At 39.1% G+C, this 61,826-nt stretch overlaps 6 protein-coding genes and 1 non-coding gene across 8 annotated transcripts; 2 read left to right on the plus strand and 5 right to left on the minus strand.

Moving 5' to 3' along the window:
* Positions 1-3,936: 3,936 nt before the first annotated feature.
* On the minus strand, positions 3,937-14,586 carry LOC116206626 (DNA glycosylase/AP lyase ROS1-like). 2 transcript variants are annotated; one of them, XM_031539404.1, is made up of 21 exons: positions 14,340-14,583; positions 14,000-14,087; positions 13,266-13,901; positions 10,669-12,315; positions 10,158-10,571; positions 9,509-9,599; positions 8,036-9,428; positions 7,867-7,946; positions 7,579-7,663; positions 7,411-7,502; positions 7,274-7,342; positions 7,134-7,170; positions 6,980-7,062; positions 6,259-6,693; positions 5,830-5,866; positions 5,689-5,746; positions 5,434-5,573; positions 5,197-5,262; positions 5,001-5,115; positions 4,887-4,925; positions 3,937-4,333 (listed from the first exon to the last, which is right to left on the minus strand). In XM_031539404.1, the coding sequence occupies exons 3-21, from the start codon at positions 13,816-13,818 to the stop codon at positions 4,212-4,214; spliced, it is 5,556 nt and encodes a 1,851-aa protein (XP_031395264.1). In that variant the 5' UTR covers positions 13,819-13,901; positions 14,000-14,087; positions 14,340-14,583; the 3' UTR covers positions 3,937-4,211. The 2 variants fall into 2 exon arrangements, with proteins under 2 accessions (XP_031395264.1, XP_031395265.1); XM_031539405.1 differs by lacking the exons at positions 3,937-4,333; positions 4,887-4,925 and having other exon boundaries at positions 5,180-5,262; positions 14,340-14,586.
* Positions 14,587-25,789: 11,203 nt separating this feature from the next.
* On the minus strand, positions 25,790-29,496 carry LOC116206581 (delta(14)-sterol reductase). The gene is made up of 13 exons (XM_031539345.1): positions 29,325-29,496; positions 29,103-29,220; positions 28,877-28,947; positions 28,382-28,438; positions 27,878-27,969; positions 27,601-27,648; positions 27,357-27,477; positions 27,235-27,281; positions 27,007-27,088; positions 26,672-26,748; positions 26,454-26,573; positions 26,277-26,351; positions 25,790-26,191 (listed from the first exon to the last, which is right to left on the minus strand). Exons 1-13 carry the CDS (start codon positions 29,373-29,375, stop codon positions 26,038-26,040), a joined length of 1,113 nt encoding a protein of 370 aa, XP_031395205.1. The 5' UTR covers positions 29,376-29,496; the 3' UTR covers positions 25,790-26,037.
* A 110-nt stretch (positions 29,497-29,606) lies between these two features.
* TRNAL-UAA lies at positions 29,607-29,689 on the plus strand. The gene has a single exon. It is a non-coding gene; the product is annotated as a tRNA-Leu (tRNA).
* Positions 29,690-31,354: 1,665 nt separating this feature from the next.
* LOC116207710 (enolase) lies at positions 31,355-35,654 on the minus strand. Its single transcript, XM_031540782.1, has 17 exons — positions 35,495-35,654; positions 35,051-35,114; positions 34,837-34,901; positions 34,694-34,741; positions 34,412-34,498; positions 34,250-34,330; positions 33,828-33,929; positions 33,673-33,753; positions 33,454-33,528; positions 33,288-33,350; positions 33,059-33,136; positions 32,694-32,888; positions 32,559-32,609; positions 32,269-32,357; positions 32,113-32,164; positions 31,942-31,998; positions 31,355-31,854 (listed from the first exon to the last, which is right to left on the minus strand). Exons 1-17 carry the CDS (start codon positions 35,558-35,560, stop codon positions 31,774-31,776), a joined length of 1,335 nt encoding a protein of 444 aa, XP_031396642.1. The 5' UTR covers positions 35,561-35,654; the 3' UTR covers positions 31,355-31,773.
* A 1,267-nt stretch (positions 35,655-36,921) lies between these two features.
* Positions 36,922-38,381, plus strand: LOC116207711 (peroxiredoxin-2E-2, chloroplastic). Its single transcript, XM_031540783.1, has 2 exons — positions 36,922-37,522; positions 37,806-38,381. Exons 1-2 carry the CDS (start codon positions 37,025-37,027, stop codon positions 38,007-38,009), a joined length of 702 nt encoding a protein of 233 aa, XP_031396643.1. The 5' UTR covers positions 36,922-37,024; the 3' UTR covers positions 38,010-38,381.
* A 548-nt stretch (positions 38,382-38,929) lies between these two features.
* On the minus strand, positions 38,930-41,666 carry LOC116207708 (pentatricopeptide repeat-containing protein At5g12100, mitochondrial-like). Its single transcript, XM_031540778.1, has one exon. The coding sequence runs from the start codon at positions 41,458-41,460 to the stop codon at positions 39,091-39,093; it is 2,370 nt and encodes a 789-aa protein (XP_031396638.1). The 5' UTR covers positions 41,461-41,666; the 3' UTR covers positions 38,930-39,090.
* A 583-nt stretch (positions 41,667-42,249) lies between these two features.
* LOC116207709 (glucomannan 4-beta-mannosyltransferase 9) lies at positions 42,250-47,958 on the minus strand. The gene is made up of 9 exons (XM_031540779.1): positions 47,126-47,958; positions 46,879-46,977; positions 46,510-46,762; positions 44,300-44,410; positions 44,068-44,204; positions 43,636-43,749; positions 43,326-43,525; positions 43,037-43,234; positions 42,250-42,930 (listed from the first exon to the last, which is right to left on the minus strand). The coding sequence occupies exons 1-9, from the start codon at positions 47,432-47,434 to the stop codon at positions 42,768-42,770; spliced, it is 1,584 nt and encodes a 527-aa protein (XP_031396639.1). The 5' UTR covers positions 47,435-47,958; the 3' UTR covers positions 42,250-42,767.
* Between the last annotated feature and the right edge of the window lie 13,868 nt (positions 47,959-61,826).

Here is a 61,826-nt window from a genome sequence, read left to right on the forward strand (position 1 = left end):
ATATAATCAAAATTATAAATTCTAGGTGGATTCCTAGTAAAAGACGTACCTTCACGAATCGGCTCGATAATAATCCGATAAGCCTTATTTGATCGATTCCATTAAAAGCATGTAGTAGAATTTGATTTAAACGAAACAAATATGCGTAAAAAGCAATTAAACACAATAAAATCTTCACTCATTGGTAGCTGAAACGTTAAAAAATCGAGGCATAAAGAACTGGTCGGTTAGTGACCTTTACGGCTTATAGGGTCAGCTCGCTTAAAATCGATCCTTATCGTGCCAATAAGCCTTAAATGAAAATAAATATATTTGCTTTGTAGTTAAATGTAAACAAAATTATAAAGTCTTGGAGGAATCCCCGCTAAAAGGCGTTCCTTTACGAACTTGCCCAATAATGTCCCATTAAGCCTTATCAGGTAGACTCCATTAAAAACAAGTCTTACCGGTCTAATGCGATTTGAATGAAACAAATGTGCATATAAAGCAATTAAATACAATAAAATCATAAATCATCGATCCCCAAACTGTTAAAAAATCGAAGCAGAACAATCCAACCCGTTAGTGATCCGATAAGACTTATTGGATTGGCTCGCTTAAAATCAATCCTTAACGGATCAATAAGTCTCACATGAAAATAAATATAAGTACGTTGTACTGAAATATAAATAAAATAATAAAATATTAGTGGCCTCCTTTCCAAAAGACGTTCATTCATGGTTTGACCTGATAGTTTTTTTATAAGTCTTATCGGGTCGACTCTATTTAAAAAATTGATTTATCAGTCCAATTCGAATAAAATGAAACAACGTGCATAAAAAGCAATTAGATACAATAAAATCTTCAATCTTTGACAACCGAATCATTTAAAAACTTAAACATAACAAACCGCCCGACCCGCTAAGACTTATTGGATCGACTTACTTAAAATCAATCAATCTATATTGATCGAATCAATGTTGGAGTAGACTTAAGTTTTTATGGTTTTTGTACAATTAAACCTCATGGATGCCAACTGTTGATTCTAGTAGAGTCCATCAAAGCTAAAGGAGGAAGCAATCGAAACGACAAAGAAAGTAACAACTAGCGCAACAGATGAGAGAAATGTGATCTCAGGTATGGTGATGACTGATAATGGCAACCGATGAGGCCCCCATGCTTCCAGAGGGATCTCAATCGTTATTGGAGTTCCTTTTTTTTTTTGAATTATTCATTTTTTATAACTAAAGATTTTTTTTGAATTTTTTTAGTTATAAGGGAGGTGCATGAGCTTAATACAATAAATATAACCTAATAGCTAATAAAGGAGTACTTGTAGTTCCACTGAATATCAAACGTGAAATCTATAAATTATTAGGCGAAATCCTGCACTATTGCGCTATATACTCTTTAATTTTTTTCCTGAAATTTTAAAATGTTGATATATTATATACGACACTGAGTACGTTGCTACACCAACAAAATACGAATGGTAATCATCATCTATAAAAATAAAAATAAAAAAGGATGGCAATCATCATTTTTTTTGGGGGGGTAAACTGGTAATCCTCATATTTAAAAGGAGGGGTATCGTTGTTATATGCAAAACCAATATTTGCTAAGATATATCCTCAAATAAAATGATCGGCCTTAATGTCTATTGAGTGAAGCTGGGTTTGGGGTCTTGTTAGGGATGGAAGTACTCGGTAATAACCTAGATATTCACACAACTTCGAAATAGCACCTCAACCCTCGGTAGACGGATTTGGAACATACGGGGAGCTCAATTACCATCGAGTGGTGCCAAATTGCGGAGTGCGCTGAAGGGGTTGGAACATACAGGGGCCTCGGTTAGCGTCAAGAGGTGCTAGAAGTTGACTCCATGCTAGTTCACGAACTTATTGCGAGTCCTGCTCGGACTCGGAGTGCCCCTTGTATATCGATGATGGTGGACGCTATAGGGAAGCTAGTTGAGGGAGACATGAATGCTACGAAAGGAACTTGCGTGTCAACATGGTGACGTGAAATTTTTCAAAATTGTCATTGAAATCTTATTTCAATCAGCATCTGCAATGCCCGATTGGCCTAGGAGTTATTATTAATGTCATTATCATTAGCATCATCATCATATTGTTATTATTTTTTCCCCCTCCGTTAGTCTCGGGATTTGGCCCCGTTTTTCATCCTACCGGGTAAAAAAAAGAAAGAAAGAACGGGCCTGATCCACCGGAAAATGACAAAGAGACAGCGGGCCTTAGCCCCGAGCTATCGCTGTGCCAGCAACGGGCCACGTTTCCTGCCTCACAAATTTAGGAGGGAAAGAAAACAGATGAAAAATTGGCGCCATGGCGGCAAAATCTGCGCATCCTCTATCAGAAAGATCTCTCTCGTCCGTCATGCGGGAAGCATTTTCCTCTCCCGCCTTCTCCCCCTCCTTCCTTCTCCATCAATCGATCCAACAGGTACGATTCTAGATCTGTGATCATGCTTTATGCTTGCTTAATCTCTTCCGATCATTGATTTGGATATTGTTCCCTAGTTCTTACGATAACTACGCCCCGCTTCGAGTTAGATGCACGAATCTTCCTGCTTCGATTCATATTAGCTTCCCGAGCTCTGTTCCATTTGAAATGCATTTGGCTCTGTTTTCTATTGCATGCTTTGATTGCTTCCATGGCCGCTGATAGAGCACACAGCGCGTTTTCTGCTGCCAGAAATGCTTATCTGTCTTCCATTGACAGTCTACTGATTCGTACTGCCATTTCACCATATTTGAATCATCCAATGTGTTTCAGTTAATAGCCACGTTGATGAAATGCTGACATAGCTCAGTTCCTCCCATAAGCCGCTTGGCTAAAGCTGTCATTGCTTTGACCGGTTGCTGGTTACATTTTCCGGTGCATCTCAGTATTGTGCACTAGCTGACTTGTAGAGGATAATGTTAGCATCAATCATCTCAATTCCTGGCAGACAGTCAGGTCAAATCTAGTCATGCAATATCCTGATTCATCCTGCCGAGGCAGTAGCAAGCCAATTGCGCACAATCTTCGCATTTCAAAGCACGTAGCAGCTCTCAACGACGCTTTCACATTTAAATTAGGTGATCACCTCGATGCATATAACATTAGCTTTTGATTTAAAATCTGCAGATACTCCACTATACATAGGCTGTTATGTTGAAGTTCCATTTTATGTATGCCAGATTTACGTGTCATTAGGTTGATTTATATCAGTCATAGGCTTCGTACCGGCGCTTTTACCTTATTCAGACAGCCAGTACTCATCCGAGGTTGTTGCTCTAGAACTGATCTGTGCTCGTCATTCCTTTTGGTCGCAGCTCATTAATTACATTTATAGGGAGTTCCTGCTGGAGTTAGTCTATTGATTTCAAGATATCAGTCCGAACCGTGCGTTAGGGTCAATTAGTCGATCACTAAGAGCTCAAGTTCTTTTCATTCTTTTAGACTCGATTTCGTGGGAAATAACTATTGACTGTCTACCATGAAGTGTTACCCATTCTGCCAGACATAGCCTTAAATGACTTATATGGTTCCTACTCATCGGTATCTGGAATTAGGATCAGACTGTAGGTTTTACCACCGCTCTGAATGCCTTCTCAGTTCATAAAGTTTCATGAAGTGAACTCTGAGATATAACCTTAGGTTGTATCCTGGGCTAATTAGTTTAGCTTGTGAGTGCTTAGGCTCAAGGATATCATAACAAAATGGGGGCTCTTCTTCTCAGTTGGGAACTTAAACAATGAGCACTTATCCTCGTTCTAATGTGAAAAATTAAATCAAACAGCCACTCAGCTTGAAAACTTTGACCAGTTTTGTTCCTACTGGTTGGAGATCTTCAACAATGCAAATTTTCCCGTCGCTGTCTCTCCTTTGTTTATCAGCTTGTGGTGATTATATAGTCCAATCTCTCCCACATTTTCCTGAAAATGGCTGCACATATTTTGCAATTTTACACATTTTGATTAATGCGCTGTGAGTAAAAGAACAGCTCCCATATTGGCGCTGCGCCATTGTTGACTACGACAAAGTTACAATAACCTAATCAATCATCTACATTGGACAATCCTTATGCAAGGATGTTTGGCCCAAGGGTTATTGAACATGTCAATCGAGCCAACTCCAGTAATAAACATTTTCTTTTTCCTGCTCTGACAACAAAGAAATGGCTCTGGACCTGCTGGTTTTGATGTCAAACACTATGAAGTCCATCAATTACAACCCATCATCTGGTTTGCCTCTTGTCCTAGGCAGCTTACTGGCTGGAAAATGCAGCCTGGCCATCAAAGGGCGGGGTGCTCGGGTCTGCCTGTCAAATCCCCTCACGCAAACATATCCTGCAAACCCATGTCAGCAAAGGCTTGAGCTAATAGACAACAACTCTTTTTCCCTCTTTTAACTAATAATACCCCTGGTAAGATGCAACCAAGAATTGAAAATAAGGAGGTATTTTGTTCATGATATCAGCATTTCTTGGTGTTTGTTTTGGGGGGAAATTCAATTCCTTAAAGGAAAGGAATTTGGCTTTTGTAATGAGGAATCATCATTCTGCACCACCCTGCTTATTATTTGTGGAGCAGCCTCGGCTATAAGGTGGGCTGTTGGTCATTTTCTTTATGGGGAAATTTTCATATGATTGGAGGCAAGTTAGACTCAGTATAGCAAGTCCTTATCCTCCTGTACATTTCCGTGCAAGTAAATTATTTGCTCATTGTAGAATCTTAGGCTGCAGCTAAATTTTCTGAATGGGGAAAGAAAATGACGTTAGTGTTTTGGGATCTTTTACCTAGTTATACTTAAAGAGCTAGATGGATAGGGATGCCATTTTTGGAGAAAAAGCATTGACATTAGGACTTTTATCTTCCAGAGAGAATGGGCTTTGTGGCATACCTCTCCAGAAGCAGTGTTGAATGCCTTCTGTTGATAAGCCTGTAAGAAATGAAGATGAATTAGTCTCGACTGAAACTCCTTAGATCAATGTGATAATATTTTCTGAACATTTACCTTTAAATATTGCTGGTATGGAGGTCCCAAAGTATACTGTTCGTCTCTGAAGTTTCCACAACCAATCCCTGGGAACATCAATGGGGTGAAGACTGGACTCGTGGTCAGCAAATACCTGCATTGGTCAGGTTTTAGGGCTGAGTCGTAATATTAGAACAAATTTTTGTGAGTATGGATACCTTTAATGAAGACCAACCTCATTTACTTGAAAATAGGTGCCATTAAGTGGAAAGCTCCCTCTCATAGCAGTCCGGCATGGTATCTGATAAATGGGAAATATTAATCGTCAATTTTCTGTGACTCATCAATGTAGGTTGACCCCCCCCCCCCCCCCCCCCCCCCCCCCCCCCCCCCCCCCCCCCCCCCCTCTCTTTTTAAAGAAAATTTGGGTCATGCATTGTAGGGAAAAAGGGTTGTTAAATGCAGAGCATACCAAAATGGTCCCCCGGACGGTTTGAGAGTTTGCTTCTCGAACACAGTGGCATGAGAAACATGTTTTGTCGTTACAAAGTGCACCAACCTCCTGGGAGTTGCACTTCTGTTCTGGGGGTTCAATCGAGTTTGCTGTTTCGCCTGGTTGGAACATTAGACACCCAAAGGGACTTCTTTAAGTTTGTTCCGCAGGAAATGCAGCTTCACATAATAATACAGAATTAGGCCACTTAAAATGTTGATGCTTTTGACTCACCTGGTGTCCAGATGGCAAGGAGGTATTTGCATGGATCATCTGGTTCTAATTTATCAAGCTGCAGTCAAGCATAGTTGATTAAAGAATACACTCTTAAGTGCTTGTGATTTTCATTGACATGAAGATACAAAAGGAACTTACTCCATTCAAAAGAGGATGGCCATCAGGAATTTCATACCTGCATGATTGAAGAGAAATCATTTGGTGTACTGTCAGATATTTTCAAGAATATTTTCTTTAGGTGTGACAACTCTCGTGCATAAAAGAATTTCAGGAACAATTACTTAAAGAGGACTTAAACGATCTATAATTTTCCAGCATGGTTATTACTTATGCTCTGGACTTGCCCATGCTTTGCTAATTATCGCATATTCACTAATTAAGCTTCTAATGCCTGACTTTTCAATTTGGGAAGTAGTCATGCAAAAAATTTGAAACAATAATCAACATAGGGGTGGAATGATGATATTCAATTTGAATGGAGAACTTGACGATAGAGGGCTTGAAGTCGTGCACGCAAAAGTTTCCATGCTTCATTATCTAACTATGGGAGAAGAGATTTTGACTTACACTAGGTGCTCTGTTCGTAGCCGACTCACGTTTTTAAGCTTAGGTGCAGGAATAGATGCAGCCTCTGGGGTTAGAGCAACTAGGGCCTTTGACATGTCACCTTCTTGAAGTTCCATGTTCTGCTGCATATAGTTCTGTAAATTCTGGGTGAACTCTTCAATATTTAGTTTGATTGTAGGAATTTCATCAAAATCTTCCAAGTCTATTTCTTCTCTGTCATTTTCAACTACATGTGTGCACTCTGGCCCTGGCGATGCAGGTTCTTCAATAATAGGCTGACAGTTACTTTGTCCATATCTTGCTAATTGTTTTTGTGAATTATCGGTTGCCAGAGGTGAAGGCAGCTGCAGTGGCTCAGTATTATTGGTGGGTGTTACTGTCTCTGATGAACCAACTATGCTCTTCTGCTCTGGACCTGGCAGAGCAAGCCTTGCACTGCATTCAAAATCAAGGGGTCAATTTGGTTCAGAAATTTCCTTTTCAGGTTATTTCTATGAGCTGCAAGAACATGATTATTACTTCTTCCAATAAAATTACTCCCACCTGTTAATATCAATATGAGTTAAAGAGGTCTAGACATCTCTTAGAGGCTTGTCTGTCTAGTTCTAGGTTTTTTCATTAATTGAACATTAAAAAAAGATTGCTAGAATCACCATTGCTTTTTATAGAATTGGGATGTTGCAGTAGAATTTTTAATTCTGAAAAGATTGGTATATTTTACCTTGCAAATGCACTGGCAAAATGTCTGCATTCTCCTCTCATAGGACATGCATTGCAATTTGGTTTGCTTTTTGTGCAAAAGACCTGCATGAATTTGATAACCCTACTGTTAGCTTTAGTTCTGAGAGACGACCTTGAAAAATCATATAACAAACCTTTCCAAATGTTATCATCTGGTAATGCAGCTCGTACCTGTCAGCAAATATTCCAGGAAACAAATAAGCATCTTATATCAGGTATCCTGAACTGAATATGGAGCTATTCTATGTTAAAATTTGGAGAGTGGTTATCATACAGAGTTCTTTGGTCAAGCTTGCACAGTCGTGGCCAGAGATACTTCTGAATAGATTCCAACACTGGGTACCTGTATATGACAGTAGGATTAGGGCTTTACATTTTCAGATCAGTTATCTGATGTTCACTGATACTCACAGTTCTAAAAGATGCAGCTGAAGTGACTCAGGCAGTGGCTGTAGAGGGACCCATCCTAGCCTTACAGCAATACGGCCAACATTTGTATCTACCTATTCAAAATACAAAGAAACTTTTATCATCAGGCATTACATTGTTGGTATATCTAACTTATTGCTTTAAACTTACAGGGAAAGCAAGGTGATGAAGTGTCAAAAGCCGCACACATTCCACACTCTTCAGTCCCAGGCCCCTAAAGCTTAGCAGGTACTCTCTGCAACCATAAGACAGTTTTCAGAATCTTTCATTTTGGTTACTAAAAAGCTTCCTGACTTTCATTCACGAGGAAGCTTTTCTTTGTATTTCAATACTGATACTCTTGAAGGTATTGTCGTGACATAGTAGTTTTTTTTTTTTTTTAAATCTTAATTCCTAGCATGAACTTTGAGAAACAGCATAAATGTTTTTCCCTCTTACTTTGCCTTGTCCGGCGGAACATCCCTCAGCCATTCAAGATCGATGCTTCCATGTTCTCCAACAAGTCGGTTGAGGAAATCCTGCATAATGTGCATAGATAGCATACGGTGAGAAACCTTTTTGTATGTGGATAATTTGATAATTTGGCAATGGATCACTACACTTGTACCTGTATCCTTCCGGCCAGGACGTTGTTCATTCCACGGTCTTTGATGGTTTGAGCTATCTCATTTACGTCTGCACATCTCACTGCTTCCCAATCTACTGAGTCCATTGTGTTCTGAGATCTCTCTCTTTTGCTTCCACTTGATACTGCCTGTCTTCTCAAGCTGTCCCAGTCGATTTCAACTTTTCTATCCTTCCCTGCAGCACCTGTTTTTGCTTTTGAAGCTCTTACATTCATTTCATTGGATTCCTTAGGAGCTGGATGAACTTGCTCGCTTATACATCTTTCTACTGATTCCTGATTACTGCCTTCTGGTAGGTTCTTCGAACAGCTGTTTTGCCAGTTTTCACAAGAAAGTTTTGGCATGCAAGTAGGTTCCTCCATTCTGTCATCTTCCCTGAGACATTGTACTTCTAGCAAATGCTCAGGGTGTTGATCAATGCAGTTTTTGGAGACTGTACTGCCAGTGCAAATCTGATTACACCTCATAGAACTGGGAATTTTGTTTACAGCTGTCCTAATCTTATATTTAGTTGTATATTGATTTATTGCTGTGACGCCATCGTCCATACAACTTCCACTGTCAACCTTGTAGCTCTCAGAAGATTTGCCACCTTCTCTGGATTCTTGGGAGCATTCATCTTCTAACACCATGGAGTTCGTTGCATTTGTGGCATCAATATCTTGCCTTTCACCTCCGTCGTCTTTACTTAGGGATTTTATAAGAGCATCTTTTGAGTTCTCATTGGACGAAATATCCCCGATTTCATGAACATAAACTTCGTGCAGATTTGAGCCAGCCAAGTGTAGAAGCTGCATAAAAGGTGTATGAGCATCGGCTGAGCTTGTTTTTGACAATTTAGACCTGTTTGTCAGATCATCTGTCTCTGAGTTGTCTGAGCTCGATCCTTTTCTTTCATCACTTACAGCTTTCAAAAAGTCCATGGAATTATGAGATGACACTGCGGACTCCTGAGATGAAATGACATCAATCTCTGCCTTCCGATCTACATCAGTGCAGATGGATTCTGTATTGTCTATGGTGAATTTATTGACTGTTGAATGAGGTTGCATCTCCATAAAGCTTCTGGATGAATTTGAATTTAAGAAGTGGCAGTTTGATTCATCCAGAGACCTCATTTTCCCCGCTGTTCTTGTGAAGGATTCTTCACTGTTGACAACCTCTACTTCATCACTGTTCTCAGCTTCATTGAGTGTCATAGAACTGCGGTCGCAAATTGTAGGACTTGACATCTTCTCTCTCCATTTACTTGTGTATTCCAGATCCTGTGTGCATACATCTGGTTCATTGATCACTGAACTTGTTCCCTCTTCAAAGCACTGGTTTTGCCTTGGATTTTTGGGAAACCGTGCAGCAAGTGACATGAATGCTGAGCTGCAATAGATACAGAAATGAATTAGATTGATTGGAATGATGGGTTTCTGTTCGACAAAAGTGCACAAACTATATTTTACCTAGAAAGATGATCCGACACATTCTGAGTAAGGAAAACCCCAACCACCGAATCAACAACTGATCCTTTCCATGGCGAGAAGCGTCTATCACCTGCAAAAGTTTTGGCCAGGTTAAATTGGTAAGTGATATTTGAAGCTGAGTAGATAGGGGGGAGTTTCTGCAGTGACACTGACTAAACCCAAGGTAATCTTGCAATTCTGTTTTCCTTAACGCTTGGGATTTGCATGGTCATACTCGTCTAGAGCTTATGGTCAAAGAAATCCAGCAGCCAAAGTACAAGCAGATGGTTTATGTTCTCAAGGTTATAGCTCAGTTGGTGTATTTCTTGCTTTATTCATTATTTCTCTTGTTTCATAGTACCTTCTTATGAAAATATGTTTGGGATCTTGTACCTTAATCTAGGGATCAAGGAGCCAGTGGCACAGATGCATTTGGTGAACGGGTTTGGGAAGGTTAGTGTCTTATACTTGAATATTCTTGTTTACTGTGTCTTGTGGTGTACTCCTCTCTGTCTGTCCCTCACATCACCATCTTAATATTTCTTGTTTCTTGAGAGTGGGTTTGTGTTAATAAGAAAAGATTTGACTCAAAAGGATTGCCTTCATGTAAGATGAATATCAGGAAAAATGAAGGAGCTGAATTCCATACCTTGTACAAGATGCATGCGTGCAATGAATGAATCAGTGCGTCCTTTGAAGACTCTTCGTTCCTCCTGCCACCATCTTGCTTTCTCTTCATCTGTCCCATCAATACCTTGACTGCTTATATCCTCCAATAAAAGCTTCCACACTCTAGTGGTTTCTTCATCAAGATCAACTTTTGGCCTTGGTCGTCTTTTCTTGGCGGGGTCGAATGGACCGTCAAAGGGCACAATGGTGCCATCCCCCCTATAGAGAACCAGCATGTTTTGGTGGTCCTGCTTTCCAAATCCATAAGGGATAAGTGCGTTTTGCTCCTGATGTGCATTTTCGCTACTTTCTCTGTTGATATCTAGATTCTCCAGTAGCTTTATGATTGCATCAACTGGACTGATATGCTTCCAAAGTAATTCTGGTTGATGACCTGCAAGGAATTAAAATTTCAGTGACCAAGGAATAATAAGTGGTCGTGAGAAAACTTCACTGATCAGAGAAGCCATTTCTTTTGTATAAATGTATACCTAGTGTATGGGCGGCAGCTCTCTGATGATTGCGATGCATTTGAACCCTTCCATTCAGCTGCAGCGTCAAAGCCCTTGAGTAGGCTGAATTAACCAAAGGATGTCTCTTGGTCCGTTTCCTTCTCGATAGCTTTGCATTCATCTCCATGAGTAGCGCTTGCATACATGTGTGAGTATTTTGTGACCTGTCATCTGTTGCTGACTGTTGCAGGGGGTAAGTTGGCATCATGCAATATTCTGTCAGTTTGCTTAGTGAAGCTAAGTCACGAACCCGAGTGAGGCCCCTAGATCGCTTCTTCGTCGACCTCTCTGTCTGAGAAAATGCCAGCATACAGCCCACGGTTTGCTGCTCGTCCTGAAGTTCTGTCCCCCTTTCTTGTAGTATAGCTTCACTTTGGTCAACTTTTGATGCAATAAGGTTGGCTCTCTCAGCATCTAGGCAGCTTGTGATCCCTAGTCTTTTAACCATTTTGCTCTTCATGGAAGATGACGTGCCAGATGCAGAGATCTGCCCTTTCTCAGTTCTTTTTTTCTTGTGTATAGGCGGAAAGCAAAGCCGAGGTACTGACTCATATGCTTGTAAGCTGTTGAACTGAATCCCTAACATATTCATGTATCCATTTCTAATTTGTTCACTAGGATCACAGCATTTTCTCTTCGAATCTGTTGGCTGCTCACCGTCAGTCGCAAATGGCTTGTTTGGACTGGTCAGTGTTTTCATTTGTATAAGATCAGGTGCACTAGGAGCATTCACTTGGTCTCCTGGCAAACTCATTGCTGGACAATGGGAGTCTAGTTTCTCTTGCTGGAAGCGAGTTTGGGCAGGGCGTGTTATGCCTGGATCCTGGCTTTCTAGGAATGGTGTGTCTTCTGTCGGCTTCTGATTCACACCGTGACTGAGTTCATGGGCTATGCCTTTGGTAGCATCTCCAACCTTTACTTCAATTCTTTGGGGAAGTTGATCATCTGCATTTGCCTGTTCCGCTGCTCCAACACAGACCGATTGGCCTGCAATAGCGTCATTCATTTGTTGTTGTTCACTATCAAAATTTAAGGCCCTCCTGCATGACATCTTCAAAGGTTCATCTCTGTTCTGTCCGCCAGCATCTTCAGCTACTTCTGTTGGCAAAGATGGAGGTGGTTTTTCAATTCCCTTTCTTCGCACATATTTCCTCTTGACTCTAGTCTCTCCCTCAGTACCTGCAGTTCTTGGCGTTCTGGGCTTTGGAGTCCTCCTGGCCTTTCCCTCAGAAACAACCTTGGGCCTGTGCTTCTTCCGCCTAGGTTTCTGTTGTGGCGTTTTGCTTATGCCTTGATCATCTACCTTCTCAATTTTATTATCCTCATTTGGTGAGGTGGAAACATCAGCAGATGGAGCATCTGCAGCAACTTTTAAAAGCTCCTTAACATGTTCTGCTCGGACTAGCCTTCCAGCAGCATCTCCGTCACTGAAACACTGATTCTGACTTGTTTGGTCTTTTTCACCAAAATGATATGTTTCAAAAACCGTTCTGCTCTGCGCACCAAGTGCTTTGTCTGGAGTAATCGGTGCAAAGTGTGGGATTGCTCCATTAGAGGCTGCATCTGCCCGTGTTCCGGGCGACAAATTAACATCATAGGCATGCGCTGGAAGATTTTGAAGTCCATCTGTTGGGGAATAAAAAATCCTCGTATCAGATTCACATTCATCACTAAAGGAGCTAGCTGGCAATGTATGCACCATAACGAATTGGAATTCCGTATGAAAATCATCGCTTCGAGGAATCAAATGTACCAGAAACAAAGACCAGTCCACTCATAACTTGCACATGAAGCAAGTATTTCTAGAGTTACAGTGTTAGAACTCTATCTTATGATATAACCCTTCATTCATTATATATGGTTGCCTAAGTATTGACTTTCTTAAAGTTGCAGAAGAGTGGTAGCAGCTCGTGGAGCTGATATAATCATAACTGGATGCATCACGAATGGTGATGAAACTTAATACTATTCTCTAGGCTTCTAAAATTATACAACAGCAATACTGGCGCTCTTCAGATTTTCTGCTTTAGTCTCCGAGGTATGCCTACCAAGCTCTCCAACTTCTTCCAAGTTTTCTTATGTCCTTGAATTTTAAACGATCTTCTATGACCACAGTTTAAGATTTCCACGTTCACTTCTGGATTTACAAATTACCGTCTAGCTAGATACAAGGAACGGGATTCTATGCCTGCGACTCTTTTCAGTAGAATTAGCTGTATATACTGTTGCTCAGAAGTGCTTTGGGTTCTCTTTAGATACAATCATATAAGGTCAAGTTATTTAAATTATATTACGAAGTATTAATTTATAATATTAAAATATTAAAGTAAAGAATTCAAGTAGATAAGTCAACGCTGCAAAAGTTTCGTTAAGAGAGACCAAAAGGCCTTCTCTGTGGGGCCTGCACATGTGTGTGTCCTCCAGAGAGAGAGTGAGTACTCGCGGTGACACCATCTCCTTTTAAAATAAAAATAAAATAAATAAATACGCGTATAGTGTCACGTCAGCAGATCAATCACTTATTACCTTACCGATAACCTTATAAAGGTGCCGTTATATAAAGTTTTTCGACTTACATGAATTTTGTGCAGAGTGATTGGCGCTAATCGAAGAAAACTGCGATAAGTTGGAGCCGGAGCAGGAACTGCTCAATTTTGCTGGTTCAGAGGGTAGCCAGTTGCCTTTAAGGTAGGAGTCTGAGAAGCAGGTGAAAGATCCATTTGTTGCACGAGTGAAGTCTTTCTGTGAACTTCCAGTGACGGCGGCATCTGCAAGGGCCATCAGGCTCAAGAAAGGCACGTTCATGTTCATGGCCGCAGCAGTGGCTGTGGCAGCCATGCCCGGCCACAAAGTACTGTCACCACTTGAAAGTAGGGCCTCGAAGTTGAGCCCTGCATCGATCTCTGCCCTGCCACTCGAGCCGTGGCCCGAGAACTCATCTGCCTGAGCTCTTGGGGCGAAACCTGGCGGGAATTCCTCCGAGTCCGAGCACTCTTGTAGGCCTTGCGGATGTTCTTGCATGTCTTTGCAGATCGGCTCTGGTCTTGGTGGAATGGGCTTAATGGGGGTCTCCGGGACCCAGGAATTGGGGCTAGGGGGCGCTGCTTCAGCTCTTTTCTCCATCTCCATCTCGGAGCCTCAGGTAAAGGTATTTCCTTCTTTCTCTCTCCTTTTGGAGGTTACTTATTGAGATCTTGAACCCCATTTCATGCCTGCTCATGCGAGCAAGAGAGGTTTAACAAAGTACAATAATATCTGATTGGAGGGAACACATAAGATCAGAAAGAGAGAAGAAGATGAAGATCACCACCTCTTGAGATCGAAAGCATCATCTTCAATAACACCTTGGCACGCAGCTGAAGCTGTTATCTCAGGGGAAGGAAGTAACGGTGCTGGAGCTGTAGGTGGCAGATCAATTACCGTGTGAGAAATGAAAAAACAGAGTAGGTAAGAAATGGCATCAATGGAAAAACAGAAAATCCCCACATTCTCTCTCAAAGCCTCCTCAGATAATGCCACTTTATTCTCTACTGTTGCTGGACTAAAATACCTTAATCTAAAATCTAAATAAATAAAATAAAGAACACCCAAGAGAACAAGAAAGAGAAAAAAAAAACCAGAAAATTCCACAGCATCAATCAAAGCCCTACCTGGGCAAAAAATGAGTCAATGCTGGAGATCTGAATTGGTCATGTAAAGGCCCTGATAAAAATGAAAGCCAAAAACAAACCCTTCCCAAGAACAGAGAAAAATGAGAGAAGAAAACGAACACATAAAAGGCCAGTTAAAAATATATAAAGCCAGGTCTCTAAAACTGTAACTCCTTTTCCCGGTAAAACAAAAAAAACAAAAAACACTTGGGACTGGGATATTAATATTTTATTACCTCCCATCTTCGTCATTATGGATCGAAGAACCTGCTAAATATATTAATTCGGGCCGGGGGTCTTCACTCCATTAGCGTTAGAAAAGTGGCGTGTCCTCCTGGGGGCATAATCGTCCGTCTAGGTCGGGCCAGTGACAACACCTTGTGAGGCGTCTACATTGGCCTTGGCCACGTGAGCAAACTGAATAGCAAAGTCCCCTTACGTGGCATAGGGCTCTTGACATTTGGCACGTGAGACTTAGACTTTGTCTAGAATAGGGCTGTTTGGGCTACTGACGCCGTCGGTCTGCCGTTTGTCCGCTGAACCTGGTCGACAAATTAAAGGTGAGGTGAGGGTGGTTTCCGTCTGTTGTTTTATCTGTGTGTATGATGAGGTGTTTCGAACAGTGGCCCCCACCTTGGGCGGTGCAGCAACACGCTTCCTCTAATTGGTGCAACGCAAGTCACGTCATTGTATCATTCTTTCGAATAACAGTTACCTTACCGTTATCTCGAAAGTCTAATAAATTCTACCAACTTCTTTACGTGCATGGGACATGCAGCCACGCGCAAAGCTGCTCGTCTGAAGCGCATAAAAAAATCCTCCTTTTCAAAACAGATTGCTTTCGCCTTAAACCTCTTTATATCTTTTTTTTTCTCTGTCTTTCCTGAATGGTTTCTCCGTTTGATTAATAAATTTAAAAAAAAAAGAAAACAAAATGGGAAACAATACCTCAATAATTTTATTCAGAACGAACTCAATAATTCGTAGTATAGTACCATAGTCGGTTGCTTCTATGCATTATTTTGCCTATTTAGTACTGAGATTGCACGCAATTTTGACCCTGACCTTAAAAATGAGCCTGCAATCTTAGAAATGAAATTGGAGGTGTCCTTAATGACACTTTTGAAGAAGGGGTCTATTAGGGAGAATCAAATAAGATATTGGAATATCTCATATTATTATGAAAAATCAAATCAGATAATAGTAATTTCTAATGATACCAATTAACCTAATTAATTGATACAAGCTTATTCAAATGTTATATTTCCTCATATGATAAACAATAACTTGGTATCAGAGCAGGTCGCTCAGGATAAGCCCGCGGCAACCACCAATTGAAGTCGGGATTTGAAGAGCGTGCATCGATCACATGCATTGCCTTCGTCTAAAGAAATAATGAAGAGTTTTTGTTGGAGTCAAAGAAACTCCTTTTTATCATCACCGCAAAATTTAGTTGCAGACAAAAGTTATTGTTCAATTGATCAGATCATGAAATTATGAAGATTAAAATCATGTGCAAGATGAACATTTTGTTGCACTTCATGTTCATCTGAAGGGGGACTATTGGAGATATTAGTTTACGATATTTGGAAATATAACATTTGAATAAGATTGTATCAATCAATTAGGTTAATTGGTATCATTAGGATTTATTAGCATCGCATTTAGATTTTATGATAGTATTTTGATATTATTTCTTTCCTAGTTCGATTGCTTCCTAAGCCTATAAATAGACTAGTAATTCTGCGTATTCGATGAGTTAGTGAGTAAGTCTAAACAATAAATTCTCGTAACTTTAGCTTCTGGCCACTATGTTTCGACATCTCATTTCTCTCCTCTCATATTATATTTGATATTCTTCATGGTATCGGAGCAAAAGATCTTGGCATAGTCGAGACCTTTCATTGCATGTAACGTTGGTGCATTTGGCCTTGATCGGGCGCGCCCAGCAACCCAATTCCACTCCCGTTCTTGAAACCCTTTGTCTGGTAACCCAATTCAACAGTTTTGCCTTTTCTTTCATACTTTTTTTCCATGACGCTATTTAATCGATTATCATCTCTCTTCACATACATCAGTCTCCTAAAAAAAATCTTTTTTCTCTCGACCCTAATCAATTGACCTCTCCTCTTTGTCACCTCCATATTCCCTCCAGTTTGTTGCCCTTAGGTCTATTGTCTCCCTTTCTTCACTTGCTTGGAATCTTCTCATTCTTAAATTGGTTGGCCATTGTTCCTCCTTTGCCTTGTGGTCATCTTCTCCTTCCTCTTGCTCAGATGTTGCTTTCATATCCCCAGACACCACGTATAGCCCTTTCTCACTCTCCGATGCCTAGATCTCTCAACGATTTTCTCCCCTCTCGCTTGTTCTGGCCGTACCGAGCTTTAGCCATGACCACATCATCATGAGCTATCTCTCAATCTCTCCACTATTAATTACTGGCCCTCACAACTTTATCGCCACACTTCAATGTCGTCCATCCTTATCTCTCCTTTTTCGGTCGATGGTTTTCTTCCCATTCACCTCTTGTTAACCGGTAGCCCACTCTCTTCTCAACCCCCCCGTAGCTTGTTGTAACTGCACCTCAAAGCTTCGTCTTCTGGCATCTACCATGGTGAATCGTGCCTTGAAGCTGCGGTCACCATCCCTCTTGGCCTTGTTTCTCTTCAAATTGGACCAGCCATATCTAAGTGTAGCAATGTCAATTTCTTTTTGGACCATTATGTTTTGTATTCATGGGTTTATATGAGATTTTGGTACCACCACTTATCAACTTGAGTTTTTAAGTGAAAATGAATCCAAACTCGTATAAGTCCAATGAAAATTCAATGGGCTAATTCGATTTGCAACGTTGTTCGGTGATATTGAGGGCGTGGTTGCGCTTGAATTGCTAGGATAATTTTTTTGGGTGAACTGCTAGAATATTAACTGTGGGTCATTTTGGGCTATTCAATGGTTCTTGCATGTTCATTTCTGATTTTCATGAATCCTCAAATTAATATATGCGAATAGCACTTTCAAGAGGTCGAGAGCCAGCTCAAAAGATGATAAATCACTTCAATCTAATGGAACTGGTGGTAAACCATTCGATGGATAGTTAATGAAGTGTTTCAGTCTAATGGAACAGGTGATGAACCACATGAAGCCGGTGTTCCTTTCGATTTGGGATGGAAATGGTGTTGGCAAGACAAGGGGCCCCTGAGTTCCCATTAGGCCATTCCCATAATTTCAATCTTGCGAGGCTCATGCCTATAGCACGATGACTGGGAAGTCATATATGCGTCCCTCGTTGAAGCCGAACATATGAGATGTCATCTGCTCCACCCCCCATGAGTGCTAGATCACAGGCAAGGGGAAGATTGGCATATGATTTAAATCTCAGGGGCAAAGACGGATCAAATTCTCATATGATATGTTCAAACATGCATGACCGTGGAAGAAGCATCGGCAAACGAAAACCTCTCCTCCAGATTCTCTGCCAATTTGACCGTACTGATTTGTCGGGTCACCGTAGCTCGTGAAGGAATCTTATCTTTCCTCTTTTCGGAGCTTTCCCCCCCTTCTCTCTCTCTCTCTCTCTCTCTCTATCACTCTCACTCGTACACCTGGGGTCCTTCCTCTCAGCGGAAAACCGCTAGGGTGACCCGCGAAAACACGAGTTACCTGTCCTGCCCAGCGACACGTGTCACAGGGGGCCGGTTGGCGCTGCTCCCGTCTCATTGGCCCAATTTCCTTTTCGCCTCTGACGTTCAGCTTTGTCAGTCCACTGGCGGGAGGGCCCTTCATTCACGAGCTACGGTGACCGGCCGGTCGCCGTAGAGCTTCCCAGCCTTATTAAAGTGGAGTGGTTGCAACTTTCGTTTCGATTTCAGGGACGACTAATTAGGATAATAAATTGTTTTGTCAATTTGTTCCCCCTCAAGGATAAAGATGTAAAATCCATATGGGGCAAATCAATCAGAACGAGGAAGCAACAACAAATTAGTGTCGGAATTATGTAAATCAATAATTATATTTCCTACTAATCTATATTATTATTGTTATTATTATTATTATTATTATTATTATTATTATTATTATATGATGATCCTCATAAATCTATAACGACACAATATGATGAGAAGTATATAAGAATAAGGAGATCTGAAATGAATCCATGACTTATTGAATCGGACGACTACTATTATACTGAATTCTTTTTCTCCTTTATATATTTATCATTTTAAATTTAATTGGGATATTTATATATAAAAACTCAAAGGAAAGCTCTTGAGTTCGAGTGGGCTGATCTCCATAGGCTTAACTTTCTTTCTTTTTCTTTTTCTTTTTTTTTTTTGGTGGTCTCGTAGGATGCTGTTGGTTCTTGCGTGCGCGAGTTCATTGTTCTATGTTGTACTCATTAGTGATTTTGGAGAAAATCACTTACTAAAAAAGTAATTTATGACAAGAGTAAGTTCCACAGATGTAGGAGTGGGCACTCATTGGAATGGTTCAGTTTTAGATGCAAACTGTGCCGGTCCTAAATTTTCGGAAATGAAAATTTCCTAACCGAAATCGATCTCGTAACTATATTAAAATCATAAATTCGTCCTAAAAAATAACCATTTTTCGGTTCGGTCCCAAATTAAGAAAATTAACCCTAAAGTATAAATTTACAAAGTCAAACCATTTTACGGGAGTGCAACCAACACTGAATAAAGTGTAAAAATATAAAAACAAGCACGTTTATATACTAATCAAATTCTTACGAAATGCTAATTACACAAAAATATCAAAATTCCCATTATTACTCAACACCTCTCAATCTTCTACATAATGACTAGATGTTTTTTGAGATTTTTTTTCCAACTTTTCTCTTAAGAAAAAAAGAAAGTGGAAATATTTAAACTCAAATCAATAAATAAATATAACAAAATATATAATTTATATATTTTTACATATATTCAGGACGGTTATCCATGGTTTTTTAAAAATAGAAACCGTAACCGTCTCGAAACCAAATGATTTGAGAATTTAGGAATCGAATTTTTCCCGAAACAAAATAATTTGGTTATTTTTCGATTCGGAACGGGACAGTTCATTAACCGGTTATTTTTTGCACGGCCCTACACAGAAGTAGTTTATTTCTTGGTATTTGAGATGAGATGCTATTATAAAAATCAATTTCGTATGTTTGGCTACACTATGAGGGAAAAAAATTCCAAAAATAGGATGTTCACAAAAAGAGAGAGAGAAAATGGATACACAACTAGCAACTGGGAGCTTCGTCGTGATCAACACCCACCCCTCAAGTTTCTCAATAGTCAGGTTTTGCCAACAATCCTGAGGGGGTGAGTAGTGGCCTGCAACTGTAGTCCCCAGCCATCAATTGGTCGCGATCTCAGAGATTCTCAATTAGGGGGGAAAAAAACAAAAAGAGATTAGAGACTATCTAGGGTGAGGGGGGTCGTGGGCAACCCTAAAGCCATCAGCAATCCCTAAAGCCATTGGCAACCTCAAGGGGTTGGCGTATTCACCACCACTTCTTGGAAGTAGTTGGTGACATCTGAGGCCGTTGTCAACTTCAAAGGGGTGGTTGTATTCACCACCACTTCTTAAGGATCATCAGCATATCTTGAGGTCACTGACAACTTTAAGGGGGAGAGTGTGACTGTCGAGAATGCACTCAACTCTAAAACATAGGAGATTTCAAATTTAAGATCTCAACTCTGGGAAGGAGGAGGGCTGTAGTCGACCATGGTGGGCTTGGCTAAGATTTACTAGTGACTTCTACGACCTTCAACATTAGCAATTATTTATTTTTCTAATTTTTAGTTGCGTTAATGGCTGTGGCATATGGTGCTAGCTAGGGGTGATCAGTTCCGAGTACCCTGTATTTTTCATGATACCCGGATCCTATCATGTAAGGGACAAGTTCCAAAATTTTGGAACTAGACCCTACCTTGTTGAACACTGGAACCGGAACCTTTATTATATCACAGATTCCAGGTACCCTGTTAGAACCTGTAAATTTTTTTCTCTCGCTAAATAAAACTGAAAATATGACATACATAATCAGTAATCACGTCAAATAGAATATCAACAAAATTTAGATTAATCCACAACAACAAAAAAATAATATATCTCATCAATCATTGACAAAATTAAACATCCATAATACGATCTCATACAACAAAGTGCCTCTTTTCTGATTCATTAGAGGAGCCAGTAACTTTCCTCTTTTCTCTTTTTTTTTTAATAAATAATCAGTTTCGGGTATCCTGTAGGCAGGAATCAGAACCAGAATTGATTTTTACCAGTTCCTGATTTTAATACCCGGAACCTATTATATTTTCAGTACGAGATATCCGGACCCTACCATAACGGGTAGGTTCTGACCGGTTTCGGATATACCCGGTACCCGTGCACACCCTTAGTGCTAGCATCATTCATCAAGTGATCGGGCTTTCTCTCACTTTGAGAAATATTTGACGAAGATTTTTGTGGTAAAACATTTTTCTAAAATTTATATCTGATTTTTCACTTTGATTGAAATATATTTAGTTGACTTTTGGACTTTCTGCTAAACCCAAGAAAATCAGGAAAATGATTTCCTTCCCCAAATGAACGGAGCATTATTACTCCTTGAGCTCTCTACATGCCATATATAGTAAAGTTCTCTTTTGAGTTGTTCTACATAGAAATTAACTTAAAATTCTCATCCAAAAATTAACATAAAATTAGTTGATACCGCTAATAATAAATGTATTAGTTCAAAAGTCGAAATAGATATTACTTATAACTTTCCATTAGAAAATAATTGAAATATAAGATTTTCAAAAGGAAAAAAAAATCACCAGAATGGTGGTCACTTAGACATTAAATATAACTAGAAGTAGGGTAACACTCACGCTTCGCTGCGAGAAGAGCAAACAACAACTATCCTAAATATAATTATGATTTCAATGTAACCCATATTGTATAATAAATGTAATAAAGAAAATTGAATTTCATAATTAGAGTGATAAACAAAAAAACTAATATGGATTGGTTCAAATGATTCATCGCTTATTTCTTTTGAACAAGTACTCGAATTTGAGTCTTGTAAATAAAGAAATTTATGATTGGGAGATTTTTATAAGCCCTTACAGGGTTTCCGAATAGTAGGACGCATATTGATTTTTTTTAAAAAAATCATGATGTAGTAGACAATGTTATCACGGCTTGCTACATAATCATATAATAATTTGGGAGTTATATGCCATAAATAATACTAAGTAGAAGAAAATAAATGAAAATAATAATATAAATATGAGATAGAAAGCAAATTTAATTACACGTTATAATTTGCTCTTAGATTTAGTGATAATATGATATTCATATGAGACATTTTTTAAGCTAATGCTACGCTATTAAAATTAACGTGATTGTCCAAGATGGGAGCGCTTTCATACCTTAGTGGGCCGACCCGACTCGACTAGATTAATCGGGCTCAATTAGGTTTTCAGATACCATAGTTCATATCGAAAAAACTAACAGGATTGATAATAATTTATCAAAAGTTATTTTGGATATCTAAATCTAAAATTAGAAAAAGTGAAGAAATCAAAATTTTCCATTTCTTACATATTTTGTAACAGTCAAACTCTACATATTAACGTCTATAATTATTCTTTAAAAAATACAATTTCTTTGGCCTGCAAATCAATTTGACGGCCTTTGAGCCTAATTTGTTTAGACTTGCGTGCCTTGTAGTTTTTCAACTTTCAAGTTGATCATGACAAATAAAATATTGTAACTAAAAATGAAAAGAAATCAATATAAAAAATGAGAATTTTTTTAAAAAATATAACATATGAGAATATATCTAAAGATCTGTATAAAAAGAACTTTTATCTTTTTAATTAATTGACCCTTTAGATTAAATTTATTTAAAAAAATGTGGGATAGCAAATTAAAAGATGAAAGTGGGGTGGACTAAGTTTCAATTTGTCCATATATTTGAATTGGGTAAATTCCCAAAAAAACACAAACATTTATTCTTTTTTTCTAATTTTAACACGAACTTTTAATTTTGTCCAATAAAATCACAAACTTAGCAAAATGTTTCACCTTTGGCATGTTGTGGCACCATACATTTCTAGCGGAAAAGCTTATGTGGACAGTTAACGGTGTCGACGTGGATAGCGATAGTCCATATTTGTTAACGTGGATAAAATTGTGGGCTCGCCCGACATTACTAACAACAGTGTTCTGTGATTGTGAGGACACGAATATGCTCAGATTTGGGGCTTTTCAGCTCTAAATAAGAGAAGTTTTTTAAACTTTCAATTAGTCGTGAACTGTCGTTATCCACGTCGACACCGTCAACGGTCCATAGAAGCTTTTTTTGCTAGAAATGTCCAGTGAGCCCACGGCGTGCCAAACATGAAACTATTTGCTAAGTTTGTGATTTTATTGGACAAAGTTAAAAGTTCGTGTTAATTTTTTTTAAGTGAAATTTGTATTTTTTTTTGGAATTTACTCTTTGAAATAAGTAGAAAATCTTCTTATCCCAATCACACTGTGAATCTGTATAAAATAGAGAGCATTCTCTTTTCCGGTCGATGATGATTTCATAAATAATACACATATATTAGCATTTTGACTTTTTTGAAAAAAAAGTGATAGAGAGTCAATAATATAATATATGGCCTCCTCGAAAATACATACCACTTTTCATTGTATCGATGGAGCATATTATAAAGCCATATAATTTCTTTTTTTTTTAATGGTAAGTAAGGCTGTATGATTCAAAGAAGGATAAAAATGAAAAAAAAATTAAAAGTTTATTAAAAATTTTGGAAACAAAAGAAGGTGGTGATAATTGAATGAGCAATTTTAATGTATTGTTTGTTATTGTTATTGTTATATTATATAGAAGAAATTATTAACCATCATAAAAAAATATAAAAAAAAGTAAAATTTTATTAGTTTGACACTTGGCCACAATGAACAACGAGAGCTATAGTCTATTAAAAGATTACTCTTTCGTTTAGATAATAATTCATGGTCATGTGTTTACTTATCAAAAAACTTCATGGTCATGTGTTTGGTAGTAGAATGGACAAGTAAGTATCTTCCTGAAAATGATTTTGGTAGACAAACACACCATGGTATTATCATAATACGTGTAAAACCATCAAAATCTACATGAAAGGAATGTACTGAAGTATAATATCTAAAGGATATATATTTATATCCTTTTGCAAATAATTGAATTCTTTGGACTGGCCACCGTCTGGAAGTGCAGTGATTAGAAACCACCTGATATATATATATATATATATATATATATATATATATATATCACGCACGGGCCTATGGGTTGCATGCGGAGATTCGGTTAGTCCTTTGTATCGGTTGAGACAAGTATCCACGGCTACTCTTATTTTACTAATCTATTCGTCCCGATTAATTAATTATTGCCGACCATATCCTATTGGAATTATTAATTAAAATTTAAATCAATGGCAATAAAGTCCTGTTTGATCAGAAAGCTGCCAACGGAGCTAAGAATCAAGGGTAGATTGCAGTTTATCCTAATCCTAGGAAGAAAGTTTAAAATTGGAAAATGCGCCCAACTTTGAGCAAAATAAAAGTTAACCCTTTAACTTTTGTATGGGTACCGATGCTTGGGGCCCATCCCATTCTCCCAAGAGCTTTGAGTGCGGTGGAAGCAAAACTTGTCTATGCTTAAAGAATATATATATCCAACGAGGGTGATTTGGTGTAATTATACAAGTTACGATTCGAAACACTGAGATTTTGAATTTAATATTTATTAGTGAAACTTGTATGTATATTTATTTAGATTTTTTATTTTTTACTAGATCATAAATTTTTTTATAATAAAAAAATAATGCGTTTACCAACGTAAGACGTCCATTACTATATGTTAGTGCAACTTTTGTAATGAGTAGGTTCTGGTTGATGCGAGCCGCTCATATTATGTCAAATCCGACATTCGGAGAAGTATTATACATAATAGATACATGTGCTTCATTACACCGACGATATTATGTAATCTTATTCTCGAAACATCTCATCTTGGTTTCACAGTCCATCCTTGTGATTCATTACAAGGGAAAACCGATCATTGTAGAACTTATGCATGCGTAATTAAATGTTAATATCGTGACTTCGTAAAATAAATGGTAAAAGTCATAGCATCATGAAATTCATTGAGACTGATTATGTATTATGGGGCCATAGAGGAGGCCCCACTTGCCCTGCTCTACAAGCGAGGCCCCGGCCTCGTTCATGAGGAGGTGGACCACTTATCTCTACCAGCCATTACCTTATCTCTCCCTTCCATCGACAAATTGAGATGATGTTAGCTCACTATCTGCACCATCAATAGTTCTTTAGTTTTTTCTTTAAAAAATTTAACATAATTTATTAAAATCTTATTGCTTGACGTCACGTGAAGAGAAAGAATCACGTGAAAATCCGATACTTGTATCCATCACATCGACGGTGGACTGAATCTCACGCGTTGACATGAGAAAGAGAGCACAAAAAGTAGAAGGGTAGACGCATGCCCCTCCTCTTTTTCCTAAATAATAATTATGGAGGGAGGGGGCCATAATAATAATAACTCCACACAATAGAAAAAATAAATAAATAAAAAGGAGAACGGGGACCACCCTAGGTGGGCTTTTAACTCATTATATTGATTCACCAAAAAAAAAACTCTTTATATTGTCCTCTCTGTGTAATTTCCAATTTGACTATACATACAGACCGAGACGCATCCCCATGCAAACACTATTTCTTTTTTCGTTTTTAAGATATATTTTTTTCGATTTAAAAAAAATACTCATTGATCTGATATAATAAAATATATATTTTAATAAAAAATAAATGAACATGAATAATTCATTATAAAAATAAAATTTAAAATTTTTTAGTTAACGAGTAAAATATGTTAATTCACCACACAGTACACACTCTCTCTATAAACTTTAAAGAATATAATTTCATTATTTATTACTGTCCTTTTCTCACCAACCAAACATAGACAAAGCTACCTTTCCTAGAATTTCAGTTCTGTTATCATTTCTCAATGAACATGTTGATGATTTACTGTTGTCAGCAACAATTAACCGTAGAATTTTCCACATTTATCGAATGGTGTAGACCATCTTTATCGACTGTTCATGACATGAATAGTTAAAACTTCCCACAATTAACTTGGTTTTTATCAAACCCTCTGATCTCTTCGGAATTGTCGGCTTCCGGTTTGTGTACGAGCTACGGTAACTCGCAGTATTACCACCCCTTCTTCGTTCACATAAAGGTGTCTGACAATCGCTTGAGATGAAGTCAAAGACCAGAGAGATCATCGTGCCTAGAATTAGTGGCTGATGTTGTTCGGAAGCCGGTTATTGCGTTTTGCACATTAGTATGAGAAGATTAGGAAACAAAAGAACGCAAATACCTGCCTTCATAAGCCAATAAGCTCAAGGTCGATATCAAAAGTAAAGTAACATGAATAACAGCCGAACGATCAGCGAATAGAAAGATGATAATTTTTCTGTCAAAGAAAATATGACAAAGTTTGACCAAAAAAAGCTAGCATACAAACAAGAAGCGCCACATTTCCGGCAACTTGCGATTCTTGATGAAGTTACAGGGTCAAGTGCTTATCGGATAAAATTAATTCTTCAAACTGCTGCTAATAGACATAAGGCAATATCCTCCAAGGGACAAATTTTCGATACTCGGCCCATATTTCCCGGTATTTCTCTGCACAGCGAGCTTCGTCTCTTCTTTCTCTCCATATCAGTAGGATGAGAAGATATATGGGATAGAAGTACGGCACCGGTGAACTGCATGTGAGAACAATTCTCAGGATATGTGACCAAACCGAAATTCTATCAACTTCAAAGTATAGATGGAGTACAAGTTTTTCACCTTATTCCGCAAGGCAAACTGAAGGAGAGTGCCAGCAATAGGTCTCCAAGGTAATTACAGTGCCTTGCTATCCCCCTTCAGCCAAAAGGGCAAAAATGTTACGGAATATCACTGTCCATGGTATTGTGTTTACGCAGGTTCTTGAGAAGGTTAACTTGGAAAAGATTGTCATGTTACCAATAACCAGAAGCTAGCAACTTCCCACCGATAACCTTTGGAGGCTGACCCCATATATGAGCTTTCGGGTTCTTCTTGAACACGTGCTTTTGCTTGTTAGCTCCTCGAAAAACCACATACCTGTTCGAGTTTTATCCCATTGCGACCATATTATGTCAAGATGTCATTGCAGCAGATTTTAATTCGGTAAAGCAAAATAGCTATCATAAGAGTGTTACCCAAGGAGAAATACGAGACAATTTGCTATGATAGCAGCTGTTGTTAGCTCTACCTTGTTCTTCAAAAGCCACCAGCCCTGTATCAGAAATGCCAAGTTAGTCCATCAGATACAAATTCATAATATTCTTACCTGTTCATCACTTCACCTAATAAGTTGATTTAGTTTAGCCACTGCCTTAAAATTGGAAATGCAAGGACAAATGTTTACCAAGAACTTATCGCATGCTCTTAACTCCTTTCATTTTTTTCTTTTTCCCTTTCTTTCTTTCCCTGTCCAGTGGCCATATAGCACAATTATTGTTTAATCTTCATCGCCTAGTCTCAAATTACTTGCCTGAATGCTAAAGGTGAAAGGGATCCACACAAGATCTCCAAAGACCAGCATAAACCCCAATCTCTCTGCAATGATATCCCATCTGTAGAACGCGGGAAATGACGAGAAACAACAAAAGATGAACAAGAAACTTAGATATATTCTTTCAAACAATATGAAAAACTACACATGATGTCTGTATATCTGTTAAAACTAATAAGTAGAAAATGCAACAAAGAATTGACTTACGTGGAGGTCATATACTCCTCATAGATGAAGTAGTCCATGATGTATAGCTGAAAAATAAAATACTAAGTAAATTTGTAGAAGCAGAATAATTGTGATTAAGTGAAAATGGGAAGTCACATTACTGCACAGAACAGCTGATAGAGGATCGTCGATTGGTTAAGATTAGCTTCTAATATACTTCTTCCTAAAACTGATAGGTTGATAAGCAGCCACCCCATCATTCCAGCTCGTACAAAGAAAAATCTGCGGAAGATTAAAATATGTATGTTATTTTGTGCAAGTTCAGATTATAAGTACGTGTACACAGGTAGGAAAATACGTAAATTATTGTTTAGCTCTAGATAAGTTCAAGACCGAAGTACATACTTGAGGTCTATTCCCATGAATTTTGGGTTTAGTTGTATCCCGAACCACCTGTAGATTGATAGAAAGGCTACGATTCAATTTAGATAATTTCCTAAATGCTACCATGCGTACTATGAGTGCATGTATTAGTAGATACTAAAATGCCATCTTAGTATTGATCTATCATTCTTAGATCTAGATTTCTTTGGCCATCTAATTGGTATACAGTGCTCTTTTAGATGCAGATAAAATATAAATTGGCCAAATTATATAGATGGATCATTAGTAATAAAAGTACCAGTCATGAACAAAGTTTCCCGACACATGGGGCTTTAGAGAGGAACTCTGATTAGCCGACTTAAGACCAGCAGCATAGAGGAGTAATGTCACCTGACATTCAGAAGAGCAACAACCGAAGAAAATTAACTGATAAGATATCGCAAACACAACCCTCATTATGATCTTATATATTCTACTTGGAATATACTTTTCACACGCGATCCTTGATCATGAGCTCATATGAGCAGGGAGACGTACAACAGGCAAATGTGCCAAAGCTTAATTTTTCCACATCTAATCCATTTCCTTTCAGTCAATAACGAGCAATTAACTTTCTGGAATAGGCAGATAATGGTAACACCACAAGCTTTTCACTGTAACAGGTGTTGATTTTCTACTTTGCCACTAAAATGAAAACACGCTAAGAAAAATCAGATGATTCCTCTTCATTCTTTTGAGTAAGAGAACAGATTGTATCAATGAAAGCATCAACAGGAAAGATGAAAACTTTTCCATGACTCACAAGGACGCTGAAAATAAATGTTGCTGACAGTAGCTCAAGCCCTCTATCTGCAATTATCTGCAAATGATGAAACCTCAAGAGTCAGGCCTACATGGGCGCTACAAGTCATACTATTATTAAACCCTAGCATATACTTAAACAGTGGATAGCCATAGGAGGAAAAGGCGTGAAGTAAGAGCAACCAGTAAAAAATGGTCCTTCTATTATCATCGAATGCTTCTTTCCACCTTATATTTTGACCAGGAACCTGAACTGATCCTCGAAACATACAATCCGGCAAAAGTAAAAGGACTGAGAATCACTATTTCCGCGGAATATATGCTACCACAGCAAACCACCTCAATCCGTGCATTCATGTATTATAAATTTATAAGCATGATATGCTGGAATGCCCAATAGTTAGGCAGACTGGAGCTGAATAGAATACCAACTACATCGTGATTAGTTCTGAGGACGCAACAGGTAAAAATGCAACAACTTGAATCGATTACATACGGTGGGTTTGATGAAATTCATCCAAGAACCAAGACCGAGCAGCCCGACCAGCAAAAGAAGTGATAAAAGCCCTGAAAAGGTAACAAACCCAGGAGGAATGTGATCAAACAACAGTCAATCATCTAATCAGAAGAAGACAAAAAAGAACACCCAACTCCAAATTCACTGCAAAAAGAAATCTTGCATCAGAAGCTCAGCCTCAGCGTGATGAGAACAGGGCACAGACCGTTGCAACGATAATGGAGTCGGGTCCCATCCTGCAGAACCGCCCCGGGAACAACCTTCCCGGGCAATATGGATCCGACAACCGCCAAGTAAGTGAAGAATGTCCCCAGTATAGCAACCTGACAGCGTCAGCAATAATGTGGTCGGAACCAAAGAAGCTGAAAGAGCAGATAAGAGTGTGGGGACTTGAATTGGGAAGGGAGAGCCAAAAGGGTCCACTCACAGAGGTCCAGGAGGGGACGAGAGCGGGAAGGATGGCGAGAGTCAGATCCATTTCTTGATGGGGTTTGACTGAGGAAGAGAAGCGTTGTTCGGAGATATTAACTATCACTGTCCCGGCTCAGCAGAGCAGATGGCTGCTGCTGATGACGATGCAAATACATAGATCACTCTCAACAGTCTCAGCTCTCTTAGATCGTATCGAAATGGTGCCCCGCGCGCGAGTTCTTGGACTCTCTTTCTTTCCTGTACAAAAAAATTAATTCAGAAAAGAGGGCAAACGGAAGCAGGTTTGCCCGAGAGGTTAAGGGGGAAGACTTAAGATCTTCTGCACATAAGTGCGCGTGGGTTCGAACCCCACAGCCTGCAATTTCCATTTTTTACTTTTAACCTTTCTTTTTATATTTTTGGATTGAAATTTTCCAGATGATAATGAGTCTACAAAAAAAAAAAGAAACTTTCTAGTAAATTAGTAAATTAGCTTTACTTCAAAATGTAATCCAAGTCGATCGAGAGGACTTAATTTACGCAAACGTGTACTCTTATCAGCATATGTACTTGGTTATTATCAACTTGTGTGTGCGGACCAGTCTGCTATTTCACTTTATGAGTGATTTGAACATAACATCGATAACACGCATAGATGCTTCCCAGGTCGAATCACCTCACAAATGTAAGTTCTAGTTAACACGAACCATAAGAAACTAAATAGGTAGCCAGAAAACGTCCAATTCATCAATGAAGCAAATACGTACCACATAAATTCCAAACAACACAGCGAACCAACTATAATCTATATATATATACACATACATACATACATACATACATACATACTGTTACCGTACTCCAGTACAATCGGGAGCAAATGATATAATATAATTCACGTAGCTAGTAAAAAATGAGAGAAAACAATAGAGTTTGGACAGTATTTTTTATTCACTTGTCATCTCCAAGCTAGACGAAATGGATCGAAGAACATATTGAATTTCAATAAGGATTGATCATGGAGCGTTCGAGGGGATATTGTTGTCAGCAACATCATGTGCAACGACGATCAACTCCTGGAGGAAGGTTGAATTGAATGATGCAATCTTGCGTTCCACGGCATCGGGTTGCATGCCGGGCAAAGGGCTTCCGCCTCCCTCTCGATCAACAGTCCTATCCAAAAGAACAATTAATGTTGCAGTGCTAGCTAGCGCTGTGAGCATATCCTTTTATGCACGCATATATTATATCATAGTAATAGTAATATTTAATCCTTTTTGACATTTCGTACTCTTCGGCAAGTGAGCACGATCGATATATTGCAACCATAAATAAAAGAGGCAATGCATTTACATGTCTCTCAACTGAAGCACAATGGTCGATCAGTTTGTATAAATAGATGCATATTTATCGTCCCTAGAAGAAAGAGAAGAAGTTTCATATACCATGCATGCGTACTGTAAGTGAAAAACTAGATGACAGGAAACACGAGAACTATACCTGAATGCAACAGGGCACGGGCGGTCGTCGCAACGATAATGGAGTCGGATCCCGTCCTGCAGAACCACCCTGGGAACAACACCTTCCCGAGCAAATATGGATCCAACAACCCCCGAGTTGGAGAAGGTATAGCAACCTGATAGTGATAGCATCAGCAACAGTGTCATCGAAAATCAAGAAGCTGAAAGAACAGACGAGTGGGAAATTGGGAAGCGAGAGCCAAAAGGGTACGCTCACAAACGGGGCGGTCGCAAATTTTTATTGCTTTGCCCATCATTAAATCCGGTACGCAGAGATCGTTAATTAATTTTGGTTATTGCTTCATTAATTATTGTTGCTTAGAGATCAGTTGGTAGTGTAGAATCAGGAAGTGCCAAGTGCATTAATCACGATAGGTGGTGCAGTCGTCAAGACTCGCGTAGTGCATAAAGGAGAGGAAGTATCTCATGGCGACGATCGCGCCGAATCCCCGATTGAATGAGGATTAATCACAACCGAAAGGCTTGAGATACTTCCTATTTCATAGAAAAAAGAAAATGTTATAGATTGGCCAAAAAACAAATGAATATGATATAGGTGATCGGTCCGGAATTTAAAAGTTACAAGTGCATCCGAAGCAGATCACGATGAAATTTGAACGTTCAACGAGATTATAGACCGGAGCCAGCCTGGAAGACCTTGCCATAGTCAGGTCCACTCTAAATCAGTCACCATCACCAGCTTAAGGGCTCAGACATGCCAAGAAAGAAACCATATTCGATTTATCCGTCAAGATTGTTCCTCGACCACTACAGGTTCAAACCTCAATGTGGTCCCTTGAGTATCAAAATTATTAAAACGATAGAAAAGGGTTATTGGCTTAAAACTGATCACTCAGGGGTGTTTGTAATAATTAGATAACAGCAGCAACAATCATCGCCTCGCCTGGTGCTTCAACTCAGCCTCCACTACCTTGAGTTCATCCTCTAGTAAGGTTCGACAGGTATGCGGAAGTTTGCTCCAGCATACACTGCTTCTGCTCCCAGCTCCTCCTCGATTCTCAGAAGCTGCGCATACAAACATTGACCTATCAGAAAAGTTTACAAGCTTTGATAGAAGCATGAAGGAAACCCGATAAGGAGGAGCAAACAAACCTGGTTATACTTGGCAAGACGCTCCGATCTGCATGGAGCTCCAGTCTTGATTTGACCCTATTCAAATAGGAGGTTCCATGACAAATCCGTATCAGCAACAGAAAAACTCAGTGATATCATTAACAAAAGGTGGCAAAACTTAGAATGGAGGTGCCCTGTGTAAATTCGTACCGTGGCCAAACCAACAGAGAGGTCGGCAATAAATGTGTCTTCTGTCTCTCCACTGGCATTCAGATGGTGGAAAGCATCAGTTTCACAGGGTAAAATAAGGAAGAAATAAACAGAGGCCAAAATATGTTACTCCTCTTTCAAGGTCTAGTAAAGAACCTGCGGTGACTGGCCATCACACCCCACCCAGCTCGCTTGGACATCTTTACAGCTTCAATGCTCTCAGTAACAGACCCAATTTGATTGACCTGTCACCGCACGGTTTAGAATAAAAGGCTACAGGGACCATTTAATACTATGTTATAGAATATTATTGGACTTGATAACCCCCAAGAGGTAGGTAGCCCCCCAGGTGATAGGACACGCATATGCATTGTGGTAGTCCAAGACATCGTACCTTAGGTGAGGCCGCTTAAAAAAAAGGAAAAAAGTGTTGACCACAATAGTACCTTGAGAAGAAGGGCATTGCATGTTTTCTCGTTGATGGCCTTCTCAACTCTCTGCAGACGATAAAATCATTACTATACGAGCGAAAGGAAGAGGGAGGATTCAAATGTAACGAGGAATTGTAAGCACAAGCGAACCTTCGGATTGGTGACCAACAGATCATCTCCAACAATTTGGACTTCCTGACCAATTTCAGCAGTCAGCTTGGCATAGTGTTCCCAGTCATCTTGGTCAAAGGGGTCTTCAATTGAGACGATGGGATACTCGGTTACAAAGGACTTGTAGACATTCTTGAGAGCATCTCCAGAGATCTTCTGAGACCCATCATTGTTCTGTGCACATATAATGAAAATCAAAGGGTATTTCTAAAGGGATTTTGGAATTTTAAAATCTGAAATAACCTTCATACTTCGTGGCTTATATAACAAATGGAATGTGATACAATTCTTATGGCCTCAATATTCCAAGATTGATAATCCAGATACTTGGGATAAATTCTCACCTCCTCCTTGAAGTTCAAATCATATGTCTGATCCTCCTTGTAGAATTCAGATGCAGCAACGTCCATCCCAATAACAACCTGCGTCAAGAAGCAATCGTCAGTATCTGCCTTTTCTGAAAGGCAAATATCTGACTAATTAAGGAAATAGCATTCTCGAGGAGAAAACTTTCTATCTTGGCAGATAACAAGAAATGCCAAGATGGCAGGCACCGCGAGAGTAATGACTTACTTTTCCAGTGTAACCAGCTTTCGCAATGGCTGTCTTGAGCAGCTCTAGACCTTCCTTGTTCTCCTGAATTTGCACGACATATTTTTAGTAGGCTATGACCTTTGTGAGTAATGTAGAAAAACGGGAGCAAAAATATTTGAGGTGTTTCACAAGCTAAAAGTTCAACCTGAATGTTGGGAGCAAAGCCACCTTCATCACCGACATTGGTGGCATCCTGGCCATATTTCTTCTTGATCACAGCCTATCAAAGAGTAGAAGAATAACATCTCCAGTTCAGCACAAGGTTTCAAACTGAGTTCAATAAATTGTAAAATAAATAAATATGACGCAAGTCATTGATTTTTACAATCAGTCAGAAATGTTGTGCAAACACATGAAGTCTCACCTTCAAATGGTGGTATACTTCCACACCCATTTTCATGGCCTCCTTGAAAGAGGAAGCTCCAACAGGAAGGATCATGAATTCCTGCATATATCAGCAAATTAGAAAGAAAAACATGCAAATGACCCTGAAACTATTTGAAAAAGGTCACAACTCACCTGCATAGCAAGCTTGTTTCCTGCATGTGATCCACCATTAATGACGTTGAAGGCAGGAACAGGCAACACCAACTTCTTGTTACCGGCAAGGTTGGCAATGTGCTGCACAAGCAGAGAAAATTATTAAGATAGGAGTTACTATTTGGAATTCGGTTCACTCAGATAAATGACTGCAATTTTCATCAAATTTTTATCAACTACTCTATGTGTAAAGTTGATGTCCTACATCTTCTACCAGATCGAAGAGCAAAACTATTAAGATACAGATTCTATGATAAAAACAAGTAGAAATTCAAGAGGATCATACAAGAGATCACCAATGCAGTTTAGCATAATGAATCCAAAAAGAAGAATATCAAATGGATACAGAAAGAAAGATGATGGCAGATAACTGAGAGGTAAAGTGATGATCCAGAAAGTACCTTGTAAAGGGGAATCTTGTTAACAGCAGCCCCAGCTTTGCAGACTGCGAGAGACACGGCAAGTATGGCATTTGCTCCAAGCTGAATAAACAAGAACAGTGCATTCGTCAAACTCATTCAAAGCAAGCTATTGCAGCAACCAAAATCAACTAGACAAAGTACCTTTTGTTTGCACCAACCCCACTCATTCTGGGTTCCATCGAGTTGTTGAACCATGAAATTATCAATAGCAGTCTGCTCAGTTGGGTCCTATAGAACCAATGACACATGGGAAACAATTTAGACACTGGCACGGTAAAAATAACAGTTTAGTTTGATCATTGCCATCAACTCAGCCAGAAAAGCTTTAATTAACTATTTGAGAGAAGGTATATTACTCAAGAAATACAATTTACTATTGAAATGGAAAATATTTGTCAGTGAAATACAAAATGACATACTAACCTTTCCAACCAGGGCGGGACCGATAATTGTGTTGACATTCTCAACAGCCTACAACATAGAAAAGCAAACTTTATGAATATAATCAGCAAACAAACACCAAAATGTATTGACAACAGGAAAACGATAGCGAATAAAAGAATGACCTTGGAAACACCCTTTCCAAGGTACTCAGACCCGCCATCTCTAAGTTCAAGGGCCTCGTAAATTCCTGAAAGGTATAAAGTTATTTTAAAAGTAAACATGGAAACAAGCCAAAATCCACTCTTTGCAGTTACTCATCAAACGACAATCTCTCGTAATATGCCATCCTTATATCCATCGATCAAAGTTCGGCACGCAAATTCAAATGAATCTTACCAGTGGATGCACCGCTAGGAACGGCAGCTCTAGCAAAAGTACCATCATCCAGTGTGACATCAGTCTGTAAAATCCCACATCCCGATTAATCAGTCGGGCAGACTCTAAAACAATCTAAGATAGATAAAAAAAGTACAGCCATCATCGCCAATCATAACTTTGAGTTGCAAAGTCAACCTCAGCATGACAACTGGGAAGTAAAAGATGATCCTTTTGAAATGAAAAGGCCCTCATGCAACTGAACTTATAATTCCCATTTGAAACTGCCCCTTTGGGCGAAGGAACTGATCAGTAATCACTCGATAAAAGCTAAGCAATGGCGTAAATGAGATTCACCACCACATACCCTTCAAAACAACATTAAGCGGGGGACAGACAACGCAAGCAATGATATATCCAACATAGAAAGTATCGGATCGTAGAGAGCAGCGATAGTAGACGAACCTCGACGGTGGGATTCCCACGGCTGTCGAAGATCTGCCTCGCCTTGACGTACTTGATCTTGGCCATAGCTGAGAGATTAAAGGTCAGATCGAGAAAGCGACGGGGAGTGAGACTGACAAAATGTTACGGAACAAACGATGAAGTATTAGAAGCAGCCGGGGAGGGAGGGACTTATAGAGAAAGGTTGAACAAATAATGACCGTCCGATTAAGGGTTTTAATCAAAGGTTATTATAAAGCCATATATTATACAAAATTAATATGACTAATACTTTCTATCTTCTTCTTTTTTTTTTTTAGGGCAGATTAATAAATTTACCCCTGCTTTTTTTATTAATTGCCTTTCCTAGAGCTCCATAATCTTAAAACTATGTTCGGGTATTGAATTGATGGAGGGGTTGGGCTGTGGAAAGTGAGGAGGAGTAGGAAAGGATATCAATATCAAATCTATCAAAAATGTAGAGGATATCGAATCTCATATTTGATTTGCATTAGTAAGGTTTGGAGAGGTCAAATATTATACGCATCGCGCCGCTTGTTTGGGTAGAGCAAATACAACAATAGATTGGACCGCATTGCAGTTCATTATCACCAAATTTTACGAATGGAATTGCAACATAAGGAGCATGACGCAAATGTCGTGGAATTCGTTTGCCACCTGACCCCTCTCCACCATCTGATAAATAAGTAGTGGTCACGTGAAATACATCATAGTCATTATTAATTGCAAAAATAATATGGGTCGTTTCCATTTATTAGGTATGTATACGTACCTAATCAAAGTGGGGGGAAAGGGCATAGAAAATATAAAACAAGTGTTAATATTTGTTGGGTGGGTTGGACCCCCGTGAGATCTTGGTAATAAGTATAAGGAAGCACCTTGGGAATATTCTTTTTACTCGTGGAATTCAAATTTTCCCATGGGCCACGTTACGTTTGTTTTCTCAAAACTTTCTCATGTTTCCATCCATCAATCATGCCAAGTAGCAAGACTTTTGATAGAGTGACGACTAAATGCAAGAACACTGCTACTTTTATCTGAAACGAATCGTGTGCATACTTTCCTTCTGCGTTATTTTATATCGAATCACACAAATGTATAAAGTTATTCTCGAGAATGAATTGATAAATATCATGAGGAAAAAAGAAGGTCCACTTATATTTGTTATTTTTCTTTACCTCTTGAATTATATTTTTGGAAATAATTAGTTAGATATGGAGTGACATCGGTAGATATTTTGTCACGAGAGAATCTCGATGCACGTTATAAATCAAGTGAGTTTGAATTATGATCATAAGAACCTAATGAATCAGATCCAAGCTCTAACGGGCCATGGGCCCGATTGCCGTACCCTAAGAAATCGGGCCCACATGGACATGTGCTTTCCACCTCACAGGGCCTTTCCTTCATCAATCCTATCGCCTTCCTCCGCCCCAAAACTTCTGGAAGCTCAGGACACGGACACATAACTCTCTCTCTCTCTCTCTCTCTCTCTAAACTTCGAAGCTCAGCTGAACTGACCACCCGACAATGGCGCTCTCCCTCACCATCTCAAGGCTCATCTCCTCCCCGGCCGCCGCAGCCGCAACCACCACCGCGGTCTCCCGCCCTCTCCTCCCCCCGAAATCCCTCTCCTCCGCTCACCCCCTCTCTCTCCCCTTCAAGCTCCGCGCCACCCGCCGCGCTGCCCCCGGTCCCCTCCGGCTCTACTCCACCACCGCCACTTCACGCCCCGTCTCCGCCACCATCTCCGTCGGCGACAAGCTCCCCGAGGCCACCCTCTCCCACTTCGACTCCGCCGGCGAGCTCCAGACCACCACCGTCTCCGACCTCACCAAGGGCAAGAAGTCCATCCTCTTCGCCGTCCCCGGTGCGTTCACCCCCACCTGCTCGCAGAAACACCTCCCCGGGTTCGTGGAGAAGTCCTCCGAGCTCAAGGCCAAGGGAGTCGACACCATCGCCTGCATCTCGGTCAACGATGCCTTCGTCATGCGCGCGTGGAAGGAGAACCTCGAGATCAACGACGAGGTAGAATTATCCAGCATATTTAGGCTCCCTTTGATATTTTAATCTAACTTTTAACCTACTCACTACACTGCACTACACATAAAAATCAACTCAAAAAACATAAACCCACTCACTGCTATATTCATTGCACAATAAAAATCAATTTTTAATATTAAATTCTCTCAATTATCCATTATTTTTTCATTTTTTTTAAATCACTTATTCGTGATAAATTTGCTTACTCTAGGCAATGTATGTTATTTCGTGCTGTGTCACGGAGTCGTAAACCATTTTGCTGCAACAGGTGCTCCTGTTATCTGACGGAAATGGGGAGTTCACAAAGGCAATTGGGTGCGAGCTCGACTTGAGTGATAAGCCCGTGGGACTCGGAGTCAGGTCGAGGCGGTATGCTCTCTTAGCCGAAGACGGGGTCGTGAAGGTTCTCAATTTGGAGGAGGGCGGGGCTTTCACCTTCAGTGGAGCTGAGGATATGCTTAAAGTTCTTTAAAACCTCAGTCCGCGTCCTTTTGACTGTTACAGAGATTTTTCCTGCTCTCGAGTGAGTTAGCGACTCGGTAGTATGGCTAATAAGAATGTGAAACCAGGCATATGGTACTGTTCCATTCAATGGTGCAGCTGTCTCAAATGGTTGTTGGAGGCCTTGCCCTTTTTTTGCTGTGATGAGTTTCTGCCTTCCTGTGGCTTTGTCTCTGGTGCACTAGTTTCTTGCAATGGATTCTTCATGCTGAATCCACGCCGTGGTCACTGTTGATATTTCCCAACAAACATGGTTGATTGCTGGCCAAGGCATTTCTTAGATTTGTAATGGTTGAATCTCTTCTTCTTCTGGTGGTGATATTTCGGATTGCATCTTCTAACAGTTGCAGGGGATCTTTGCTTCAAAACTTGAAGGGATTTAAGTTGCCCGAATAGCTGAGTGGCAACCGTTTGACAATAATGTTGCTCGTCAATTAAATATTAGAAACGTCATGTTGCTATAATCTTGAAGTATAGGACCGAGATTTGTGACGGTGATAACAATTGAATCCAATTCAGAGAATCCTTCCTCTGCTTCTGTTACTGATCCACTCATGGCTGTGTGGAGTTAGAACTCTGAATGGATTTCATTGTTCAGCTTCATTGTTAAGAATCATCTGATATAAGGTTTCATTGTTCTGCTTTCTTTGTTATTTGTATGATAACGATGTCGATGTCTTTAGTGAGCATTGAAAGAATTCAATCCTAGCGTGTCTTTTACCTAATAACAGAAAATCAGGCTTCGTCTTCTCACAGAAGAGGACCGTCTGATGTCCTAAGGTGATGTTACTTGGTCATCTCCTTGAGTGTACTGGCAAATTCCTATTCATTACAACATCTTTGGGTTCATTTAGTGGCTTAAGTAGAGAAATTTATTGCCGAACTATCAAATTACTTTGTAAAAGATGATATGCTCATTAGGTATTCCATTCCCTGAACCAAAACAATCAGCTATCGCAAATATGTATACGCATACATTAGAATTGCGGTACATGTCTGTACTTGTGACATCTCCGGAAGTTCATCCACAGAGGTCTTTACTGCACTGTCAACTAGAGAGAAACCTCTTTTGCAGTGTTGCTCCATTCATCTATTCCTTTAGAGCTCATTTCACAGCGAACAATCTCAGCTGCTTCCGAGTTTCTCTTTTGTTCTAGGCCAGCGATGAGTTCCCTACATATCGTGGCATTCAGAAGGAAACCATTCTTGACCATCTCCCTGTACCAACTATAGGCTTCATCAAAGTTGCTGCAATCACAGTGGCCCTTTACTAATATGTGGTATGTATCGGCTTTGGGACCCAACCCTTTCACTTTCATATCCTCCACGAGGTTCCTCACCTCCGAGAACTTCTCTTCCTTTAATCGCCCCAGAATCAAGCTATTGTAAGTCATCTTATCGGGGAGAACTCCCCTTTCATTCATGTCTCTTTGCAAATCATATGCCCTCTGCAACTCTCCATGCTCGATGAAGGAGTGAATCAACTCATTATACACAAGCCTGTCGGGACCCAAATTCATCCGACACATTTCCTGAATAAGCCTATCCAAAACAACCATCCCTTCTTTCCCGCACCCAGTGATCAATGGATGAAATGTACTCAAAGTTGGTTTGATCCCTCTGTTCTTCATATCCTCATACAGCGCAAGACATTTCGTGGAGTCACCAGCTCGAGAATAGCCTGAGATAAGTGAGTTAAATGTAATAACATCGGGCTTATAGCCACTATTCAGGATCTGCAGAACCATGTTTTCAGCTTCCACTAGCCTTCCCTTTTTGCAGAGACCGTTGATAAGAGAATTATAGGTTACGATGGTTGGGCCGATCCCGTTACCCACCATCTGGTCAAGAATCTCAAAAGCCTTCTCCAACTTCCCAGCCCCACAATTCCCATCGATAATGATATTGTATATCTGCACGTTCGGGATAATTCCTCGACTCACCATATCCCCAAAGACTAATTCTGCTTCAATCAGCTTATTGTCCTTGCAGAGACAATTTATCAGGGAGCCATAACTCACCACATTTGGTTTCAACCCTTTCTTTTCCATCTCTTCTATAATCTCAAAACAGCGATGGAAGAGGCTTAACCTTCCATAACCATTGATAAGGATGTTGTGTGTCTCGAGGGTCGGCAAAACCCCCTCCTCCTCCATCTTCTTAACCAAAGTCTGTGCCCGGTCCATCTCTTTCAAGTCGCAGAACTTGCTGATCAGACAGTTGAAAGTGATGTCGTTCGGTCTCACACCATGAGATTCCATCAGTTGAATCACAGAAAGAGCCCGCGTCACCTCATCCCTTCGGCAGTATCCACTCACAAGAGTGTGATAAACTGCTGGGTCCCGCACAATCCCGCTTTCACTCCACTTGATTAAGGTTTCCTCGGCCTCGTCGAAATTTCCTCCTTTGCACAGACCATTCAATAAGTTATTGTAAGTAAAGCTATCAGCCTCAAATCCCAGAGCTTGCATCTCCTCCAAAACTGCCTTGGCCTGCTCCATCCTCTGAGCCCGGTATAGCCCCTTGAGCAGAGTGTTGAATGTCACGAGGTTTGGGGCCACATTCAACTTCACCATGCTATCCTTCAAAGTGAGAGCTCTCTCCAAGTCTTCCGACTTGCAGTAACCATCAATAAGCGTGTTATAGGTGACAACTGTGGGGGCGATGTTCCTTCTAGACATTTCATCGAGCAACTTCTCTGCATCGTGAATCCTCTTCTCCTTGCACAGCCCGCTGATCATCACATTGTATACGAAACCTGTCCGGCCGACCCCTCGCTTCTTCATACTTTCCATCAGCTCAAAGCCCCTCTTCAAGTTTCCTACTTTCACCGCCGCTTGGACCGCTTTGGCGAAGGTGAACTTGTCGGGTTTTATGCCGGAGCCACAGATCTCATCAAACAGATTAAGGGTCCGGTCGAACTGCTTCGTCGCCACGAAACATTCAAGCAGCATGTTCAGGGAAGCCAGAGAAGGAAGCAAGCCCTCATTTCTCATCAAGTCATGCAACTCAGCAGCTTCCTCGGTTAAATTCGAGCCCGCGCAGACCGATAAGAGGATGTCTGAGAAGGAGGGCCTCAAGGAGGGGCAGGAAGCAGAAAAGAACGAGAAGAGATCAGAGGGCGAAGCGAAAAGCTCTCCCTTTTTGGAGAGAACGAGGAATTTGATATGCCGGTGAGCCGCTTCCGTGCGACCCTGCTGGAGGAGAACCCGGATCCGCCGGACTTGTTCGTGGCGGTGGCTATCCTGTCGGAGCTCGGCAACTGACGTGCCTTCTCCGCCGCCGGTTTGGCCTGCTGGGTCAGGCAGAGAAGGGGCAGTGCAGAGAGAGCAGGAAAGAACCGGAGGGGGCTCTGGGAGCATAAACCTGAACTGCGTGGAGCGCGGGAGTTTGAGAAGACGAAAGTGGACTCGTTTCGCCATTTCTGAATTTCCCAGGGTCTGAAACGATGACGATGTCTATGTCTTCTTGAATGGTTTCCTGACCCCGCAGACAAGAAAAAGCCCAACATGGGCCCAATGAGGAAATGTTCTGGGCCGTTGAAATTAGCTGCTCGGCCCATTTTGAAGATTAGGTTACGTGAGTAGATGAACCGGTTTTGTTTCGGGGCAACACCGGCAGGAGGCGACATCGATAACTTCGGAGGGCTAGTGCTACTCTAGTGTCAGTTTCGGGATTTAGATACCAAACAACCAGTTGAGTGTAAAAGTATATCATACCGGGAATGACCTTGAGCAATAATTGATGTCCGGCTATCGCCTTGTATTCCAAGGCACCTCATTCTTGGAGATTACAGGTCAAAGAACTTTTCCGAAAAGCGGTGCAAGGCTAACCGGTCGATCGATGGACCCCAAATTCGATATTGATCGAGTAAAGGAAAAATGGTTTCCACAGTTGGGCATTTGGTTGTCTGACAATGATGTGTTGATAGTGGGTGGGTGTAGATATAAATTCTCTTCAGCTGATCCCATTATGAGCTCGTTGGCTCCTTTTGTTCTGGCTTGGCAATAGTTGGTTTTTTCCCTTTTGCAGAAGACCAGATTTAATGTTGTCGGTGGGCTATAGCCTGTCAATGACAAAATCACCATGCTCCGAAGTTTTTAGAAAGGGGATACAATACAGTGATTCCCATTTCGATTCAGATCTCATTTCCCTTCTTTTATTCCTTAGTCGATGTATAAGTCTCCTTTGTGACCGAAAAATCTAGACACTGTACAATGATCCAATTAGGATTTCATCTTATTGCCTTCCAAAGAAATTTCAATCGCAACGTAATAAGGCATCAAAAGAAATTTCTAAAAATTGGAAAAGAAAAGGAGAAAATTTACTACTTCTCACAATCACAGACAATCCCCACTCAAAAGCTGTCTTCATGATCCCGAACTTCCAAAATCCCATAGAAAACTGCCTTTCACCTTATACGTCTAAGTATACATTCCCAAAACAAACACGAACTCTGTTGTGTGACAATTCTGTGTAATTCTCTTATTGCGTATTCACAAAGAGGACCGACCCGACCTGGGCAGCATCCCTCGAGTCACCGACCCGAGCATCTTATGCTGAACCTAAAAGAATGACCAACTTATTTCCACCTCCTTTTTTCGAATGTTTTCAAGTGAAAACAGAAAGAAATTGCTGCTCAAGTAGACCACTTTTTGGAGGTCTTTGATTCCAAAGGGAGAAAGTATAGCAGAAAGGGCGGCACTGACTGTCCAAGCCACAGCTTTTTCTATGCGTTCGGGACGAATGTTCCGACGTATCCAAAGCCCATGATGAAGAAGGCAATGGCTTGAGCATAGAGGTAGAAGAAATAATGGTTTTTCCCAAAGGCAACATCATAACAACCGCAGAAGAAGAGGTATGCACCGACCCCAAGCTCAAGTAAATGGAGCCTGCAGATACCATGTGAATACAAACATAGTTAGACGATGAACAATATGTTGAAGCTTCTTAAAGGAGAAAAGTATTGTGTCCCAATTTGCATTGAGAGTAATATACCTTTCTCCGATCCTAAGACGAGGCTTCTTGTGGACTTTGTTAGCCACTTTGCTTGCCTTGAGGGCATCGCCGAGTTTCTCTGTCACAATCCACTCGTTGACTCGACCTGCTTCGAGCAGGCCAATGAAGGTGGCTTTAGTCCGGTGAAGGGACATGACATTCTCGAATAGGATCCAGAAAATTATCAAATGGAGCGACCTGGAAGATAGTAACATAGAGATAGCTGTTATATCGACTCTGCTAGAACATTAAGGCTCAAACTTTTGCCCGCTCTGAAAAGAAAGCTGACCTCGGAGTTCCAACTGCATTGAGGACAGTTATAATGGAGGGGATAAACACAGCGCCCCACTTCGGGACAGTGACTTCAGGGACCAGAACGGTTGCGGGAAGAACAACGCAGTAGAAGACGAATGTCACGATGTGGGCAACAATCTTTCTGACGAAGAAGAAGCTGTAGATGACATGCACCTTCTTCCACAATGACACTTTCTGCAGCACAGAGTCACAGATTCGATGAATATCTCCGAAATTTTTGCACATCAAGATACAAGGTTTTTTTTTTTTTTTTTTCCGAGCAAAGAATGAGACATGGGGCTTACCTTGTTCCTTATGATCTCCATAACCATTTTCCTGAAAAGGTTGGCAGGACCACAGGACCATCGGTGCTGCTGATACCGGTAAGCCTTGAACGTACTGGGCAGTTCGTTTTTCACCTATGTAGCGAAACCGAACAATATTAGGTGCATGAGACATCACTTTGCTTAGACCAAAAAGCACACAAAGACAATTACATGTTCAATTTCGTAATTCTATCTATTTATGCAGCAAATTGAGCACCAAAATCAGCATGATCTCGCCTACTGATCAAAATCAAAATTTGTCCTGAACAGTTACACTCTGAAAATAAGATCACTTGGTAAGCGGGTTGCACCTCGGTAACTAGAAAAAGTGTCAGCATCGAACAGAAAGGAATAACTATCCAAAAAAATAAAAACGCATTACTATGGTAGTAAATCACTGGAGAGTCATACCTTGATACCACCAAGGTAAACGAATTTCCAGCCCTTAAGGCTCGCTCTAACCGCTAAATCCATATCTTCCACCGTGGTCCGATCCTTCCATCCTCCAGCCTCGTTCAGAGCCGAAATCCTCCAAACCCCAGCAGTGCCTGCATTGTATCGACGAACATTAATATTCGAGGTCAGTCCAGTTACACAGGAATAAGTTACAGAAGTATTCAGCTATCAACAATAGACTTGTTACCGTTGAATCCGAAGAAGGCATAAGTGGATGACCCGACTTCCTGCTCCACAGTGAAATGGTAATCCAATGACATTTCTTGCATTCTTGTCATCAAGCACTCGTCAGAATTCACTGTCAAGGAAAAATTAACATTAGAATTAAATCAGATTGAAAATATTTCATGATCTTATTATAAAAGAAAAAAAAGTCACTGTCACATCGACAAAATTAGCTGGTAGAAGCAACTCTGATCAGAAGTCGGAACGAAATTTCGTCGGAAAAGCAGACAAATAATATAGCTCTCAGAGGAAAATAAATGTCGGTGAGGGAGGAAAAAGGCAGTGACCGTGGACGAGGTCCACCATTAAAGATTGCACATGCAGCTGTACGTACGTACCAATGGCTCCTAAATACCCGATGTTTTGATTAGATTAAGTGAATTCCACGGATAATATATCGTTACCGAGACGTTCATTCGGGTCGAACGGGTTACATGTGGAATTTTCTCAATTACAGAAAGGGGGAGTGACAGCTTTTTGCTCCAAAGTGCGGAGGCAAGACAGGACAGGGTCATGGAATATTGCAATTGATTGAGTGGGACGCATGAGTCTAGGAAGCACATTTTGTTATAAGCCTGTCTAATATGCATCAGCTGATTATATATGATGATATGATCGCTCCTGCGGTTGGACCCGCACCAAATGAAATGACCAGAGTCGACACCGAACTGTTACTCGATAGACACGACCCTTCGACTGTCATCATTGTCCTCTTAACCGACATATTCCGTATTACAACCACCCGAAATACTGACATTGAATTAAATTCATATCGAGATGCCATTAATAAAAGATGATCACGTTTTCTTAGATTAGGAAAATTAATGCCTTGTTTGGTTTGTGAGTATAATTTTAAAATCATAATTTTAATATAATTCTACCCACAACAAAATAAAATAACTCATACAAAGTCAAAGAGTGGACTCCATTTATATTACTTTTTTTCACAACAAAACAACATGATTCATACAAAGTCAAAGGATGGACACCATTTATACCTCTTTTTTTCAAAATAAAAAACTAATTTTAAAATTCTATTATGAAATCAAACGCAGTGTTATTTTTCAGGGCACGATTTGGGCCGGACATTTTTCGTGTGCAGATCCTACTCGAAGCTCGTACATGTGGTGTGGGCCCCGGTAGTCCATCGTAGCCCACAAACAGCACAGACATAATCAGCCCAAATAATGACTTACACCTAAAAAGGCTGGCCTGCACTAAATATAACCCCCTCATTAATTATGATTTACTGGTAAAATTATTAGATAAGAATAATTATTGTTATCGAAATTTACTGATGAATCAGACATAAAAAGAAAATATCCGTCATATCAATTATAATCGGGATCAAAAAGTATTAATTCAAATCATGAATATCTTTTGGATATTGGAACTGTTAGTACCCTTTCTTTCTTTTTGCTATGAACGACTATTATTCCATTGTCTGAATGTATTCAATCTAAAAACTTGAGAAATGATTGAAAATCGAATGAAAAATTATCAGATTTCATTGAGGTTCTAGTACATAATTCTAGGATGATGCAATTTCAATAATTATTATTATTATGAAGTAATAAGATTTTTTTATAGTAAAAATGCAATAATTTGTTGGAGTCCAATGGTGCAGGCCCACGAGAAAAATGTAGGTGCAGCACACGTGTCAGGATTTTATGTGCCATGGATGGTCAGACATTGATTCCCATCCACCAGATCAATCTAACCCAAAAGCAATACCCACTAAAATGAAACTTAACTTCAACCCAAAAAAAAAAAAAAAAAAAAAAAACTTAAGTCCCCCACCGACAGTTTTCTTAACATTAAAAACCCATTTCTGTTTATATTAATTTTCACTGAATCAAGTGCAATATTAGTACTCAACATACATGTCACCTCGTCTAAATTATGGAGCAGCGATGCTATATCATCGTAATAATATTCAACATTCGGTGATCCGATACTATTCGTGTAATATGACATTTTTCGACCGCATGATCTTGCACTACGTCCCGGCAAAATGTGGTATCTGAATGTAGTGAATAACGATATTTTATTCGTGTCACGTGGTGTTTAACTGACTCCTTAAACCTAAATTAAGTGGAGAGATTAATATTAGGGGGAGAGGGACAGGGAGAGAGGAGAAACGAAGGGCGGGGAGAGAAAGCGGGAACTTACCGAACTTCCAACGGGCCTGAGCGAGGGCTATCTGTGGGTTGTGGAGGAGGAAGGGGATGGTCCGCCACAGGTAGTCGGGCTCCGGCTGGAAGTCGGCATCGAAGATGGCGACGTAGTCGCAGTGCTGGACGTAGCTCCGCTTCATCCCTTCCTTCAGCGCTCCGGCCTTGTACCCGTTCCTGTTGTCCCTAATCTCGTACTTTATGTTTATCCCTTTGCTCGCCCACCTCTTGCACTCCAGCTCCACCAGGTCCTGCCCGAGAGACGCGGCACGATAAGAAATTGTACTGAACGGAACGAATCGTGGGTTGTGATTGCGATGTGATCTTCGGATAAGTTAAATGATCTCTTGAATTTGAAGGGGTTTACCTTGATCACCGGGTCGGTGGAGTCGTCAAGGACCTGTATGATGATCCGATCCGACGGCCACGAGAGTCCGCAGGCAGCCCCGATCGAAAGCTGGTAGACCTGCATTGGTGATCATCAATACGAACAAATGAAAATGATAACTCAGTCAGAATTCTGAAAAGAGTTGGACAAGGTCCTGTTCGACTCTGCATTGTCATTAATGAATGAATGCAGTAATGGCAATGGATCAGTATCAACGGAAAATGACCTCCTTCTCATTGTACATCGGGATTTGGACGAGGACCATGGGATAGGCCAAGTTCCCGAGCTCGACGTCGTCCTTTATCGGCTCCCATTTATACCGCTTCTCCGGCTTCCTCCCGAACAGTTTCATCAGGACGATCACGACCGCCATGTACACTCTCTCGATGAACAGCATAAGGGACATGCCGAGGCACACGAGCACCGCGAGCCTCAGGAGGGGGACGATCAACGGGGCCTTGATCTGAGACCACACCACCCCGAACTGCTCCGTCACGTCGTCCCTGAGGAGGCCCGTGGCGGGAAGCTGATCCATTTCACGGCCCTTACGAGGAGTTCTTGAAGTGAAGAAGAGGGCAGGGCAGGGGAGAGTCTCTGTTATGGAAGCTTAAAGTCTTGCTGGAGGAAAAGTGGCTAGATCTTCATGGATTTTTAAAGGGGGGAAAAAGCAGGGTTGGGGGGGAGGGAATAAATCTTTTTGCAGGGACAGTTTTGCTTCCTGTTCAAGCAAAAACAGAGCTGGAAATGTCAGTGAGCAGCTTGCTTGCTAATATGATTCCTTGAGTTCATGGAGAAACAGGGCACATTGCATTGCACAGTCTGAGGAATAGGGAGAAGGTTTTTCCCTTTTCAGGTTTTTTTTTTTTGGTGGGGGGGGTGTGGGTTTGTTTCTGCTCCTGCTGGAAAGAACAGAAGCAGAGCACTCACATGCACAAATTTGGAAGGAAACAGAGGGAGAAGAAGGAGACAGAGAAGAACAGAGAAGAAGAAGAAGAAGAAGAAGGGGATGAAGAAGAAGAAGCTGAGGGGGGAACCAAATAGAGAGGGCAAGGGACATTGGAAGGGAAAATGTGTTTATATATAGAAAGATTTGCTTTGGCCTTTCCTCTCGGAGCGTTGATGATGGTCCAGATGCAATTAACGTCTAATTCATACTTAGTATTTCACTTAACTATCCTCTTCCCACCCCCCCCCCCCCCCCCCCAAAAAAAAAAATATCGTCGGCGCAAGTATAATCCCTTATTGCGTGTTGTTGGACTTGGAGTGATGTCATTTCAAATTAGGAATTGAAATATCCTATAAAAAGTCAATTAGGTTAAATTGATATTTTTCATATTTTTCAAGATTTGATTGATATTAATCAAAAGATGATACGGTGCAGTGATGCACACGTCATTTGTTAATTTACAAGTCACATGTTTGATACCTAGTGGAACTATCCGTATCACTTTATTAGTTATTTAGGATTTCTCTTTCATTATTATATCGCGATTTGTATCTCCTTTATAATCGAAAAAAAAATGATTGATATTATTTTGTGACTAGTTTAATTGTTTTACCGGGTTTATGAATAGGCCGAGTTCATCATGTAGTTCCTCAAATCACTCAGAATAATAAAGCATTTACTCTTGCGGATTTGGCCTCTCGAGTCATGACCATTATGTTCTGCAGAAGATCCAAGTCCGGTCCTTAGATACAACGTCTCAAGTGTACCGGATATGATCGAGTGTGAGACTTGCACTAGATAACAACTAAATGAACAAAAGAAAGAAATGCAATTCAACGCACTTATTAAAAAAAAAATCAATTCAATGAGTAGAATGATCGAGTAAAAGCAAATGATGCTAACATAATGTATAAAGCAGTTCGATGTACGTGCAAAAAGTAATATTAAATAGGAAAAATTATATCATATATTTTGTGATTTTATTTTTTTTAAATATATCACGTTTAAAATTATCAAAATTATTCCATTATTTACATTTTTTTAAATATATCCCGCCGTTATATATTTCATCAACATTTAACGATCTTGTTATTGTGGCCCTTTACTCGAGATAACTTTAAGAAAAAAAAATTAAACCATGCAATAGTTTTGAGAAAAAATTTAAATCATTTGATAGATTTGAAGCCTATTTATATTTTATCAACGAAAAATATAACACTGGTATATATTTAGAGAAAAATATAAACTATGGAATATTTTTCATAATTTTATAAGTATATGATAGATTTTAAAAAAATATGAAATTATGATATATATAAAGTGACAATCTCTATTAAATAATACATGGAAAACATGTCGTGATTTTTCTTAAAAACGAAAGGTGAAAGGGAAAGGTCAAAGTGTTCACTTGTATTAATGCAGGCAGCTTCCCGTTTGTCCTTGTGAGGTGGTGGCAGTAGCTCTTCTATTGTTTGCCATTATTAGTTTTTTATGGTGCAAAAGTGCTATTATTTGTTTAAAAATCGGCTTATAATTAATGGTTCATTCACTGATTGCCATTCAGCAAAAAGTTTAAAAATCGGCTTATAATTAATGGTTCATTTACTGATTGCTCTCTGCCTGCAGGCTCTCTGATATCTAATGTCCCATGGGCATGCGATTGCGACACTCCTATAGCCCTATTACTGATTGACAATTACGTTTATAAATCGGTTTTAGTAGAGATGAAATCTGATTAAAACACTGTTATCGAATAATGTCGAATGATCCTTTGCATGTCTATCTCGTCATGCGTTCACATTTTTCCGTAATGTGCCCTCGCTATTTTTCAATAGCATTGGGTCACAGTAGCGATTGCTCTTTTGTTGCTTCGACTTGGTTCCATGTTCTCTAGGTACTTTTTCAGTTGATTGGATGTCAAATCCCCATTTAAGGGATCAATGGATCTTATCAATATTTGGAACTAAGAGATATAGCACGTCTACAATTAACAATACCCAGTCCATATATCATCTTCTAATTAAATAACTATTTCCAAAACGATATTGAAGCTTAAAAACTCGCGAAAATGTATTTGATAAGAGTTTCCAATCGGACTTTCCATTATATCATAAGATGATGTATGAATCCCATCTATTTGTCATTCTTCGCCGTCCCGTCTCATGCTGTATGCACTTATTAGTTAGAATTGACACCAAGCTGTTTAAACGGATCATATTTAATCGAGTTACTGGCATTTGTTATATAATTGTTTAATCTAAAAACAGACAAGCCAATTTCTGGCTGACACGTGGGAAGACGTGTTTATCAGGCGTGTCAGGGCGCTGTCCCAAGATTATGAAAAAACCACTAGCTATCCTCATCGTCTTACAACGTAGCTCCATGGTCCGATAGTCCGTAGGTGGAAGCATTAGTTGGGTTTCGTATAGATAGAGTCATGTCGTGTATCGGGGGTGTCAAATTAGCATTCAGACGATGAAGCGGCTTTGAGGGTTAAGCTGCCGAAGTTTTACCTATGGGAGCATGATTTTATACCTTAAAGTGCTTGTGCAGGGAGCAGCCAATTAGCCAGCTCTAATGATAGGTGAACAGCTAAACTGCTAAAGGACTCGCACGTGGTGCAAGTGACTCAGTTGGGGGCAGCCAAGTGTAAAGAAACCCTAGACCAAGAGCCGAGATGGGGATAAAAGCCAGATCCTTGCCCGGATGCGAGGACAGTAAAAGATAGAATAGAGTCGAGGGCTCCGGCGAGGAAAGGTGAGCGAAAGAATGAAACAAGACGTTCCAAGAGGTAGGTGAAGAAGAACGGAACCAAGTGCCCTAACAAGGGAGAGAGATGAAATGGGAGAAAAAGAGATGAAGAAGGGTTGGAAAATGTGAAAAAGTAAGATAAGTAAAGTATGTGGCGTAGAGCCGTTTGATTGATGTGTTATCGAGAGAATTAAACGTTGCTCACACTTTTGCTTATGTAGGATGGACCTAGGATCCCTAATCCGAGCAAGAGCGAGTTTATTATGTCGGAAACAATCAAAACTAAGTAACAAAATCTTGCTCTACTAGCAGCCTACTAAACTAGAAAAGTGAATATGCTCCATATCTAATTTGATGGAAACTTTATAGTTACAATATTCCACTTGCTAAACCCTCTAGAAATCCCCACATGGACGACCTCTTAATCATGGAAACACTTACGACCATCATAATTAGGGCACCAACTGTGCCTTTGTTACCTTAATCGCACGCATCAACCTAAGCACAGACGCAAATCGAACTTGTTTTCATACTCGGTTAATGACCAAATACGTAGCGCTAACTCCCATGTCTGGTGTGCAAATTAAGGAAATGTCTGCACTGCCATGTAAAGTAACGTACTTATCCTCTCAAGTGTTCAAATTCATGCGCTGCCATTGTTTCAGAAAGAATCGAAATTCCTCCCTCAAGAGAGTTAGCTGACATGCTCCCAGTTGAATGATCTAATCAGCTCAGTTAGCTGCTTTCACAACTTTTTCCTTGAATCCTAGACCCGCCAATGGTTGTCCAAGTCAGGTGATGCCGCGGATCCTCGAGTAGTGCTTTCGAGCTTCCGATCATGGATCACCTCTACACATGCGCCTGTTGAAAAATGTCAAGTTGTACGCCTAAAATGAATCCAAATTCGACCAATTGAGCTCACTAAGTCATCATGTCCGTTACTAACTCGTAACGGCTGTTAGATGCGAAAAACGGGTCTAATAATATTCTTGAGTTATTAATTACTCTACTAGCTAGCTACTTGGTGGTTGGTGCCATATGAAAGATTCGTTGATAATCATATGAAAGATTGCAAAAATGATGAATTGGCCGGCCTAATTAGAATGTTAAAAAGGTAGCCTAAAAAGGTGACAAAAAAGAGAGAGGAGAGCCCGTAGTGGCATCAGTTGGAGAAAGCAACTTATCAAAAAATAAAATCAGTTGGAGAAAGCAGATTAAACGAATAATTTAAATAACAAAAATTGACCCAAAAAAAAGAGAAGAAAATTTTAAAAAAAATTGAAATCAAAGGGTGACAACTCAGAAGCTTCTTGTGTGGTTTACCTTTTCGGAAGCTACATACGATCCTCGCGACAGTCGGCAACCTACTGCATTTGATGTCCATCCAATCTTTTTTTCCCCCCCTTTTCCATTTATTATAGATTGGACTATACTCGTAACTCATGATCCGTTATAAAAAAGAAAAAAAAATCATTTTTGACAACAAAATAGAAAATTCACGAGATTCTATGAAAAAAAAGGGAAAAAAAGGAACAATTGAGTGCAAAATGAAGGCATTCAACAAAAAGTATATTCGCCAAAACGATAATAAAGAAACATGACATGGCTCGAGCGGGGGGGATCGATGTCTTCTTCATGTTGTTTGGTTCGTTTTCTTTACAAAATTGATTCACTTTGGGAATATATTTGTTACATATCCGATACGAAAAATTCACTTTCATAATCGAAATAAATAGGAAACTAATTAACGACTTTTGCGAGACAAAATGAACCATTGTGCACAAAAGTGAAGGCATTCAACAGACAATATTAATATATATATTTACCGAAATGATAATCAACAAGCATGATGGGCTTGGCTTGAGCGTAGGGATACATTGATGTCATTTTCATGTTGTGTTTTGCTTCAATTTTTCTTTTCTGAATTTATTAATTTCGAGAAATTAACTCTTGGTGACTTATGATGGAGAGAGTTATGATAATCTAGGTCATAATATATCAATAAATCCTATTGTGTCTGATGGCTAAGCATATATTTGAGGCATTAATTATCCATTTTAGGTAAGGTAAAACCTAACTTAATTAATCAATACTAAACACATTGCGTGGAACATTCTCTTTCGACGATATAATTTTTATCGAAACTTGCAAAACTCATAGCTGTAATTTCTTGATGGCACCTGAGCAACCAACTGGAGCAGGAAAATGAAATGATACATCAGACATTAATTGAAAGTTATCAAACTAGACTAAATTACACTAGTACGGATTGATTTAAGCGATTCGACACTTGTTTTCTTTAAGTAAGATTTTGGGTTCAAGTATTGTAAATGGAAAAAATTCACGCTGGAAAAATTTTATCCTTAATAGATTAGTCGGGTGCATTGAATTTCCCGATACCAAAGTTCACTTTGAAAAAAAAAACTACTAGATTACACATCTACTCTATAAGAAAAAATATACTGATCATGCCAAATCTTTGTTCTTTTTCTTTCTTGCGAGTAACTGTATAGAGAAGATTTTCGACCTGAAATGGGCACACCGACCAAAGTTTTGAAGACATCATGCGATTTAAAAAATAAAATAAAATAAGTGCAGGAGATCCCTTGTCGTAAGCAGTGCTAGCTAGACACCTGAAAATTACAATTGGACTGCAAAAACGTATCCAAACACTTTGCGGATTTATAATATAAAGCGGTCTCCTTGGCTTTTTTAGAGATAAATTACACTCCTTCCTTGATATTTTTCGAAAGACAATTTAACATTATTCTTAAGAAAACATTACACTTCCCCTATTTGACTTCATTGACTAACATTGTTCCGTTAATTTAGGGCTCGCCGGCGGCCACAACCCCGCTTGGCGAGGGCCACAGCTTGTCTTATCTACTACTATTATTATTATTTTATTTTTTAAAATGAAATAATTATATAAGTTAACGGAATATTTTACGGAATATTGTAAGGGTATTAGCTAACATAGTATGAGAGAAAGTATTGTATTTTTTTAAGAGTGAGACCGAATGTCATTCGAAAAAATCTAAAAGGCGGGATTATAATTTACTTTTTTTTAATAGATAAAAATCAGTGTGATTATTTCATCTCTAGAAGACTCTAGTCCAACTTCGATTAGCCAGAGAGCGGTGCGCCTTGCCTTAGTCGGGGGTGTTTGGCGCCGCTCTTCTCTCTTTTCTAACCTTACCACAGTGTCTCCTCCCTCCCATCTACCTCCGTTGGCACAAGTCTCCTTCACTGATCTGTCCAGTGGGGATCCAATGTCAATACGCTCGATTCCTAGCCCGGGCTAGCGTTAGCCACCCAGATCTGACTGGTGTGGGCTCTAGGTGGCCGTTTCCCGGTGTTTTCTTTGCAAATCCGGTCAAATCGAGATAGCATCGTCATCGTGGCCATTTAGAATGGAGAAGAGCATGGAGTTGGAAAGGAATCGTGTCCTCCCGTGCACGTCTTCATCCTATGTGTTGGTTGGCGAGATCTGGGGCTGGTGGAGGCTGTGATTGGACTTTAGATCCCGAGGCTGTTTGGGCAGGGGAGTCTCTTGCTCGTGGTTTGAATAAATTGTTTTAGGCTCGTACAGCAATAGGTCCCAGAAGGCACTGGATGTAAGTTTGGATGGAGATTCCAACAACGATAAGAGTAAGTGTAGCTGCATTAAAGCTTCCCCTTTGCGGGGTTACTATACCACAGAGTCTGTAGCCCACACAGTTTATGACTGTGTATTTGTCAGTAGATCTATTGTTATATGACTAAATGGATTTTTAAGTATGTGTTTTTGTAGGTATTTTTGTGTTTGTTTTGGTGAGGTTATATATATCTATATATGTATCTGGTGTGTCCTATGTAAATTATTACTATTTGCTAATGAAATGAAATCGACTTTACATCAAAAAAAGAAAAAAAGAAAAAAATATTTGTAATATTAATTATAAATAGCATTGAGATTTTGGAATTGTTCATGTAAAGTTGACACGTGTTTTTTTTATTAATAAATATGAAATTTTTTTAAAAGTAAATTACACTATACATCATGGTTTCTGAAAATAATTTCACAACACATCATATTTTCAAAAAATTTCAAGGCACGTCACGATTAAGTCTAAAATTGGATTGAATAGTAATATTACGATATTTTCAAGAATAATTTTGCACAAAAGAAAACTTAAGAGATTTAAAATAGAATAAAATGAAAAATGTAAACTAAAACAACGAAGAGGAAGGCCCCCTATCAATTTGGAGGATCTTGCTGCGGGATCCCCCAAATTGAGGTTGTCGGGGGGTGCCCCTGCTAGCATTCAACCCCCCAATTGGGGTTGTCAGCCTAGTCTGAGCTGGCTGGTGACCCTAATTAGGGGGGGGGCCGACTACTGGCAGGTGCGCCGAGTGACCGGCAAAGCCTCCCAGACCTCCTTTCCCGATCAAGCCTTCCCTTTCATTTTCTTTTTTAACATTTAATTCCGTTTAAATCTCTTGGGTTTTTTTTGTGCAAAATTATCCTTGAAAATGTCGTAACATTACCATTCAATCTAATTTTGGACAGACTAGTAAAGATATCATGTGCGGTGAAAATTTTAAAAAATTTTGTGATGTCACGAAATTTTTTAAAAATATGGTGTGTGATGAAATTATTTTAGAAATCATGATATATAATATAATTTTGGCTTTTCCCTTATTTTAAATGGGATCAATTTTTATTAATAGACTAACAATAACTGTAACATTATTTAAAAAAAATGTCAGTCATTACCAAAAAATAAAAATAAAAATGGCAGTCTTCCAAGTGGTTTATTCTTATTCAAGAAGTTAGCTTGACCCTGAGGGTAGCTATGGCTATGTGGAAAGGGAGGAGGTAATTACTGCAAGAAGCACGAGAGACTTGATGTATCTGTGTACGTGATCATTGCAAACTAGGGTGAATAGGTCTGGGTATCATTTTTTTTACGATATCTGGACTCGACTATGTAAAGTACAAATTTCAAGATTTTAGAATTGAATCATATCCTGTTTAGTTTTGGAATCGGAACCCACCCGTAACTTGTATTATACTATAAGTTTCAGGTACTCGGTTGAAACCTATAAATTTTTTTATCTCCCTAAATAAAATCGAAAATTTCTCATCCATAATTAGTGCTCACGCAAAACAGAATGTCTACATAGATTTAGATTTTTTAAAATTAGTGACTATATTTTTTAAATATAGAAATATATGAATATAACTATATATATATATAATAGGATAAATTTTTATTTAGATCCGGATATCTGTCCCAATTCCAATTCTGAGTACTCTATATGTAAGAATCAGAATCGGAAAGGTTTTTAACGGTTTCTTATTTTATTACTCGGATTCTATCTTATTTTCAATACGAGTTACCTGGACCATACTCTAATGGGTGGATTCCGATCGATTCTGGATATACCCACTATCCGTTCACACCCTATTGCAAACTACCATTTATTTGGAAAAATAATAGTAATGGGACTTGAGTCTCTAGTCGATACTGTTAATTTAGAAACAAACCAGAGAACAAGTACGCCCTTCGTCGCAGTCAATGATTATTTTGGTTTCTCAGCGACCACCTTACCATAGAAATAAATCGTATTACCCTTTCTAATTTACATAGTAAATGCTACATTGCACCTACTAGTCAACATTCTTATTAGAAATGATTATATCATGGACGATAGACCCCCTGAAACAGGTCCTTGATGACTGCTAACTAACTAATTTTTCAATTCATAATTAATTAATTAAGAAACTATCCATTTTTACTAATAATTTATTATTAGTTTTAGATCGAGGTCAACTGGTAATCATATTAAAAAATTTCTTTTTCCCGCCCTGCTGCTTCGCGAGCATGTATAATGATTTTAATTTTGTACAGGAGGAAATCAGCGTATTAGCATGGTAGACCGAATTATACACACACATATATAGTCCTAAATTCAAAACGAGATTTATATCAGTTTCGATCAAGTATATTGAATCTCAACTTATCGTGTACGTACAATATGATTTAATGGAAGTATGCGGAACCGACTGCTTCCATTATTAATCTATATAACTAATATAAAGTCTAACTAGTTTGAGATTGCTCCTTTCGAGTATGCCCAAAAGATTATATAGTTCGTGAATGAGAGAATATAAGATCTATGTTGAAGAATTAATTAAGGCAGTATGGAATTTTTTTAATTAGTTTTTTCTGGCCAATTATTTAATTAGTTAAGAAAAGGCATAATATAGCTATCATGAATGCAAATTTCTGAAAGCAGAGATAATAAACTTTCTAACTTTCTCAATCATCACCTAATACTCCTGCACCAGTTGTCCCAGCCAAAATCGATGGGGCAATCAATAGCATCGACCCTAATCCCATTGTACAAATCTTCAACTACAGAATCATCTCTTCTCGGATCTATGCATAGATGCAAGATAATTTGCATCTATACATGCATACATATCCGTTCTTGTTTATATTCCATTACTTATAGTGGTGAAAAATTTATGGTCTGTATTGTCAACTATAACTGGCAGACCATAAACCCGAAATAATTTGGGGCAAATTCTCGAGCTTATTAAATGGATGTGCCAATTAATTAGTTAATAAGTTGTGGATCAATAATTTTTAGTTAGGCGATACTTGATAAATTAAGTGCTTAAAAATTAAACACTTAATTAGTTAATAAAAAAAATGCACGAGAAGGGTGAATAAATGATAAGGATGAAAATATATTTTGTGAATGAGAAATGGTATCAATAAATAAAAAATAACATATTTCATTAAGTTAAATTTTTTTCTTAACTCATAAGTAGTTTTTAATTTAATGATTAAGTTTTTTTTTTCCTCTTTCTCTTTTTCTCCCATTCATCTTTCACTACAAATAAATTTTAAGTATTTATTTTAATTAAAGTGAAACAAACATGCTCAGTATCTTATTGCTTTTGAGTCAGCTTTGCTACTGCGTGTCATAGCTTTTGTTTGACTATTAATTTATTGTCTACTTTGACAACATGTTGTCTTTTGATGGGGTAGAGAGCATGTTGTCTTGGATTGGGAAAAACTCCAATTGACATGCCTTCTCTGATTCCTCCAGCGAATGAGAGAGTATCTATTCACACCAATTTTTCGTACTTCGCGATAAATTGGGATTATGATGTATAATGGATCGAATAAAGCCCACGAGACTCCATAGATGCGGTTCATAATCGAATTATTGATGAAACTCAACCCAAAACTGCAGTAATACCCATTTTGGACAATTGTACGAGGGTTAAGATTACGGGCGGCGATAATGGATTATTTCCAGGCTAAAACCATATTTCGTCCATATTTGGTGATTTTCATTTTCTTACCTGCAAAGGATCCCGTGGCGAAAATAGAAGATTGCATAATTGGATAAATGGCGAAAGATATATTCCATTTTGGTTGACTAGAAGATGCCAAATTGAGTGGAGAATATACGTGGCAGCAAAGCAAAGAGGTTATGGACACACATGGATGATTTCTCGGAGTTTGTTTTGTAGGATATTCACATATAGGTGGATTTCCACTTTCTTTTATTTCTTTGCTCTATTTAGATCAATAATATTTTCCGAATAAGTGAATTATTTGTCACATAGTCCTAGGGTTAGCTAATTACCTAGGTTAATCGTTTACTTTCTTATTTTTGTTGTCTTGGGCGGCACTCATGCTCAGCCTATATAAGTTGAGTTTTTTTATTGTAATATACCCCTTTGGCACATTAATTAACTATGCATATTATTTTTCCTATTTTATTTTTATCGCACTTGCATCTTACATATCTAAATTCCCGGCACTCTTTACCTTTCATGCACTAAATCGCCTTCCGGGGCAACCCTGTTGACCTTCAGGGGTCACCCTATCGCCGATCCGTCGGCTACCACATTTAGTCTTGGCTTCCGGATCAAGGCGTCCATCAAGCTAAGGTTCCACCCTATAGCTCAATCCTCTCGGCTTCTGTAATCGAAACACCCACTATCTCACGGGTCTCCTTGGACCGTGAACTAGCTTCGACGCCGACTTCCAGGTCATCTCATATTAAGAGTTAGGCTACAACAATCACGAGCACGTTGGGATAACCAAAGCGACCTTTCCCTCGCGGCTGCGACAACGTCTGCAGTTCAACCAATCATCACGCACCCGACCTACTTATCTCCAAGGAAACACAGCCGCCGGCTAATCCTTCCGACCTCAGGGACCGAGGCTCTATGCATTAGATTGGTAAGGACAGCTAGTGGTTCCGCCACCTCACTATCTTGGGACTGCACTCTAGCACTCCCAGCATCCTAATCGCCACACGCGTGTGCCGGAGAATTCCCGCATAACATTTCGGCAAAACAATATCTATACCTACTTCGATTATGAGAGCAGTCCTCCGGGTATACATATCGTGACAACCTAGGATTAGGAATCGGCAAGCAAATGATTAATTAACTTGCGATGAAGACTGGCCGGGGAATGGATTTGATAAATTTAAGAGAAAAAAAAATCATCGGATGTATTCGTCAATCAGTCAGTTGATGATGTTTGTTTTCGAAATTGTAGAAGCAATGTGAGACTTGAGAGACTCTTTGGTTAGTGGCAAGTCCTAATTATAGAATGGCGAATACGAAATAACTCCACAGACGTGGATGCCCCGTCTAACCTTGTCTCCTCTTTTTTTTTTTAATATATATTATGAAGGAGATTCATTATTAATGAGTAAAGGGATGAGAAATAGAGATAAAAGAGGCGTAAGAAATCTCATTAACAAAAATTAAACTTAAAATCTTTTAAATACATGAATTTGTACCGTCATACCACACTCTTTCTCTCTTTCATAAAATTTTGTTCAGAGAAATATGTTCCATGTGCGTGGAAAATCTGTGCCCCTCCAATTATATTGTCTGTCTTTTGAAGCATTTTTTATTTGTGAACTAGACACCATACCTTAATTAATTCCGTCGTCCCTCCGCCCACCAGATTCTGAACCAAATATTTGACCAACACCAAATTTTTATTTCCCTCATTTTGAAGAAATTAAGAAGGCAAGGGGGACAAGAAAGCAAAAGGCTAGACTATTCCGCGACCCGCAACGTATATAACTGATGACACGGTTTGGGAAGGATTTAATTACGATTACTAATCAGGCCATCTTGAGTCTATCAAATACTACATCGACTGTATTGACTCATTTTGAAAGTCTTTTGACCATATTATGTGTAAATTATACTGATCGGAAACATATATAAATAAAGATATATGTAAAGCATGGAAATTCTTTTTTGGCCAATAAAACATGGCAATTCAATTGCCACTATAGTGTGGACGTTTCTCGTCGTGCACCAAACTCATGTGTGGGGGAATAAAGTGATATCGAGAATAAAGGGCTACGTGCAAATTTAGAAATATTTTTGCCCATTTAAAACACGGGGCTCCTGCTTTTTATCAGTATATATATATATATATATATATACATCATTTCTTTCACCGATGCACAATAAATGACATGGTTGTGAATAAATATATTATTAAGGAAAAGCACGTAAATATATATAAAGTAATAGGCATCCGGAAAACAATAAATACTGACGCAAGACATTCACATTGATTTTCACTCTTTCCACATTATACAAAAGTTTTCTCGGTTATATATATATATATATATATATACACTCTAAAGCATAACCCACACTAACTATGTTCTAGCTCAAAAATAATTCCATATTGAAAACCATACTTATCCTAAATGAGATGTTGCATAAAATATTTTTTTTCTTTTGAGTTACTAATTTGCACGCAAACCTATGGTATAGGCAGATTTAATATAACAACTCAACTCAAGTTACTCGATAATATATTGTAATTCTAACATGTTAAGTTATATTTGAATACCTTTTTTTTGTTTACTCTTAAACTTATATCGAGATAATTACACAATAAGTTGTATTATTGTTCGAAGCTGATGTATCACATACAGTCATACATGTCATCATATATTCACAACGAGTATTAATAAGTTGAGATCTATCTGTCAATTTCACTTGTTCAAAAAATTTTATATGTCAATTTCCTAGCAAATCGTGAAAAAATTGGAAACAATAAAGAAAATTAATCTTATAAGCTTGTTTAAGTTATGAGAGAAAAAGAGAGGACTTCAACATGAGAGAGAGACTTAAGGAGAGAATTATAAAGAGAGAGAGAGAAAAATGTAAAAAAAAAAAGAAAAAAGAAAAAGTTATGTTTAATTACTAAAATAATTAAATAATTTTTTTATAATTTTTAGATTATTTTTAATGGATAATTGTGTAATTTTGTAATATTTATTTTTAAAATTGTCAATAAATTGAAGAATATAAGGTTTTGTGTCATTATTATAGTATAGATCATTAACAAAGATCATAATTAAAAAAAAAATCAATCAATGCTGAAAGAGATTTACTCTCTTAATGGGTCGACCAAGTTTGAACTGGATGATTAGTCGGGATCCGTTAGGCACATGAATATTAGAGTGCACACCGAAAAAAAAAAGAAGAGAGAAAATCAATCCAGTCCTCGAGTTGGTTCTTATTTATGCAATTCTATGACAACCACAATAATTATATGACTATCTATATCTTATCTCGAAAATTTAAAGTCCCTCGGGTGAAATCTAAAAATGAATTGCTCTAATATATGTTGCACTTTTTTCTTGAGTGAAATATATATTGCATCTTCTTCTTTTTTCATTATAAAGGAAACCTTGTAATCTAATAGAATAAAATATAAATTATAATAACTAATAAATGAGTACAAACAATCCTATCATGAAAATTGAACATACAATCCATCATTTGATAGGCAATAGCCTCTGTCACTACGCTACAACTCTTTGTCATATCATATATATCGCTATTTACATTCTTTGGTACTTGCAACAACTGGTCTCTATAAGTCGTCATAATTAAGAGTCAGATGTTGCTACTGGCATGTTAATGATGTAAAATCTGAGAGATGGTCACATAATCAACGATTATATATGGAGACGTTTCCGTAAAAAAAGGGAGAAAAGTTCAGGAACTCTTTCCCCATCGGTGATGGAATAATGTAAGTTTCCCGTTTACCAAACGAAGCAAGAGGGAGATGGAAATGATAGAAAAGGTCAGAGCAGCCAATCCTGAACTTAATCATTGTCTTCCCAATTTGAGGAGGAAAAATCAATCCTGTACTTAATCATT

This window comes from Punica granatum, chromosome 5 (genome assembly GCF_007655135.1).
Source record: "Punica granatum isolate Tunisia-2019 chromosome 5, ASM765513v2, whole genome shotgun sequence".
NCBI classification, from domain to species: domain Eukaryota; kingdom Viridiplantae; phylum Streptophyta; class Magnoliopsida; order Myrtales; family Lythraceae; genus Punica; species Punica granatum.

What these genes read in the sequence shown, in the direction of transcription:
- LOC116207711 (XM_031540783.1), top strand. Translation starts at nt 37,025, where the DNA reads ATGGCGCTCTCCCTCACCATCTCAAGGCTCATCTCCTCCCCGGCCGCC. An exon ending in ACCTCGAGATCAACGACGAG is followed by an intron (nt 37,523 to 37,805) that starts GTAGAATTATCC and finishes TTGCTGCAACAG; the next exon opens with GTGCTCCTGTTATCTGACGG.
- LOC116207710 (XM_031540782.1), bottom strand. Translation starts at nt 35,560, where the DNA reads ATGGCCAAGATCAAGTACGTCAAGGCGAGGCAGATCTTCGACAGCCGT. An exon ending in AAGTATACCACCATTTGAAG is followed by an intron (nt 33,529 to 33,672) that starts GTGAGACTTCAT and finishes ACTCTTTGATAG; the next exon opens with GCTGTGATCAAGAAGAAATA. An exon ending in TCTCTGTTGGTTTGGCCACG is followed by an intron (nt 31,999 to 32,112) that starts GTACGAATTTAC and finishes CTATTTGAATAG; the next exon opens with GGTCAAATCAAGACTGGAGC.
- LOC116207708 (XM_031540778.1), bottom strand. Translation starts at nt 41,460, where the DNA reads ATGGCGAAACGAGTCCACTTTCGTCTTCTCAAACTCCCGCGCTCCACG.
- LOC116206581 (XM_031539345.1), bottom strand. Translation starts at nt 29,375, where the DNA reads ATGGATCTGACTCTCGCCATCCTTCCCGCTCTCGTCCCCTCCTGGACC. An exon ending in CTTTCACCTTTAGCATTCAG is followed by an intron (nt 26,749 to 27,006) that starts GCAAGTAATTTG and finishes TTTCTGATACAG; the next exon opens with GGCTGGTGGCTTTTGAAGAA. An exon ending in TTGCTAGCTTCTGGTTATTG is followed by an intron (nt 26,352 to 26,453) that starts GTAACATGACAA and finishes TTTTGGCTGAAG; the next exon opens with GGGGATAGCAAGGCACTGTA.
- LOC116207709 (XM_031540779.1), bottom strand. Translation starts at nt 47,434, where the DNA reads ATGGATCAGCTTCCCGCCACGGGCCTCCTCAGGGACGACGTGACGGAG. An exon ending in CCACCGACCCGGTGATCAAG is followed by an intron (nt 46,763 to 46,878) that starts GTAAACCCCTTC and finishes TCTCTCGGGCAG; the next exon opens with GACCTGGTGGAGCTGGAGTG. An exon ending in TCAGGCCCGTTGGAAGTTCG is followed by an intron (nt 44,411 to 46,509) that starts GTAAGTTCCCGC and finishes TTTCCTTGACAG; the next exon opens with TGAATTCTGACGAGTGCTTG.
- LOC116206626 (XM_031539404.1), bottom strand. Translation starts at nt 13,818, where the DNA reads ATGGAGATGGAGAAAAGAGCTGAAGCAGCGCCCCCTAGCCCCAATTCC. An exon ending in ACGCATGCATCTTGTACAAG is followed by an intron (nt 9,600 to 10,157) that starts GTATGGAATTCA and finishes AAACTTTTGCAG; the next exon opens with GTGATAGACGCTTCTCGCCA. An exon ending in GTGTCGGATCATCTTTCTAG is followed by an intron (nt 9,429 to 9,508) that starts GTAAAATATAGT and finishes TATCTATTGCAG; the next exon opens with CTCAGCATTCATGTCACTTG.